The sequence below is a fragment of the Abrus precatorius genome, unplaced genomic scaffold, assembly GCF_003935025.1.
Source record: "Abrus precatorius isolate BTA unplaced genomic scaffold, Abrus_2018 Scaffold2, whole genome shotgun sequence".
Classification (NCBI taxonomy): Eukaryota; Viridiplantae; Streptophyta; class Magnoliopsida; order Fabales; family Fabaceae; genus Abrus; species Abrus precatorius.
Window position 1 is genome coordinate 5,341,312 of NW_020874362.1, and position 72,089 is coordinate 5,413,400.

The 72,089-nt window shown below is 28.5% G+C and overlaps 3 protein-coding genes and 1 non-coding gene across 4 annotated transcripts; 2 read left to right on the forward strand and 2 right to left on the reverse strand.

Annotated features, from left to right (window-relative positions):
• Positions 1–2,557: 2,557 nt before the first annotated feature.
• Positions 2,558–31,496, reverse strand: LOC113859348. Its single transcript, XM_027492149.1, has 3 exons — positions 31,342–31,496; positions 3,002–3,149; positions 2,558–2,866 (listed from the first exon to the last, which is right to left on the reverse strand). Exons 1-3 carry the CDS (start codon positions 31,494–31,496, stop codon positions 2,558–2,560), a joined length of 612 nt encoding a protein of 203 aa, XP_027347950.1.
• On the reverse strand, positions 5,371–5,442 carry TRNAE-UUC. Its single transcript has one exon. It is a non-coding gene; the product is annotated as a tRNA-Glu (tRNA).
• A 2,003-nt stretch (positions 31,497–33,499) lies between the features above and the next one.
• LOC113859349 (cytochrome P450 90B1-like) lies at positions 33,500–44,375 on the forward strand. The gene is made up of 9 exons (XM_027492150.1): positions 33,500–33,702; positions 33,819–34,143; positions 34,245–34,397; positions 34,533–34,784; positions 34,915–35,007; positions 35,357–35,435; positions 35,593–35,699; positions 37,849–38,083; positions 44,041–44,375. The coding sequence occupies exons 1-9, from the start codon at positions 33,500–33,502 to the stop codon at positions 44,373–44,375; spliced, it is 1,782 nt and encodes a 593-aa protein (XP_027347951.1).
• A 3,023-nt stretch (positions 44,376–47,398) lies between these two features.
• LOC113857609 (succinate dehydrogenase [ubiquinone] flavoprotein subunit, mitochondrial-like) lies at positions 47,399–58,821 on the forward strand. The gene is made up of 16 exons (XM_027489684.1): positions 47,399–47,912; positions 48,090–48,257; positions 49,732–49,819; positions 49,996–50,142; positions 50,227–50,367; positions 54,388–54,473; positions 54,574–54,666; positions 54,758–54,821; positions 54,913–55,056; positions 55,332–55,519; positions 56,753–56,927; positions 57,012–57,182; positions 57,309–57,378; positions 57,464–57,584; positions 57,668–57,705; positions 58,387–58,821. The coding sequence occupies exons 1-16, from the start codon at positions 47,814–47,816 to the stop codon at positions 58,487–58,489; spliced, it is 1,896 nt and encodes a 631-aa protein (XP_027345485.1). The 5' UTR covers positions 47,399–47,813; the 3' UTR covers positions 58,490–58,821.
• Positions 58,822–72,089: the final 13,268 nt, after the last annotated feature.

Sequence of the window (72,089 nt, forward strand, 5' to 3'; positions counted from 1 at the left end):
TTAAAGCTACGTATGCACGATTGGTAGAATATTTTGTGAAGTGTGGTGAAATTACAATGCATGAGGTTAACAATGGAGGAAGATACTGTTAGAAATTAATGGAAGCTATAAAAAAAAATCAACAAGAAGCATCTTCACATCAAGTTCGGCGGTATGACATACAAAGAACAAGGTTTGAGGTTGATGAGACTTTTAATCCAGTGATACAAAGGGGTAGTCATAAATAGACAGTCATATTATCCACACGTTCTTGTGAATGCGGGAAATTTAAGGCTCTTTGATATTCATGCTCACATGTCATAGTTGTTTGTGCTCATATGAGTATAGACTTTTGGCAATTTGTGAATCCTGTTTATACTTTACAGTATATTGTGCATGCATATTCATCTCAGTGGTGGCCTCTTGGAAATGAAAATAATATTTTACAAAATACTGAGTGGAAGTTAGTACCAGATGTAAAAAGAGCACGAGGTAAAGGAAAACTAAAGGCTACTCGAATTAGGAATGAAATGGATTGGGTCAAGTCACAACCACGACAAAGATGTAGGTTGTGTAGACAACCTGGTCATAACCAACGTCAATGTCTTCAACATGATGATCGTAATCATGACTAGGTGTAAGATATTAACGTATTAACGTATTATGTTGTTAATGTTACCATATGTATTAATGTATCTTTTTGTTAATGTCAATGAAAGTGTAACACATATGTCCTTGTTAATGTTTTAAATAACACTATTTTAGGTAATATATCAAGTAATATATTATGGATAGAGTTCATGTTCCAATAATATTAATAAAAAGTGCAACATAAAGGTAATAAATACATAAATAACAAGACATCAATCTGAATCCAAGGATTGGTCCGCATACCCTGCCTCATGAGGTGTGAGTATGCACTATCGACGACGATCTCGTGCTTCATGATGAGGGTTTTGACGCACTTCTTGTGCCTCCGCATCATCAGCAACAATAAAATTTGCATTAAGATCAATGCCATGCTTCGAATGTACTTAGACTAATGATGTTTCCCATCCCTGCTCACTCTGATGACCTCTTATAGCTGGTGTATCAAGTGTAAAGATTCATGGCTCATATGGAGGAGGTGTCATGTAAAGGCTACCCTCGAGGACATAATATTGACTACCGCTAAATGGAGATGTAGGAGGCTGTGAAGTGAACTGTGATGCATGAAAATAAGATGTTTATGTGGCCTGGGAATGGTTGAAGGGAAACTATGGTGGGACATAATAGATATTGTCTCTATGTTCTGGCAAAAGCGGAAGTGACCACTCTGTCGCCTGCAAATTGTCCCATGAGGAACATGTGAGAACATAAGTACAACATGTAAAATGGTTAAAAGAAATATTATAATGTATTACCTTCACTTCTGTTTGACGGCGTTGCAAACCTTTTCCTTCTTTATGGTCTACAGGATGACCAATGTCAATGGCAGGATTAGCTGAATTTTCACTCTGAATCAAACGAAGAAGCAGGCTCTAATATGCGCTCCTTCTCATTCTGTAGCGAGAGTATGGTCTCACATAACCCGTTCATCTCCTCAAATGAAAATGAGTCTTTACCATCATTACACAAGTAATATGCTCTTTCATAAGCATCTCCCTGTAATGACACAATATAAACCTTTAACAAATAAGAAATATAAGTACAATCAAATAGTGTGTATTTTCATTCATATTAATTACAAGTAATGCAAATACAGCTACATCCCTGGTCATTCATCGTCTGGTGTGAGTAGTGTACCATCGTATATATTCAGAGTTAGAACTTAACAACTCAATCTGAGGATCATTAGTCATTACCCAGGCCTGACACATGTCCCATAGCTCTACTATGCCTCTGAACTTAGCCGACCAATTCTCATCAGTCTTCCCTCTTAAAGTAATGTCATGTAGCTGGTCAGGTTGGTATAGAACACGAGGAATATGTTAAACCATCCCAAATTGTCACATTACACGGTCAGGCTGGTGCCACTCACAAATTTGAAAACATATAAGTGGCATAACTGACCTACAAATATTCGATGCTTCAATGCATATGGCAGGCAAAGAATTCATCAACTTCATACTATATGGTTGTCATACAATCTGCATTTTTTAAGTTGTGCAAAATAGTAAATTTGGTGTGAATATTAATTAACCCATTGTGTAGATGTTGTATCAATGTATATTAACAAAATACTTCATCATGTTTCAGATGATCAAACTTATATCTGTAGTAAGAGAGGTCTCTCTTTACTCTACTATAACTCTGACTCACTAACCACCTGCAACACGCACGTATAAATTAAAATCATGGTGACACAAGTTTGACAAGTAATTCCTAAATTACAAATACAATCATTCAAGACATACCATGCACCGTAAAGAAGATCTAGTCGTGTGTAGACAGGATTATTAGGTTGTAAAAATGGAAACCTATCCCATGCCCACATCATAAGTAGTAGGGTTAATCCTCCAATACCAAAACGCTCAATATTGGTCGACATGCATAACTCTCGATATAGAAATGCCAATGCTGCAGCTCCCCAACTATACTATCCTGTGATAGTAAAATCCTCAAGCAATGGAAGGTACCTAACTGGGACCCTACTAGAGGAATGATCAGTCAACATGAAATCACCTATTAACCTCAGAATATAAGCTCTAGCAAAACGAGTAAGTTGTACATCATTATGATTATGCATTGCAACATGTGTAAAGTGTTGGTTCAACCAACTCAACTTCAAACTGCTCCCCATAAATGCATCAGTAGGTGGTCTAATACCAAGCAAGTCCTCCACAATTTGTGCCTTATTACCTCTTACAGCTGCAATGACTATCTTTCCATCTATACGAAGCCCTATCTAAATAGCAATGTCCTAAAGAGTTATAGTACACTCTCCAGGAGGCATGTGAAAGGTATGAGTCTCTGTCCTCCATCTTTCTACCAAGGCTGTAATAAAATGTCGGTCAATAGGAAAGCATGCCAACTAAGCTACCCCAGCAAATCCAGCTAAAGTAAGATGAGGAAGTATCTCCACTAGAACCCCCTCCATGCCAGCCGGTATGAAATGACTCCTTCTCACCTTCAGAATTGGGTGGTCACGTCCATCCCAAATATGCTCCAATACGTGAACAGACTGATACCTGAATAAAGAACCATCATCCGAGTCAAGATTTAAAACCTTACTCCGCAATGAAGAGAATGTCATCTAAAATTAAATTTGTCAACTTAAACTTAAATTATGTACGTTAAAATTAATAAATTAAAAATTCTATTAAGTTAATCATTTTATTATTCATTATTAGTACATGGGTTTTATTACAATTATTTAACTATAAAAATTTCAAAATTTAAAATTAACCTAAAAAATTATTTCATTTAATTATTATATTGTTTATTTTTATTAACAATTTAACAACTTTTAAATATTATTTAACAATTATAATATGTAGCAATAAATATAATTACATGCACTCAATTAAATATTATATATAATTTTTTATTTACTTTAAATTATAAACAAATCATACTTTCATGCACTAACTTTGATTTGTATATCAAATTTTACAATTACAAAAAATAAACAAATACATAATTTTATCACACCTAAATTTTTTTCTGCAATTCTTCATATTAAACCATAAAATCATTATTTTCTTAATTTCATTAAAGTGTTCCCTCACAATAGTTAAAGTTTACTCATATTTAAAGTTTAATTTCATTATCATATTAATTATTGACAAATTTAAACGATTCAATAATTACGAAGGATATATATGTAAAAAAAAGTTTTTAAAAGTTTGTAAAAGTTCTTAAGTTAAAGGTTGGCAAAAAAAATATTCAAAAATATTTTATTTCTTGGATTGAAAGAAATACTAGTTCTGACAATAGTTCTCACAAGTTTCTTTTCGCATGACATTGATTACAAATAATAACAACAAATTAACGTGTGTTTAAGTTTTAAACTTTAAACTCAAATTAACTGTCGATAAAAATAACTCTTAAATTTACTTTTAAGTATTTTTGGTCCAGTGCATTTAATCTTTCTTAAACAAGTTGACGTAGCTTAAACAAATTTGTTTAGGAATAAAATGCATGTTAAAACCAAATATATACCTTATTTATAAAATCCTTTCAACTAAATCAGATAAATTATAAAATTTGTAAAAGATAATAATATATTATTTTTTAGCAAATTAATTACTACATTCTTACTTCAATGTTATGTTAATTTTCATAAAATCATTATTTTCTTAATTTATTATAATCATTCACTAATAATTTTGTTTCTTAAATCATAATTTTTTTTAAATATGTAATGTTTTAAATAAATTCGATGACATAATTATTATATTTTATTGTTAATTTTTTTATGAATATAATATTTTAAATATGTTTATAATTATTTTCTTTCCATATTTTATCTATTCTATAATATAATTGTATATGTTCTTTTAATAAAAATATTGTATTTACTATATCTAATATTTGTTTATTTCACTGATTTTTTTATATATCAATCTACTATCAAAATATGAAAATTGTTATTTCTTTTACATTAATTATTTAATATTTTTACTACATTCTATATATATTTTTTCATTATCATGTTTTTTATTTTTTTTCTAAACTATATATTTATATATATTATTCTTTTCTCTTAATTTATCAAGTTATTAAATTAGAATTTTTTTATTTATTTAATAATTAATACATATTATAGATTACTATAATTTTTATTTATTATATTTTTTAACAACTAATTATAAATAATAACATATATATTATATAATTTCTAATACAATTTATTTAAAATTTTATTTGTTACAAAATAAATTAATTAATTTATAAAATATTAAAAAATTAAAAATAATTTGTGCTATCGATTTGAAGGAACCCTCTTCTTCACGAGCTTCACTCACTTACTAGCTAAGTACTCACTCACAATTTCATCTGCACCACAATCTCAATATTACATATATGTAATTTCATATTTAAAAAGCAAAATATATTCATTCCCAAAATTTAACTTTTAGAATGTAACAATTTATTTTGGAAATTAAATTTCAAAAGTTACAATTAAAAAATAGTGTGAATATATAAAAGAGGGTGCAACAAAATAGAGTCCTTTTATTTGATAGGTTGAATTTTCAACCTTATACCTTTATTTTTTGTATAATTTCATAAACTGCAAATAAGACATATCCACGGATGATTGGGCCATTGATTGAGCTCCTATCAATTTGCTAGTTTGAAGGGCACCACTATCTTTCATTATTGGGCCTATTGGCTGTTTTATAGGGATAATAGTAAAGCCTATAATTGAAAAAATAAAATAATTTCAATAAAACAGACAAAATAATTTTCCATTGCCGGGAATCGAACCCGGGTCTCCTGGGTGAAAGCCAGACATCCTAACCGCTGGACGACAATGGACTGCTGTGAAACAAATCTATTCTTGTATATATATTGATACCTAAAAGTTATTTAAGAGAGATCCAAATTAATCAATATATATATATATATATATAATATTTAATTTTAAAATAATTATAATTATTAATTTAAAATAAAGAAAAATAACTTTATAAAATTTTTATGATTATGTTTAAACTATTTAAAATTTAAAATTAATTAGTATATATTAATATTATTACTAGTAAAATTATTAATTATTTGAAAGAAAAAATATAATATATAATTTTATAAAGTTATTTTTTTTATATTAACATTAATTAAAAAAAAATATTTTTATAATAAACTTAATTTAAATTTTAAAAGATTTTCTTGTACACCATATTTATAATAGTTTTTGTACTTTTTTCATCACAATCTTATATAAGGATCTTTAATCCCTTTTAATTGATTACTCTAGAGATTGTTATATATAACTGACTATGAGAAAAAAATGATTTTGAAAGGAAAATCTCAACATGCTTAAGAGATTGACCTTGATTTTTGTTGATTGTCATTGCAAAAGAAAGAGCAATTGAAAATTGTCGTCTTTGAAACTTAAAAGGTATCTTACTATCTGGAGGAGTCAAAGATAATCTTGGTATAAATACCTTTTAACCAGAATTATTTTCAGAAATAACCTTAACTTCAAGGATATAAGTTCCCTATCAAAGTAATTACTAATCGAGTTTCATTACACATACTAGAAGATTGATCTATATTTCTTAATAACATAATAGGAACACCCATTAGAATAATGTGTTTGTGACTCCTTAAGAATTGATAGTCTCATTTCATCCTTATTCATTACTATCTTGTAGCGTTGCTTGGCAGCAGGAGTTACTTTAACATAAACAATTTGGGAATTCTAACATAATTTAAATAATAATTAACATTTAAACCAATATTTTTTAAAATATTGTTACTCATTTGAAGTTAATTTATTTACTAACTTTGTAATATCAATTATTTGCTCATCTTCAACATTGTTCATGGTTAAGCCAACACTTTCATTTAAAGTCTTCATGCATCAAACATAATACAAATTTTTTTTTTTTAGAGATTTGACAATAAGTAAATTTATCAATTAAAATGGAATTTTAAGTTGAAGATGATTAAATTTATTCAAAATAAATTATAACCTTCAAATTGTCAGCAATTTGAGTTGATAAAGTATCCTTCGAATCTCCTTCTACCTTACTGTTATCATCATTTCACTAATATGCAAGATTTAGTTGTTCTATTTTAAAAACAAAATTTGACACCTTAATTTTAATCATTAATAATTTTAAAAATATACTTTAATATCATGCAATGACTTAAACTAATCAATTAGATCAACACTATCAGCAAGTCTTTTAACATTGTATGAAACTCAATTGGCATCTAAATTTGCTTGAATAATTTCAACTTTAAATAAAAAGAACTTGAATAACATTGTATAAATCTCAAGAGAAAATATATTACTCGCATTTTTCTATAAGAACAGAAAACTATTTTAAAAATATTATAGATTAAAACAAATATAAAAAAAAATTAAATGAAGCCAATATCAACACAATCCACCTCATTCATCTCTATTTTTAATTATTTTACAAACTTTTCGATGAACTATCATAATATATTTTCAAATATTGTAAAAGAAGTAGATCTAGTAAAATCCATAACATTAACGTGCAGCTTAAATCTAGAAAAATAAATTGGTGATAAATCCACTAAAAATTTTACTAAATTAGTTTTAAATTGAATAGTTTATTAGTAGTAATATTTATACCTTGGAGTAGGAATGATATACCTCTAACAATTTTCACAAAAAAACTTATGTCGATTTTCTTTGAGCTTCTTGAAACGCTTATTACATGAGTCATATTGTCATCTCTTCTTATATTCAATTTCAATAACTTGGGCAAGAACAACAACAATCCAACATTTTCAAAGTGAAACTTCAAATTATGATTTTTATAGATTTTAAAAAGAATTATCTGCATTTCACTTCATTATTTTAATACAAAACATACATAATTGGTCTTAATTATTTCATGTATGCTCATTCTTTGAGCTTGGAGCAACTCATCTTCCATTGAAATAAAAGAGTACCAAGACATCTGATTTAATACTTGACTTATACTTGCATCATTCACATTTATCCTATACCACAAATTAGATAGCTTATAAGTTAACAAAAATAAAAAAATATCGTATATAACATAATGATGCATCTATAAATAAAAAATAATTAAAAAATATACTTATTCTTGTAATTAATAGTCTTTTTTAGGTTAAAATTGATATACAACTTTGTTCCATTATAAGCATTTGATATGCTTAAAGTTCTTGAAAGAACCATGAAATATAGTTTGTTGAGTGATAATAATAACTATCACACAATTAAAAGGAGTTCAATATAAATAAAGAATCATATCACCAAATGCTTTCATTTTACATAATTAAATAACCACAATAGGTAAAGCATTAGAATCTTCATTGTTTAGAAAATTAACCATATGATCAACAAACTCCTCCTATAAAATGCAAACAATTCTTTGATTCCTATAAAACAAATTCAATATAATATAACTTTTAATTAGTATAAAGTAATGAAAGAGAGAAAATAAATAACAAATATTTTAGCCATTAAAATAATACTCACTCCAAGTTTTCTAGAACCAAATTAACATGTTTGCTTTTCTTTCTATTTTTTTTTCATATCTTTGAGATTATCTTTCTGAACCACATGACCAATGATATATAATTGAATACGCGTCAAATATGTAAATTAAATGAAAAACTCAAATCGAGTGTAAGTTTTTAGACTTACACTGGTATGAAAAGATCCTCTTTCATATATATAATATTATATTGTACACTTTTCTATTTCTGTAAGAGGAGTTATTAAGTATAATCAGTAGATGTGATTTTAAAATTTAGGATGGAATTATTAATTTTGTGAACTCTTAAATTTTCAGATATTGTTGTTGCTAGAATAGCTTACAAGAACAGAAGGACATTAGTATTGATGATTGATTATGGCATCTTATGATGCTACAAATGAATATTTCGTATAGCATTTACATGCGCGCGAGTTTCACGAATACCCGGATCTAATTCCATCGTTCCACCACCTATGAGGAAGTGCTGCAAACCATAACAAGCATGGTTGTCCCATATTCAAAAAATAAAAGGTAGAGCAAGAAATAGAAGTGGGCTTAGTATTGCTAATATTGTTGAGCTAAATAATCGAGCCATTGCAAGCAGTGGAATAGGGCCAATTAATGTTGCAAGCTCAAGTAATATTGATGGGGCCATACGGTGGAGCTAGTTGAGGATTGAGGTAATGATAGTGGGCAAAGTAACGGAGATTGCTAAGTGTCCTTGTTGAGCAAAATAATGTAGCCACTACTATACTAGATGAGATTCATCTCTTCTAAACATACCAAATATTGGCATCTTCATCGTTTGATACCCATAAAATTTTTATTATGACCTCAGGTCCTTTAATATTTTGTCTTAATAAATCACACTGTTGTCTTTTAACTAAAAGTGATAAACTGTTATTTTCTAAATTTAGTTTGGCTAATACTTAGTGAAAAACGTTTATTTCAGCGTTTTGGTAGTTTCAACTGATGGTTTCTATTATCATATAAGTTTCATTGATTATTTTGTATGTATGTTTGGCTCTGTTTATGTCTCCATTGTTTTTGTCATATTAAAAAGTTTAATAAAAAATAATTTACCGCCAAAAGCAAAACGTTTGATTCAAAATAGTGAACAATTCATTAAATTAAACTATTTTTTAATATAATTGTATTTCTCATTTAATAACACCACCCATATTCCATGAAATTACACCTTGTTTTTAGAAATATGGCTTTTTTTTGGGGATATAGCTTGACTTGAAGTAATTACATTTGTTATAATTTTAGAGCATAAAAATTTATGGCGTTTGTCATACTTCCAATTTGTAGAAATAATTTTCCCAGTATCCTCCAAATCATATTCCGTGTCAAACTTGTAATCCAATCTTTTGTTTTTGTTTGCTCAAATTGATCTTCAAATTCCACAACTAATTTAAACCCTTTCATCCCACTTTAGTTGCAACCTTATCCTTATGGGCTTACCAATTTCATAAGAGAACAATATGCCCACGTAACTATTAATCTTCTTCTCCTCCTCTTATCAATTCGTCGTGTCATTCACCTATTTCTCGCCAAAAATGGATTGATTTCTTTTTTCGTCAATCAACTTCCCTAACCTCTCATCATCCAATTTTCAAACTCTTTGGAGACTGAGTTTTAGAAGAAAGTGGACATAATTTGTTCTATTTTTAATCAATATTTTGTATTAGATAATATTTTAAAGTAAGAGAAATAAAATGATACACTATTCTAATATTAATGTATTATTTTTATTTATTTTATAAAATAATAAAATAGCAGCTCGTTCTGCACTTCACCTATTTCTCTTCCGAAACGAGTTGATCCCTCTTTTCGCCAATCAACCCTACGTAACCTCTCATTACCTAATTTTCAAACTCTTTTGACAGTTAATCTTGGAAGAGAGTGCAGAATAATTTATTTTATTTTTAACAAAAAAATTTATTTGGTAGTATGTTATAAGCAAAAGAAACAAAAATGATAAAATAATTTAATATTAATATATTATTTTTTATTTATTTTATTTATGTTGTATAAATTTTTTAATTTTGTAAAAAAAAAATATTTCTTTGAAGGCCTAACTTCCAAATATATATAAAAAAAAAATTAATTTTATACTTTTCGCGTAGTAAAGTTAGCCTTCACAAGAATCACAAAATTACATAGTCTACTAGTAGACATAATTAAACACCATTAGATTTAACATAAGGTTAATAAAAAGTTAATATATTTGAGTGTAAAATGATAATTACTTGTTATATTAAGTTAGCGTGCGGATAATTTATTTGCAACATAGTTCTCAGCGGTAAAACAAGTCGCAGCCTTCAACGAAAAAGAAAAGACAAATTTACTGTTGAATAATTAAATATTACAAACTTAATTATGTTCACATATTTAGCATTCATAATTTTTATAATTTTATTTTATCCTACAAAATATCTCACACCAATTTATATATAAAAAAGTATTAATTACGAATACTCAAGTCAAAATAAGAGAAGTAATTTTATCTTAACCAATCATATATAAAAGTATCATAATTTAAATTATTAGACGATCAAATAAAATTTATAGTTAATTTATTAATATTATGATAAATAAATTGAAGTAATTATTAAATTTGTATGGGATAAATTAAAATAAAAGTTAAGATAGAGTTTGTCAAGTAAAATTTATCAATTATATTAAATAGTTTTCCTTCCAAATTATCATTATGTTGTAAATTTTCTTGAATAAATGAGTAAAAGTTGTTCTATTTAATCTATTTTTAGTTTATGAAAAGTCAAAGTAGGTTCTCCTATCTGAAATAAAATGAATGGAAGTAAGACTATAAAAAAGTAGGAAGTAAGACTATAAAAGAGTATAATACTTTTGGTGAGGGACTTCTTTCAAACACATTGTCTTAAATTTGTTAAGGTTGATCTTAAAGTTAGGAGTATCACAAAATTCTCACTTTATTGTTATAACATTTTGAATCTGTGTATTCAGCTTTACAAAAATGGAAAACATTGTTTACAAATAAAAGATGAGTAAATTTTTTTTTTTATTTTACTTTAGGGTTTAGGATTTAGAATTTAAAAGATATAGTATAAGATTTGTTGAGTAAGTAAAGCATTCTTTATCATTCCTTTCTTTATGATGAAATTAATCTACACTAGACATATAAGAAATAGAATTATGGCCCTCAATTGGCTAATTATAATATTTAATAGTAAAAAGTATCTCTTATATTATCTAATTATTTTTAAAAAGGGTAAATAAATAAATATAAGTAAAAGTTAAATATTTGAAAAGGTTAAAATTAGAGAATATATATTTATAATTAGAATAAAAGTTTACAAATATAAATTTATATAAATATTTGAAAAGGTAGAGAATATATAGATGATAAATTTTATAGAAATTATTTTTTAAGAAAATAAATAATAAATAATGATGAATTGTATAGCTATTGACAATCTAATATATATATAGTCACTTCATAATTTTAAATTTATTTTACTTTCCAATTTTTAATCTAATTTTTATCAAACAAATTTTAAAATGCTTTAACCTTGTTTTATTGATTTTTAATGTGTGTTGAAGAGTACATGATAAAAAAATTAAAAAAAATAGTAAATTTGTATTGAAATTATAACATTTAATACTGTTCACTAAATTTAGTAATATTTAGTTACTTTTAATGAAAAAAAAATACTAAATATAGATTCTATTATATGTACTTGGCTACACAATTAAAAAAAATATATTTTTCTATATATTTGTATAACTACATGTGACAACAAAATTAGATAAAACTCTATTTTTAATAACATTTCGAGCAAATAAAGATTCCAGTTAATTAACTTATTGTAAAAGTTAAAGTTAAGAAAAATTATTTTATATATAAAAATATTATATATAAGTTTAGAATTAAAAATAAAATAAAAGAATTGAACTCAAATAATTTACAAATAAATTAATTCATTTACATCCTTAGTATAAGGTTATTTACACTAATATTTACTTAGTATTATTCTCTCTTAATTGTTTATAATACCATTTATTAACTATTTTTTTAAGACAAAATTTTTAAATTTATTTTTTATTATTTATTTATTTTATTATTTTTTGTGTTATAAGTAAAAATCATAATCATGTTATTAAATAAAAAATAAAAAAAAATTATTTTAGCTTCATACTTTCTTGATTTATTTTCAAAGTTATATTGTATAACATCCTCTTTTTATTTATTTTATTATTTGATAGTGTTCTAATATTGAGTAATGTTGGGATATGTTTTGAATTGAATGGATGAGTATTTAATAGAATTCTGGTGTAGGAGGTCTCACTTAAGCGAGACTGAGCGCGCAGAACCACAAGCGAGAAGAAGGTTCGCCCAAGAGAGACGAGACTCACTCAAGCGGCCTCGTAGGAAAAAATGAGTAGCTCTCTGGACATCTTCTCGCTCAGGTGAGAATGACCCTTGCTTAAGCAAAAATACTAAAAAAATTCTAGAATGATCACTGTCTGGTATTCTCACCCAGACGAGATGTATCTCGCTTAAGCAGGAGTCAGCTCGCTCAAGCGAGAGCGCCCAAAATTTGAGAGGTATTTAAGAGATTTTTAGCATAGATATTTCATTACATTTCATTTCTACGTTCTCTCTTCATTCTCTCTAAACTCCTACTTCCTTTCCTCAGACAAAATCTCTTCAAACTTCGATCGTTGCTTGAATCCAAACTTGTATGTCTAATCTAAGCAGCTCCAAGTAAGTTTCCCTGAGTTTGATTTTAGATTCTCTGTTTGTTTCTCTTCGTTTTCCGTTTCTCAAGGGTATCTCATGAAATTTAGGAAAACGTATGTTGTTAAGCAATAATCTTCATCAACCTCTCTCCAAATACTCATCTCAAGGTAAGGAAAGCTTTATTTTATCCTTAGAACATAGCGAATATTTTGTGCTTATAATAGTATTATCTGTATGAAGTGTATGTCTGATTAAAGTTATTTTGTAATAGAAAGCGAATGATGTATGTTTTTGGTTAGTTTGAGCGATTATACTATGCTCGTATGAGATATACTAGTTGATTGAAATATTGTATTATATTTGTGTGAAATATGTAACGAGGACTTAGTTTGGACATATCATGAAATGTGTGATATTTCAGTTGGATGATTATTGATTGTGATGAAAAGTTAATAATACTTGATGACTGAATATGGATATTAGTTTAATACTTTTGAACTATATGTGACTGGGACTTAGTCTGGAAGTGCTTTATTAAGCACGATCTTTTAGCTGAATAAGGGAAGTGGCATGGAAAGAAATATGGTATGAGTATAATATAACGCTCCAAATTTTATAAATATATATATATATATATATATATATATATATATATATATATAGTTTTATTCATGTGAATGTATGTGTGTTGAATTATGTGGCTGGTTTTGATTGATTTGGGGAATTGGCTAAGTATGTAGTGCATGAGTGTTCTCGCTATACCGAGAAGGTCCTAGAAGGAAGGTGTGAGACTTTCGCCTTCTCGCTATAGCGAGAAAATGACAGTGAAGGGTGCATTTTTGGGTGCAGTCTCGCTGTAGCAAAATTCTACAGAAACCAGAATGCAGTTTCCTCTGACCTCGCTGTAGCAAGAATATCTTGTTGTAGTGAAAATGTTGCGACACCTTGTGTATTTAAGGTGTTTAAGGTTAGGAAAAATGTATTTCCACTTTCCTCTCTTCTCTTTCTCATTGGTTCTTTCAATCCTTAGACTTTTTCATCGATCAAATCGCCCCTTAAGCCGTTTGTACCCTAGATTGAAGATTGGAATCGTGTTTGGAACGTTTGGAGGTGAATATTTAGAGTTAGGATTTTTGGTTTTTACTCTTTCTTCATCCCTCTTGATTTCTCATGGATTATTTCACGTATTTAAGGCAAAAATCTGTGTGAGAAGTATTTCTATTGTTGATTTCATGGTGGATCTTCATTCTAAGGTAAAGGGGAGTAAATCTCAAACTGTAACCTTTCTTTGGTAGTTCAAAATGGGGAATCCTTAACTACTTAATAACTATCTAAATAAAACGGTCTTTAAGGAACATTAGGATTTTACTAAGTAGAAATTGTTAGAAGTGGTTGGAATATGTTATTTGATACTTTTTGAATAATGGATTATGCTAGACCTTAGGATAGACGACTTTATTATTATTATTGAGAAGATGTGTATGTGGAATCGTATGATTGGGCAGAGTCCGGAGGTGTTTGACTTCCGGCACATTATATTAATCTGTGTGATGTATGAACTATTGAGGATTTCTATGTCGAGTGGTTGTTAATGATTGTGGTATGTAGATATTGGTTGAACTAGGGTGTAATGAAAAGTGTTAGAGTATTATAAATGAATGAGTTGGTTGGTGGTTTCGTAAATTGCTAAATGTTGTGATGTTTGAGGCATGTTGAGACTAATTGATGATAATTTGTGAAGCATAAAATATTTATGTTGTTTGATAATTGGGTATGCCAAATAAGTGAAACCATGTTATTAATATAAGTGTTTGACTATTTTTAAATAAAGAAAAGGGTTTTTTGTGTGATGTAATCACGATGCCACAGTGAGTGTAGCTAAGTGTAGTGAGCGCATGTGTGAATGAATTAAATGAAATGCTAGAAAAAGTGATTATAATACGGAAGTCAGAATAGATGAATAGATGTGATTGCAATACATGTATTGTGGTACGACCCCGAGGGTGTGCTTATAACATATGTATTGTAATACACCAAGTTATTTGATCAAGACTCATATATTATGATACGTTGCCCTATAAAAGGGTGTGAAAAGGATTGAGAAATGTTGATGGTGAGTTTAGATAGTTACAAAGATACAACTAGGGGTATAAAGTTCGGAGAAGATTTGGAAAATCTTGGAGAAATGAAGGTGGCGAATGCTAAGTGTGAATAAGTGCACAATAATTTGCTGAAAATGAAAGCATTCACAGGCTACACACTCATTTCTAGACGAGATTCCTGACTATACCTTTGCTAGAAGAGGCTGGGTTGGTACATGTATCCATGTTGCTGTGGCTAATCAGCGGCTATCTAAATTGTGAAGTCTTCAAGGGATCACAGGGGCATTAAATATGAAATTGAAATAAATGTGAAAATGTGATGTGTGTAAAGTGATATAGAAATTGTATAGTCATAATATATGCATTGTAAAATTTTGGTTGATGTTGTTATGATATATTTGTTGTAATACATCGACGGGTGCGATTACGACACATGTGTTGTGACATATTAATTGATGTGGTATAATACATATATTAATACGTGCATATTAGTAAAAAGATACATGATTTGAAGTGGTGAACATGATTGATTATTTGTCCTATGTGCTTCTTGTGATGACAATTTGGATGATATGAGTGTTATTGCTAATACAAATTCATGTTAAATAATACTTCTAACATTGTACATATAAACATGTAATTATCTTGCTTATGTCAACAAGAGATTTAGTGGGCCGGAATATACTCACACTTACTAATATTTTTATGTGATGAAAGTGAAAAGATAAAGGTGTTGGGTCCGTTCTAGGATTATAATCCAAGGGTATTGGAAGGAAAATTACTCTGAAGGGACTAGGAACATTTGAAAAATTGTATTATTTTATCTTAACTGTATTTCGTGATGAGTAAATTTGGCAATGATTTTAAGTGTCAGATTTTAAAATTTATGATACTTTGGCTAATTTTATTGTAGTCGATATTTTAAAAATGTTCTTAGTGAAAATTCTAATTTTGTATATATTCAATATAAACCAAATAAGTTACTGAATGTAAACTTAAATTTTATTTATTTACCTTTAAAGTTTCAGATCATTCCCTTGGAAAATCCTAAACGTTTTAGAATTTTATGAAAGTTTTATGAGAAAAGAGTGTAAGTCTTATTTTTATGAAATTCTCAAATCCATGAATAAGAACAAGCATTTTTTTTATTTTATTTTTATCTATTTTTTTATTCATTATAAATTTATTTATTTTGAAAGACGAAATTTAAGGTGTTATATATAAAGTGCTGAATGGATTTAATTTGAATAGTTACAGAGATACACTGGAGGTATAAAGTCTAGAGACGATGGGAAATCTAGGAGAAACATAAGATAGTAAGTGACATTCGCATATGTGTACACACTCTTTATGAGAGTGAATTTGTCACATGGCCTTACACTTATTTTTTTATTAGACTCCTGACTATACCTTTGCTAAGTGACTTGTTATTGTATACGTTATATTTGTGTGTTTGAGCTAACCAGTGATTATTTACCTAGTTGTATAAGACTTCAAGAAGTACAAGAGTCATTGTATATCTATAATCACAGAGCATTAAGAGTACATATTTGCAAAAAAGAAATATAATGATTTATGATGAATTTATGTATATGTGACTATATTAGAATTGTTGTTATGATATTTTGTGATTAAAATTATTAAGTTTTCTTTTATTCTATAATTATAATTGTGTTATGATGTTAATTTTTGATATTAAGTTATGTTTAATGATAATGTAGACGTTCATCCTTACTAAAATAAGGATAACGACACCTCGAAGGCATATTAGACTAATAGATAGTTATGTAAATTGTATGATAAATTATGTATTTAATGAATATAAGAGATTTTGTTATTTCAGGTTTGCTGTAGTTTATGATGATGTACCTAGTCATAAGTATACTTTAGAAATGAACTTGGATTATAGTATTCCCTTAAATTTTCTTGTGAACAATAGAATTTACCATACACTGTGCATTTATATTTATAGAGGAATAGTTAGAAATCCAGCTGTTGTGAGCTATACGTGCTCCTATCTTGATTATGATATTCTTGGAAGGTCGACCCGATTGACCGTTTAACAAATCACGTGTTAAGGTTGTGACTAATTCTGGCGATCTTTACCTTGAATAAGACGAGAATCTAGATTTTGAGGATCTAGCAAAGATAGAGGAATGACTAGTTTTAGGTCCTTAATTTTTGAATATGATTTACAACTGCTCGTAAAACTTATTCTAGTCTTATAGCTTTTTAATCAAATATTTGTAAGTTATTATGTTGTTGGTATGTATATGACAATGGTATATATACATTTTTAAAACTTTTTAATTTAATGCAAATATTTAGTATGACTTAAATTTCTATTGCCTCAATTAATTTTTGAGTAGAGATGTTAATTAAAAAAGTTTTTAAATTTTCTCTCATATCTATATCCCATAAATATAAATATATATATATATATATATATATATATATATATATATATTTTGCACGTGCAGGAAATAAAAGAAAATATTATTTCATGATATCAGTTCAATTTAAAATATGATGTATACTAGAATTAAAATATAAGGGTATTACATTGATTAATTTTAATAAGAATTTTTTTAAAATTTAATTTTTTAATGTAGTCATTAAATACATTGTCTATATGTTATAAACTTATATATGCTATTAAAAGTTGTTATTAATGCAATTATGTTATCAAAATTATAGATATTTTTGTAAAAAAAAATTGTATTTGTATAATTTTAATTTTACTATATTTTCCAGCATTAATGTTGTTACATGTGAAGGAGGTAGACTTAATAATTGTCTTTATTTTACAAAAACTAAGACAATGATACACTTGAAAGATAGAATACAAATTAAAATATTAAATTTTTGTTAATTTTAATTTTTAAGGTTGAACTTAAATATTTATGAACATATATGAAAAACCTATAATAAATATTTGTTTTTTTAATAAAAATTTACTATTATAAGTTGTTCATTTTTAATTCTAATGTAGAACTAAAAATTAATATTTTTTTTAAAAATAGTGTAAATAAATATATTAAGATATTGATATTTTTAACTAATTAATAATTTAAAATAATATACATTAAAAAATTTCTTATTTTTAAAGAAATAAACTCAGATTTAATATATAAAAGATGGTGAATTCTTACATCCTCCCATATATTTAGAGAAGTAAGATAAAAATATCTCTTAAAAAAACTTACAAGTAGATAGATCGTTGATTAAAATCAAATGGATAAAAAAAAAACTAGTGATATAAATTAAATTTATCAAAGAATATATTGGTAATTTGATATATATCCTTATGTTATACTCCCTCTTTCTCTTTCATTTTTCATTGGTGACTACACAACTGAGCACCATCACTTTCCATTTTGCTTTGTGATTATAAATTATGATTCACAACATAAAGGATTTGCAATAGCAGAACTCTTTCCACAAAAATATAAAAAAATTAGAAAATGTTAGAATTTTGGGAAAAAAAAAAGTTTGTCCAAATCCCCTTTCAATTTGAATAGATCTCAAAAAGATATAAAATAAACATATGATTTGCATAAATTGAAGTTCTATTCTAAAAATTATGACATTTCAAAGTTTAGGAGTTAAATTACAAATTTTAGAAATTTTCACTATTTTTATATCGATTCTTTCTACTTAGAGAATTGATGTAAAAAACTTTACTTTCTACACCAGTTTCTTGTCATGCCCAACTCACCCATGATTCAGTCTGAGTTAACTCTCTCACTACAAAACTCCAACTCACGCTCGATAACATTAATAAATCTAAGTTTTACCCAACCTAAATTGAATTTCAACTAAGATAATAACAAATAATTTTTTAGGATTAGAGTGAGTCAAATTACAGATATGCAAACAATAATTATTTGATTTTATTTGTTTTGACAACAAATTAATTAGAAATAGAGGTTGAAAAAAGAGGAGAGAGAAGAAAGAAGAACTACGGAGAGGTTAGGAAGAAAAAGATGAAGAGAATAAAATGATAATTTATCGATTTGTCCCTCATTAACTTATTAGTACTCAATATTTATTTAAGAATCGTTAAATCTTAACTATTCATTAACTATATTTATTTATTAAAAAATATTACTTTATTAAAAATTTTATTTATAAAAGTGAATAGAAGAACAAAAGAATCCACCATAAAATATAAGTTAGTGAAAAAATAAAAGTATTCATTCTATTCAATTAGTATTTGCACACTTTTAGGTAGGATACTATGTTTAATATTATTTTATAAATTTCTAAAAAAAATGTACATGTGTAGATATATATTCACATAAATAATAATTTTCAATTTTTATCTTTTTATTCTTTAGATACTTAAATACTTGTATCCAAACTCACAACTTGCGCTTAAAGTTAAAAACAAATATTATTTTATATTTTAATTATAAAATATACCAAACAAAATATTTAAATAAATTTAAATGAAACTTCAGTCATAATAAAATCACTAAATAGTACAATAAATTTTTGAAATAACTAAAATAATTTAAACTTTATTTATTAATTTTAAGAGTTGAGTTTAAATACTTATAAATAATAATTTTTAGTAAAAAAATATAATATCTATTATATTTTATATTCTCAAAATAATAAATATTTTTAATAAAAAATTTAAATTTAATGTAATAAAAAAAATGATTACTTTACAAACTCGAAATTCAAAAGATTAGATTAGATATATATCATAATTTGTAGAATTAAAATAATAAACATATATGGATATAAATTAAGTAAGATAATGGTATGCTTAAAGATAGAATACAAATTAAAAAATTAATTTTGTTAATTTTAACTTTTAAAGTTAAATTTAAACATTTAAATATAAAAAACTTATTATATTAAAATTATAAAAATATAATAAATATTTATTTTTAATAAAATTTTACTATTTTAAGTAGTTTTTTTTATTTTAATGTAGGATTGAAGTTAATATTGTCTTTTTAAAAAATAGTATAATAAACGTATTAAGATACTGATATTTTTAACTGATTAATAATTTAAAATAATATATGTTAAAAATTTGCTTATTTTAAGGAAATAAATTAAAATTAAATATATAAAAGATAGGCTAGTGACGAAATAAAATTTCTTCAGTCTTTTCAATAATCAGAATGGTATTTGCTCACATTTTGGTAGGATACTAAATTTCATTTCTTTATATATACGTTTTTAAAAAGTGTACAGGTACATATGTGTGCGAATGTTAGTATTCACATAGATAATAATTTTAATTTTTATCTCCTAATTCAGATACTTAAACGTGCTAATTGCACTTAAAGTTGGAAATAAATATTATTTTACATTTTAATTATAAAATATACCAAACAAAATATTTAAAGAAATTTAAATAAAACTTCAAACATAGTAAAATAATTAATTAGTACAACTAGTTTTCAAAATAACTAAAAAAAATTAAACTGTTTTATTAATCTTAAGAGCCGAGTTTAAATATTTATATATAATTTTTTATTAAAAATATAATATCTATTATATTTTATATTCTCAAAATAATAAACTTTTTAATAAAAAATAAAGTTAACATAATAAAAATAAAAAATATTATTTTACAAACTCGCAATTCAATGATCGAATTCTTCAAAATTTACGCAAGATTAGATATATATATATATATATATATATATATATATATAATAATAATAATAATAATAATAATAATTTGTTGAATTAAAATAATAAAGATATGTAAAATTAACTAGTCAAATTTTAATTATATATTTTAAACAATATAATTTAAATTTTTTAACCTGAATAATTTATTAATAAAATTAAAAAATTCAATACAAATAAATATATTTATACTACACATTATGGAAAATTGTGCAGATTAAAAAATAATATAATTTAATTTATAAAAGACATGATTAACAAAAACAGAAATTTGGAATATGAGGAAAATAAATTGGCTTGTCCGATGGTTGCATGCAAAGAGTGGAAGCGGTCAAAGATTGTGACTTAGAAAGCAGTGCCCCTGGAAAGCTATATGATTATTGTAGCTGACAATAAGCCTGAGACTATATGGAGGCCACGTCTTGAGCCTGCGCGTGAGCAATGATTGAGGTCCCCCTTTTGGTTTGCTCAACTCAAAACATAATGGACCATGTAGGACCCTTTCTCCCTTCAATTCAATGCTTCAACACACATGTACATGAAATCCTTAACACTCCCTGCTCTTTCAACCTTCAACTTTGAAGCTTAATTTGTTTGCTTTTGTTTTCTTCTTTCAATTCAATTCCATAACTCAATCCCTTCCTTCATGTGTCAGTGCTAACACCTCGTGTGTGTCAAAGACATAAAAGACAGCTAGTAGTTGGTTGGGACTTGCAAGTGTACTTGTTGGGAGACTGGACCATAACATTATTGGACTTCAAACCCCTTTTGCGTTTTGAGTGAGAAACGTTTCCTACACTGGATCTCATCTCCTATAATCCCCTGCGGTTTAAATAAAAGCACAGAGAATCTGGATCCATAACTAGGGACGCAATATTCAAGTCAAATATTCAAGTCAAACAGCAATTACTGTAGCCTTCTGCACTGTCGTCCCACCCTAAACTCTCTTCTTCCATCCCTGTCAATCTATCTGTCTTGTTTTGGTTAGGGTATTCATTAGGACTCTCCAGTCTTAAAGATTATTAGAGTTCGATATTTTATGCCTCAAATAATGAGCCAACAACACAAAACAAAAGAGTCAATAATTTTATGTCTCACTGACATTTTACTTAAAGATAAATATTAAAAACATTACAGTATTACTTATTATGCTTTTTTTTAAATTATTATAGTCCTCAAGTGTGTAAGTATTCGTCAAAAAATGTTTTACTAATATTAATAATTACAATTTGATAAGTAGATAATTGGATGAGTTTAATTTCCAACAATATTTGCATGTAAAGTTTATTGAACAATAAAGAGAGTATATAAAGTTCAAATTAATAACATTATTTGTTATTCGATTAGTTTGGAACAATTAAGCATGATGCAAATTTATAACATTTTCCTTTTTCTCTCTGGGACAAGGGAGGTTTTTGTGCTAGTTACTGGTGAACTAGAGCATGCTTAACAAAATCTTATATACACAGTGTTCGTCATGGCATGCACGTTTGTCCTTTCCGTGCAAATGGAATATAAATGTCACGGACAACAATTTATGTGAAGTGCATATGAATGTCACCCACACGTGCTTTCCCCCTTTACTCGTTCTGCTCTTCTCAGTATGACTTTCTCCTGAACAAATATTTGAACAAATATTCTTACGGTTGTTATGTTTATATTTATAAATTAAAATTCAACCAACTTCTTATAACTTCAGCGTATAGATACTTTAACAAATTTTTACGTTTTATTATTTTTAGATCTCTTTTAATATCAGTATAGACATCCCACATAAAAATTATAGTAAAATTATTGGATTAGCAATTATATTAAAGGTACATTGATAATATTTTTTATAAAAAACATTTTAAAATTTTAGTTAGTATTTCAATAATATTTTTCAATATTTTTATTTACTATATTATGAATAAAAATATTAATTGATATTTATTTTTTTTAAAAATTAAAGAAGATATATTTAATGCCTCTTTATAAAATAGAAAAAGTCGTAGTGATTTTCTTATCACTAGTCTTAAAAGAAAGTATTAAGGATATGGATGTAAAATATTTTTATTAAAAAAATTGTTATATTAAAAGAAAAATATATTTTTTTAGGGTTAAGTTTAAATATATAGAAGTAAAAAAAATTATTAAAAATATTTATTATACTTTTATAAATTTATCTTTTGATAAAATATTATATTTTTTGGTGTTTAAAATAATTCTTAAAATCTGAGGTTAATAAAGTTCAAGTTAAAATTATAACAATTTTTTAAATGTATGTCCAATGACAAACAATAAAAATATAAAAAAAATGTACTATTTTTATTTTTTTTATCATGTATCCTTGAACATAATGTTAAAAAAACTGAAATTTAAAAATTCATTTAATATAATTAAAATAAAACAATATTAATGTTAATAAGATGGTAAAATGAGATTTTTTTTAATACAAAATTTAAGTACAACATTATAAATATTATTGGTATTGTTTTCCAATTAAAGTTAGAATTTTACTTTAATAATATAGATGATAAAAATCTACATTATGCATCAACACATTAATATTAAAGGTTGATAATATTATATGAGTTAAATTTCCAACTCTTATTGAAAAATAACATCAACAATAAAAGTAGTAGAAAATTCATGTGATATATATATATAATATGTGTTTTCAGTTACTCCATGTTATCCTTTTTCTAAACATTATATTCTCTTTTGATGTTTATATTTTAAAATAACGTATAATTTCATAAATTTTTGTGATAGAATTATTTTATTTAAATAAATTATTCTAATTATAAGAGATAAAGTGTGTTGTATATTTATTTGAGTAGTTAGGGGAGATACTAATAAATGTCAGTATTATTAAAAGACAATAAGTCTTTTTTATTTTACAAAGTAATACTTATTTAAAATTAATTGAAATAATCAAAGAAACATATAATATAATATAATATAATATAAGATGAAGATTATGAGTATTAGTTACTAACTCATTTTGTTATGATTGCGCAAAATAACTAAGAAAAAGCTGACGATTTGGTATTTTAAAAAATAATTATTAATATTATTCTGAATTTTTAAATCTGACAAAAAAAGTAAGGATAAAAATTTTCATTTAAAATGAAAATTAAAAAAAATTGTGTAATACTTTAAAAAGTAAGTACATTTCTTTTTTAATTTCTTTAAGAAGTTGCCTTTTTTTGTGGTCTTCAATAAATTCCTTTCTTAGGACACTTTTTAGCATGCATTTTAAATAAATAGAGTTCTGAAATCGCATTGACATTTCCTATACAAAATAAAGTATGAAACTTTTTTTTTAATTCGTAATTTTAAAAAAAATCTTGTAAACACTTTTTTTTTGTGATTTTGAAAATTTTAATTAACTTTGTAATATGTTTCGAGACTCTATAAACGAATTTCTATAATTTCATTTTTTATATATAAACGTGAATCAGACTTTTAATCGGATGATAAAGTAAAAAATGGAAATGACATCTGAAGATAGAGAAAAGTGAAAAAAAAAAAAAATACATGCCAATAGCAACATTTATATAAGAAGTTGGACTTATATTTAATTGTAATAAAACTAATAAAAAGTTCATAAGCTCAAAGAAAAGGATTATACGATTGTTATAAAAAATTACAAACTCCAAAATATTAAAAAGAATAAAATTTAAATAAATTTTTTAAGGATTTTTGTTTTTTTTAATTAAAATAAAAATTCATCTAATAAATGAATATTAAATTTTAAAGTTAACTTTTATTATACTAATAATCTAAGTAAAACTTGAATTTAGTTAAAATAATAATACATGAACACCTAAGACATTACATTTGAATTTTAAACTATTTAAATATTTGCTTCGTAGCTCGTAATGTTTTGTAGATTTGAGTTTATTTCTTTTAAAATGAATTTGTCTTTAAAACGAATAAATAGAATTATATTCAATCTTAAAGTATTTTTTTAATTTTTTTTCTTTGATATCTTAAATTCCTTTTTAAGTTGAAATATGATAATTTAAACCATACCATTTTTTACATATTTTATTTTTTTAATTTTAACATCCTTTAACATAAAATTCTTCTGCAAGTACGAAAACTATGTAGGATTTCTTGAGGGGAAAAACAATGTAGATAACAACACATTTGGTTACATACGTACTCGATAATCTATTTTTAAAGTAATTTTTTAATTTATTCTTACATTTAATATAATAAAATATATTTTTATATATAATATAATAAATTTTTTATTATTGTTATAAAATCATGTACTTATTTTTAAATTTATAAAATTTATTAACTTCAAAATTATCGTTAATATATTTTAAATTTGTTAGTTTAATAATATCTACTTAGTACACAAATTTTTTCATATAAGATTCTTTATATCCATTGGAATTTAGAAGCTCATATTTATCTAAATTATTTGTAATTTAATTAATTAAACTACAATTCACACTCTTTTATGGTACAATTATTAAAGTATTAATTAATTTTTTTTAAATATAATGTAAAATTACAATAAATATAAAGTGTAAATAAAATATCTTTATTTAATAAATAATAAAAATTATAAAAATAAATATTTTTTTATGGAATAATAGTTTTAAAAAGTTATCTGATCTTTTAATTTAGAATTTTAAAAATGAAAATTTTTAACTGCACTTATATTATCATTCCATCAAATGTGTACTGACATGAGATTGTTGTACCTTAATTTATAGTGATAAATTTAGGTCTTAATAAATATATTTATGTTAAATATAGATAAATAACTTTACCCTTCTCATAATAGATATATTCATTATAAGTTTTTGATATATAATAGAAATTTATAATACATAATTAGTTTTAATTGGTATTAATAATTGTTTATTTATTGGATATAAAAAAGACCAGAGAAATATTGGAGGTAATATTTATTGTTAAAAAATTTAATAACAAAAGATAAATATGTAAAATAAAAAAGATAAAATACCCTCTAAATTTATATTAAGAACCAAAAAAATTTATAACAGAAAATAAATTATAATTTTTTTTATGATTAAATCAAATAATATTTTACTTTGAAACTGATGTAAATGGAATCGAGAACCTCTATTTTTTGGCTGAACGAGAACCTCTATTTTAACGATATATTTTCTGACTCTTTTATAAAAAAAATTATTTAAATCATATAGATTAATTTTTTTTGTTAAAATTAATTAATGTGTTAATTTTTTTAAAATCATAATATTATAAATTTACCCTTAATTGAATTTAAATTTTATTATTATATTAATTATTAAAATTAAAAAGTTTAAATATCAAAGTAAATATATAAAAATTAATAAACATTCTTAAAAATTTATACAATAAATATCCAATTTAGTCTTTATAATATTTATTTGACTCAATTTAATTCTAAAAAAAAGGTAAAGTCAACAAATAATTCTTCAAAATTATAAATGTAAGATATTTAATCCTTTCATTATTAAATTCAAGAGATATAAATATTTTATTTTATAACTGTTAAGAATTAAAATATTTATCATTTTTAGGGATTAAAATGTCCTTAAAAAACATAATAATTAATAAAAGTTAAAAAAATAAAAACTTTATAGAAAGAACCAGAAGGAGCAACGGTGGAATTAATGGAATGGGAACGTCCAGCCTTTGGCTTTGGAGCAAAATCCGAAGTGGAATTAAAGATGCTGCACAAGGTACAAGGCCTACACTGCACTGCAGGAGGCACTAATTTAAATGAAGAAGATTGAAAAAGTGCATTATTAATTGTTGAGTATTTCACACACGTCTTATCACCCACACGTGCGTGCATTCTCACACAGTCACACCCATCATAAGTCGTTGTGGTGTCCACCCGCACGAGTGGCTTTGTTTTCTTGTCTTCACTTCTCCCTTTCATTTTCTGCTAAACCGTAAATACAGCTTAGTGAACCCCCAACACGACAATAATTGTGGGTACAAAAATGTTTGCCAGAATGTCGTCATCATCATCCCCCATCAACAAAAGGTTTTCAACTCATTTCTTGTAATCACTTTTTTTTTTATTAAAACAGATTTTTAGGTTCAGAAATTTAAAATAATTTTAATTATAAATTATGTTATATCATATTGAAATAATTTTAGTTAAAAAAATTCTTAAGTGGTGTTCTGAAGCCTTGATTGACATTTACCTGTTAAAGAAATGGTTGGTGTACATCTAATTTTTGGGTGTAAGAAGTAGAAAAATAAATAAATAAAAGAAATATGATATACTAAAATAATATATAAAAATATAAATGTTATATTAATTTTATCAATAAACTATAATAAATTTTTTTTACTAATAATTTATTGATAAAAAATTTATAAAAATATAAATATGATTGTAAATTGTATTAATAGTTACAATAAAAAGATCTTTTACTAATGGTTTATTGAAAAATTTACTTTGAATTTTCACTTATTTTAATTGTAATATATTTCAATTTTGAAGTAAGGCCATCTTCACTTTCAAAATTTATAAAAATGAGGAAAAATATTAGTTAAGGAGCTTTCAGTTGTTTATTAATATTTTTTATAATTTTCTTTTTATATAGATTTTTTAAAGGTTTTTTTTTTGTTTATATCCGTTCAGATAAAGGTATTTAACAGTTTAAGTAATTATTATAGTTAATTATTTTCTTAAATCTCTCATCATTGAACAATTTTATGGTTTTTAAAATCTTTAATATCTTAAAATGATTTTAAATGCTTTTAACTTCAAATTAATTTTTGACATAGTTTATCAACAAATTTTGTTAATCAAATATAGCCTATGCACATATATATCTTTGGTGTTAATAGCATCTAAGCATGATAATTAGCTATATAATTATTATATACAATCCAAAAGCTAAGATGATATTCCTAAAACAAAACATTCTCACATATAGTTTTTACATTCTTAGTTATATTTAATTTTTTGGTTCACATTGATCATACTTTCACTTGAACAAGATTATCTTTGAAAGAGGATATTTTTAAATTAAACCAAAAAATATTTAGTTTTTCCTGCTAAATAATGCAGCCAAAGATTGCCAAGATTAAACCTTGGATGAATTTATCAAGATTGTCTAACAGGATTCCACGCATTATACCTATTGAGATTTGATTCTGGTGAACTTAACCAACGCAAAAGTATTTTTGAAAAACTTGATGTTTCCAGCAGTATTTTACTTGAAAAAAAGCCTTTCATGGCGTCACATACAATAACCAGAGACGATCAAGCACATCTATTTTAAATATATAATGATTATATATATATATATTGTTGAATGTAGAAACAAAAATTAATTTTTTATAAAAATAAAAAAAATAGATTAATAGATTAATAGATTAATTACCTATTTAAGTCTTGATAAATAACATTTAAATCAACTTTTCCCTTTTGATACCCAGCCCGCACTTTGTTTCGATGACCATATGCTTGTCAAATTAAGGATATTAATTGACCTTAGAAATTCAATTCCAGAGGAATGACATTACCTTCCATTAATCAATCCTGCAGGGTGCAATCCAGGCTATTGTGAGTTTATAATAAATTGTTAATGAATTTTGTTTTAAGAAGAGTAACAAATCATATATAGCTAACAAAAACATGTAACTACAAAAATAACAAAGAACAGTAAGAAGAATAATACAGTTCATAGTCACAGCTAAATAAAGCTTTATAAATATTTTGGAGTTTATTAAATTTTATTTTAATGACATTGTTTTTATATGTTTTATCTTTTGGTTACCTCCTTTCATAACAATTATTTATATTTTCATTTCTTATGAACATTCTTAACTGAGCATGCCTTACAATGATGAGATTCTCAAAATCTGTTTGTTGAGTTAGAAATGGCAACAATATATTTAAAAATTATGCAATAATTTCAAAAAAGTACATGAGAACTTTATTCCATTAGAATAAAGTATGTCCATTATTATATATTTATCAAAATAAAAAATTAAAGAAACTTAAATACTTAATCATATCTATGTATCTATTAAATATATATATACAGCCGTATCTATATTAATATGATTCTCACAACACTAATTTGATAAGTAAATATTAATGTCACTAATGTATATATAATAGCAACATATAATAATGATGATACCATTTAATAGAATTATAAATTTTAACTTCTATTCATTATATTAAAGGTTGGTTTAAAAAGATATTCCATAATACCAAACAAATCTGAAATAATAATTAAATATAAAATAGCTACTACACAAATGCTGGCAAGATAACTAATAAATTTACCATAGGTGGATGGTTCTCACTTGCAAAATTGTTACTATCAAATTCATTAATCAATGAATAAAAAAAAATGGTTGTGTAGAATAAAATATAGTGTTAAATTTGACAATTGCCCCAAATTTAAAATTTCTAAGACAATTATACATTTTTTTTGTAAGTATCTTTTAAATCTAGAAGCTTTCTCTTGAACTCAAATGCCATCCTCTCTTTCTAAGACATTTGTTATGAAAAGAAATCATAAAACTATAAAATTATCTTAAGGCTTAGATAACGAGAAATTAGACTATACTTTAATTTTATGTGAAAAGCTAATGTTGACTGCATTCAAATTATAATTATTGAAAAGTTAATGGGCCGAAAATCAAAATGTGGACATAAATATTTAATTTCATACATAATTCGGCACAGCCAAAAGCATTAAAAATATCTATGGGATGCTGGTTTTAAAAATAAATTAAATTCTAAATTTCGATGATGTAACCACAGAGATGTCGAAATTGACCAATCATAGAGAATAAGTGTGATTAGTCATAATCATGGATCGTGTACGAAACGTCAATTTAATTGCTTTACCAAATGTCTTTACAAAATGTCAGTGTTTGGTGTATGAACATGCAATGACTACAAATATTCCTGACGATGATGAAAACGTTCTTGTACATTTGTGTTCGTTGACATTTATAACTAAACCGACAGATCTTATCAGCAATATCTAAAGATAGTATTTGCAAAAAAATTCATGTAAAAAACGCGTCCATGATATTTGAACAAAATAACTCTTTAAATATTGCTGAGGATCCATGCTCAAGATATATTCGTCGTTATTGTTTGACCAACAACTAATTTGATTGTCCAAATATTATCAACTTAGTCTTAAAAAAATATTGGTAATAAATTAATTTTGATGGCTCAAAAAGGTGTTGTCCATTACCAACATGAATCTAAAGGTTGAAAAATCGATTAGACACAAAGAATGCTTCAGTTGAAGTGACTCACAATTTTGGGAAGGGATAAAACCACCTAATAACTACACATCTAATTATGATTTGGTGTTCTACAAAGGGTTAGGATCTCCTTGTTAACAGTCTCTTGATGTCTAGTTATTGAATGATGAGTGATTAAAAGATCGCAACTAGGGCTAGAACAGAGATGATGCTCTTGCAAATAATGTTATTTGACTGGTATCCCATGCTGCCATGCTATATCAAGCATATGGTATAACAATTATGTGCTTGATCATTATACGCATTACAAATATAATATTTTAAATGAAATGATTTTCTTGAAAAGGCCTGTCAATATACATTAATGCATTTTTTTAAAGGAAGAATACCTTTTCAGGTACACTTTCAAGTATAGGATTTAATGTATCAACACAAACGTTTCAATATGTTGAAACATCTACACAATAGTCTTAGCATACCAGCTCAACATTATTTGCACAACCATTACAAGTTGATAGTTTCATACCGACCACAATTATCAGTTGGTTTAATTATTGACACCCTTTCTGTCAGATTGAGTCATTAATCCCTTAGCCAACTCAATTTAAAAGAAAGAAAGTAAGGCTCAAATGAATTTTCATCAACCCATATCAATTTCATGGATCTAAATCTAATTATTATTGGAAGAAAACCACAGATCAGTTTCACATTAAAGTTTCCAACTCAATAGCAAGCGGAATTTCGACCAACGGATAGCTAAACCATAAGAGCGTAAAGCATGAATATAAACTTCTCAAATCATACAAATAGAAATTTGAGCAAGACTTAACAGTCAATTATATAATCTGGAAAATTACTTACATCAATACCCTAACTAAGTGTTTAGTAGCAAATCCTGAATAAAAAGTAGAAAAAATAAAATAACTCCATGGTTGATCTAGATGAAGGAAGAAGTTAATTTCTTACCCAATAAATTTTCTTTTAAAGCTCCCTCATACTTGTTACTCTTTTTATTTTTTAATTTATCAACCTCTATATATTAAATATTAGTCTTCATTCTTAAACAAAACTAATTTTAAAAATGAGCTATATAAAATAGAGTGTTTTTAAAAAAATTTGCTAGTTTGTTAAAGTACTTCAACCCAAGCTTCGAAATTCTAAAGCATTTTTCAAAAATATTCCTAGCCGAAGCTTTGCCGAAGCTTTAGTTTTCAAAGCTCTACCTCTGAACTCTTGGAATGGTTTTGCTCACATGCATTTGGGTTAGGTCTAGCTTTTGATCCATCTTCTCTTATTTTAATGGCCCATCCACAAAACAAAAGAAAAAACTTACCAAAAATTCATTCAAAAAGACTAATGTGAACTCACTAAATACACCTAAACAAAACAATCATACTCAAAATTAACTACAAATGAGCCTTTGTTGGGGAATTAATGATTTTTTAACCACTGTAAAAAGAATCCAGAAAAATAAAAAGACTATTTTAACCCAAAATATTGTTCCAATTTTACCTTATCATAGAACCTCGTCCTTTGTGACTTCTTGCAGTCGCAAACAATAGAACACTTACAATGAGCAAATACATTACAAAAACTCTTCATAACTTCAACCTCTTTCGCATCTTGTGCAACTTCCTCAATAAGCTTTGATGATATATTTTTCCCAATCATTCTCCTCATTGTCATACCATTAGAAAAAGCAGAGCAAGATACATGAATGGACTCCTCAAGATAAATTAAAGCTTACTAACATAAACGCAACTAAACTATTAAAAGGTTAGTTCACATAAAGATAAACAGTGAAATCAATGGTTGCAATTTCACATAAATGGTTGTTTACACATAATGGTTAGTTTATATAAATGGAATTAAAGGTAATACATTCATTTCCCAAAAGAGAGGAGTATAATTTGAAAAATTAGAGAAAGTATTACAACTTTCTGTAGTAATAATAGAAGGGAGAATTTTGTATCTTAGGAAGAAGTTTTAAATATTTATACTCCTTAAAGCATGATTTGTAGAAATTTAATTGATAAATTAAGTGATAATTTTTTTTATGATTATGCCAATTTAAATTTTGATAAATTAGACATTTGATGTGCATTTGAATGGACAACTTAATCAAGATAGTTATTCAATAAATAAGCTCATTTTATTTTATAGTTAATATTATAAATATAACTATAAAATTTATTAAGACAAATTAAAGATAATTTATTATGATAAGTTATATAGAGAAACTTATTAAAATAAGTGTAAAAGAATTAAAAAATTTATAAACCATTTTTCTAAATTGTGTGTAAACTCTTTCAAACACATCATTATAGATGTGTTATTGTATAGTGAAAAATTACTTATATTTTAAAATATATTATATTTATGAAAAAATAAATTCACACATTAAAGTTTGTTAGGCACAAATTTTTATATTACTTTGACCTTTCATAATTTATAAGTACATAAAAACTTAAGTAAAGTCTATATTATCAAGAAAGGTATATAATGTTATATTAAAAAAATTGTGTAAAATAAATAAACATGGGAGATATTAAGTAAAATTTCATGAAGCCTAAGAAGATGTGAGTATAATTTGTCTTATATTAAATAAAAGTGTGCTATGAAATATTATCAAAATTTTAATCCTATGGTATTTTTTAAAGTGAGTTTCCTAAATAAATTTTTTTAAATTTAATTGCATTAATAAAATTTAATATTTAAAAATACTTATTAAATGGGTACAAAAAAAATACTTATTAAATGACATAAGTATCTTTTAAGATATAAATAAACACTCCAACTTTTTAAAAGATTAAGATATGATTATATTAATTTTTTTAAAATTGTCTCTTAATTAGATTTTAAAAAAGTGGTTACTATTTTTTATTTTATCTCATTATTTTAGTCTTTCATATGGAACAAAAATTATATTTTTAAAGAATTAAGTTTGTTGTAAAATTTTTAAAAAATCAATGTGCTAAATCTACTTATTTTGAACAAATAAATTTATTTAATTAATAACAAAAATAAGGTTTGAACAATTTTTTTCATAACAAGAACTATTATCACGCAAATTAATTAACGTAGAGTTGTTTCAATTTAATTAATAAATTTACGTTTAAGTATTTGAAAGTATAAATATATTAAATATTTAATTTTTTTACGTTATCCAGCTTTAGCAAGTATACAAAATGATAAAAGAGAGAGAGAGATAGTAAAAAAACAAAAGAAAAAAAAGTTATTGAATGCCGAGTTATTTCCAAATTTAGCTGTAGTGGGTTTATCAGCTAGCCAAAAGCATTAAATTAAACAGTACACCGTTGCACATGGAGTATATAAATGAACTACGAGTTAATAAAAATGGATATTTAAGCATAATATATTAAATTACATTAATAAAGAGCATGTTTCCAAGTGTAAAGCCTATTTTTTGGCTACTTTCCGCTGCTCCTTTTCTGCTTAAAGACAGAAGAGAAGCTTATAAAAGCACCCCATTGGCTTCACACTTTCATTAGGTTCGATTCCATTCAAACACACTTGCTTTGAGATTTCACGCCAAAAATTGGAAGCTCCATTCCATCAATTGTAAAACCTTTTCCTCACCTTGTATCAAACTGCACATGCAAGTTCCATTTCTTTGAACTTTTTTTTCATTAGAGAGAGAGAGAATCCAACAAGCTAGCTCCATGTCAGACTCACACCTCACTTTCTGTTTTCTTTCTTGCATCCTTGCTCTCATTGTAATCTTCATTTTCATCAGAAGAAGAAAACCAAGGTTCAATCTTCCCCCTGGCGAAATGGGATGGCCCCTTCTTGGGGAAACCATTGGGTATTTGAAGCCTTACCCTGCTATCACAATAGGAGAATTTATGGAGAAGCATATAGCAAGGTAAAAAAAGAAAAAAATTATTAAAAAATCAGCATCCCCCACAAAATTCTAAACTTACCCATGTTCTATTTAAAAGTTAAAAAAATTCTGAAATTAAGATTGTTCAACATGTGCAGGTATGGTACAATTTATAAGTCAAAGTTGTTTGGTGAGCCAGCCATAGTCTCAGCAGATGCAGGGTTGAATAGATTCATATTGCAAAACGAAGGGAAGTTGTTTGAATGCAGCTATCCTAGGAGCATTGGGGGAATACTTGGAAAATGGTCTATGTTGGTGTTGGTTGGGGACATGCATAGGGACATGAGGAATATATCACTCAACTTTCTCAGCAATGCAAGGATCCGAACGCAGCTATTGAAAGAGGTGGAGAAACATAGCCTTCTAGTTATAAGCTCGTGGAAGGAAAATTGCTCATTCTCAGCTCAAGAAGAAGCAAAGAAGGTACCTAACTAACTAACTTGTTTTCTTCTCAAAATTTGATTGTTCTAGTGAAAAAGAAGAGCACAAGAATTAATTAAGAGTTACTTCCGCTTGAATTGTAGTTCACCTTCAATTTTATGGCGAAACATATCATGAGCTTGGATCCTGGGAATCTCGAGACAGAACAATTGAAGAGAGAATATGTCTCTTTCATGAAAGGTGTGGTATCTGCGCCTTTGAATTTCCCCGGAACTGCATACAGGAAAGCACTAAAGGTAATAATAATAATAAATTAATACTTAATTATTAATTTAGAGAACACCCCCTTCTTCTATTTTTAAAACAGTACTGAATTTTTTAATATTTTAACTTTGTAACATTTCCTTTACTTTGTTTTATATATATTACAGTCTAGGTCCACCATACTGAAGTTCATAGAGGGGAAAATGGAAGAAAGGGCCAAGAGAAACCAAGAGGGAAAGAAAAGTTTGGAGGAAGATGATCTTCTAAACTGGGTTTTGATGCATTCAAATCTTTCAACTGAGCAAATTCTTGACTTGATTCTGAGCTTGCTCTTTGCTGGCCATGAAACTTCATCGGTAGCCATAGCTCTAGCTATTTACTTCTTGCCGGGTTGTCCTCGAGCTATACAACAATTAAGGGTAACAAGTACCGCGATGCTACGTGGAATATTTTCTTAGGATTGTACTTTTCAACTTCAAACATCAATAAAAATGTCGAGAAACTTTACTAAACCGATAATTATTATTTTTTCTTTTTGGAAAATAATAGGAAGAACACGTAGAAATAGTCAGATCGAAGAAGCAAACAGGGGAAGTTGAATTGACGTGGGATGATTACAGAAGTATGGAGTTTACTCACTGTGTAAGTCACAATGTTGAACAAATATCTTACACTTTTTTCTTCTTACAGTTCTTTGTATACCCAAATCTTGACCATCCATCGTACATTTATTGATATTTCTAATGTTAAAAAGTCTTCTCATTAACAGCCATAAAGTTGGTGCAATACGAATATATGATAAATAAATTGAGGCATATCAACCTGTCCTTTTTTTTGTCTCTTTATCTATAAAATAATATTATTCAATATTTAAAGTTCGCATTAAAAAATATAAAATGGGATGAAACCCATTAACATGTTTACAAATTACAACAGATCGACATGCATTAATAATAATTTGCTCTTGGCCTTCGTCTTTTTCTTTATGAAGGTTGTGAACGAAACACTTAGGCTGGGAAATGTTGTGAGGTTTCTTCACAGGAAAGCTCTGAAAGATGTTCGGTACAAAGGTAAGTAGGGGAATAGTGTTACTATTAGTTAATATTTTTGGTCGAAAGAAAAGAAAAACGAAAGAGGAAAGATTGGTTTAGGTGCTATAGGAAAAGGGAAAGGTGCCGGAAATCCAAGTCCTTTTGAGTATTGAAAATGTGTGTGTGTGTTTGAAAGGTTATGACATTCCATGTGGGTGGAAAGTTCTTCCGGTGATTGCAGCGGTGCATCTGGATCCTTCACTTTTTGACCAACCTCAACAATTCAATCCATGGAGATGGCAGGTCAGTTCTATTTATAACTATAGATTGCACGCCTTGTATGATTATTATCCATTACTTTTTTTTTCCTTCTTTTCTAAAGCCATGGTTTAAAGTGTATGTTAGAAAAAGGGAAAATGATTAATAAGCACTAAGTAGAGGTCCCCATCCCCTAGCACTTGAATTGAATTGTTGCTTGCTGTGGATTCCCACATGCAATCACTCCATTCCTTGGAGCGGTGTGGCCCGGGAGTGAACAAAATTCAATTATAATTGATGTTCAGATTTTGCCATAAAGGGTATTAGTTGCCTTGCTTATAGTCAATCTTGGCCAAGACAGAATGGATAATTCCTTACACTAATCTTATTTGTGTTTGATACTTCAGCAGACATTTTAGATCCATGTAAATGTATTTTATTATTTTTATTTTCATTTTATCTTTTTACTTTTATATTAATATAGATATAATTATTATACTAATTAAAATAATAATATATTATTAAATTTAATTAAAACTCATTGACATTATGAATTATTACATAATTAAAATTCGTTACTTTTTGTAATAATTACTTTAAAAATCATATATCAGATAAATTTTAATTGATGATATTATGATTATTTTATATTCATGACATATCAAAATTAAATTCTATGTTATTTTGTTTGTAAAAATTATAGGAAAAAATTATTTTGTTCAAAATTATCATTTTATGCTAATTTATAATTTATACATTATGTTATAACTTACAGCCACCTGATATTTTATAATTTAAAAATTGATTAAACTCCTATGTTAATATTATGTATGCTAGTTGAATGGCTAAGCTTATATAGGTCACAGACTCGCAGCTCCTTTAGTTTAGTTTTCTTACTTTCTAGTACAAAACACTTCACATTCGGCGCTTCAGAATCAGGCCCCCACATGCGGTAGACACGCCGTACAGCTTTGACAAAGCTAAAAGAATGCTTGATCCGTTTATCGTTGTTGTTGACTTAGTCCTAACTTGATAGTTCTATTAGAGTTAGATTCTCTAAAATATCCACACTTTATAGTACGGAAATAATTAAATAAAATGAACTGTTTTATGAAAAAGTGAGTATTTCTCATGAAGTTTAATTTGGGGTGGTCGTGAGAATCAACATTTTGTATATTTATGGTTCGATTATAGGCAATCATAAAGACTGAAACTTAAAAGTAGAGAATTTAGAATATTTTAAAAAGTCTCTAGTGGTCATGAAGCATGTCCAAGTTAAAAAGGCTAAATTTCACGTTGATGAACAAAGTGATGGCTGAAGAAAGAAGGGTATGAGGGTTAGTGCACAAGTGCTCGCAAGTGTTGGGTGTGGTTAGCTGTTGGTCACGATTAGCATTAACATGGGTAGGGATATAGTAGCTACAGATCAAGTGTCGTAATCGGCGGAGAAGGATCTTGGGAACAGTGAGGGTCCCACTGGATGCCATGATGATGATCACGCCTCTTTCTGTGCACGTGTGGCCATGGCCCTGTGGTTCCGGATCATAAATGCCCGTGTGCAAGTGGGCCTCTCACGTGCACGTGCATGTATCTGTGCCTTTTCTTTTCCACCATCTCCTCTTCTACTCTTTCTACCCGCTCTTCATTTTTTACTTTTATTCAGATCAAACACGAAAAATACCACCGCTGAATGAAACAATGTATCTTCGTTTAATTTTGTCTTTTTTTTTGGGTCAAAGTTTAATTTGTCTAAGGCCTTTTAAAATTAAGTATTCAGGTCCAAAATAAAAATCTTCAGGCCTCTTTTGGTGTCAACTTTAAAGGCCCAATGGAAGCCCATAAGTCATCCACTTTTTAATGGGATTGTCAGGCTAGACTTAAAACACAAGCTAGGGTACCAGCAAACTTAAAACACATTTAAAGGGAGATTAAATTCTCCATATAAACCAGACCCTAACTAGCCATATTAACGTTAATGCTAATAGAGGTCAAACCTTCTAATAATAAGCCAACAATGTAACAACTCAATAATTTTTAACAAAAGCTAACATTTGTTTATCTTAATCAGAGGAATAGTTTTATTTCTGTTACCTGTAGTGTAGAGTAACTTATATTATTCGCAAGGTATCAATTTATACAAATATTTTGATTATATTATTTTTGCTTCAAATATTGACAATGAGGTTGGATGCAGGGCAATAATAAAAGTGGAAATTGTAAAAACACGAACAATAACTTCATGCCGTTCGGAGGAGGAACAAGGTTGTGTGCGGGATCAGATTTAGCTAAACTTGAAATGGCTGTGTTCCTACACCACCTCGTTCTCAACTACCACTGGGAACTGGTCGATGCAGATCAACCTGTTGCATACCCTTTTGTTGATTTCCCCAAAGGCCTATCCGTCAGAGTCCAAAGCTACAAAACAGAAGGCATAGCATGAAAATTGGTTGAAACTAGCGCGTAGCTTACATGAACGTAGGGAAGACAGATGAAACCAACTAGCTAGTTTTCAAAACCATGCATTAGGATCACTACTTTCTCTACTCACATTTTCTTCTCGCTCTTGTTTTCATTATATCCTGTACTCAACCTGCATTGTACATCATTTTATATATTCCTCCCATGTAGGACTAGTGAATACTAAATGCATGCAATGTGAGTAGTATGACATTTACTTTCCATCCTCACTGTAATTCACCTTCTGTATTATATACAAATAATCCAATAACCTTTAGTACTACTGTGTTCTGCTACTTTCCTTCAAATTTCCTTCTTCAAGCGAAAATGATTTTGTCTTTAGCATCACTGTGACTGTAATTGAATTACACTTGCTCCCGACACAAGGTTACATAGTACTGAAAACAATGAGAATTTTATAAGGATATGGCGATGGTCAAATCATAACATGTTATAGATTTTGCTTGTAAGAGTACTTGGGACTAAGCTGCGGATTCCATTTTGACACTTATTGGACAATGGACATTCCTCCACCGGATGATCAATCGTCTATTATAATACCCACCTTTAGTTTGAGAAAATAAAATATAATAAAACGCAATCTCTTGTGAAAAATAAGGGGACACGTCACTGATCCTATATATGATCCAAAAGACACTACAGGGCAAGATGTGTGCCAGGGAATTAGGATTAACTATAACACTATAAAGGGAATCTAATCCTCACCCAAAGATCTAGATACCCATCGAAGTTGAATGCAATATGGGGAGATTACCCCTCACTGCAAGCTTTGGCACTTCATGTTCAGCGGAGTTTCCTTTTTTGGCATCCCAAGGAATCCGTGATGAATTGGATTAAACTTATCTTTCGAAACTATCTCATTATTGGGATACTACTTTTTTCAATGGCAACCAAGAGTTGAGCATAATGGTCGGATACTTGTAGAATTATTTTTTATGAAATTTACTTTTCAAGTTATTGAATATAATTAAAATACGCACATAGTTTAATCTGAATAAAATATTTTTATTAAAAATTATGAAAATTAATTTTCTACTTTAAAATAATATTCTTTAAAATGATACTTCAACGCTTAAACTTGTTTAACTTGGGTGAATGGAGTGAGTTTATATAAGACGTAGAGACAAGTAAATTAATTATATACACGATAGGATCCAATCTTTATGTTACACTGAAACGTCAATAACACTCAGCTGAATTATTTCAAAAACTAACATGAGAAACTTATATGCATTTGGTTTCAGAAGGACAACCGCTTTAACCTTCTTAAGGTGTGTTTCAGCATACACTATTGGATCTTCATTTCACTAGCATCTGACTTGCCTCGTTACTGCTACTTGAGGAGAATTACTTGGCTTTTTGCTTCTTATGCTTTGATCTTGGATCTTATGTCAAAAAATTTTTACTAGCATATTTTTACTTTTGTCAAAAAATTTGGTTTAGGATCTTATGTCATTGCAATCATAAGTTGTCGTAGTATCGTAGACAATTAAACATGAACTCTAGCTAGAAATTTTCAGTGAGATGGCTTCAATAGATAGTATATTACGATTCTATATATTATTTTCTGAATTTCCTTTCTTTCGGAGTTTATTGCACGGACTTTTCAAATAATGGTTGAAGCGCAATAATTGGAGATACAATTACCTCCTTTTTAGTATTTGTCCAGGATAGGGTTTTTATCGTAAGAGTTTGGAAATGATAATTAAAAAAATAAAAAGGGGTGAAAATAGTAAGAAAAAAAAAGGGTGCAGAACGCAATATTCATTAAGGTTGGATCTGGATCCTTTCCGGTTTACACGAGAACAGAACCGTCTAATTTCAATTTGCATAAACGAATCCTTGCTCAATGTAAAGTAGAGGTTCCCACTTAAATTCGCTTATGTAGCGAAGCAAACCGTGAAATCAATGTTGAATGTTTGGTACATAGGGCAGCAGTGGTTGTTCTGGTCGATGATATAACTGTTGAAAATCCAATAAATTTGCAGATCCGATTTTTATGCTATTTAAAATAAAAGTCATGTTAACTATTTGTTAAGTTTGTTTCTTTCCTTTTTTTAGGAATAATTTGTTTGTAGTTTTTATCTATCAATTCTGTTTTAGATTTGTTTTATATATAGTTGCATTGCATATATGAATAAAAAAATAATTTTTAAAGTTAAGTTTCCGTTTTTGACTCCTTTCACTCTTTACATCAATGTAAATAAAAATAAGAAATTGATATCGAGTCCTTATCTTTGAGGGATTTGTGAATTGAGAGAAACACTAATAGAAGAAAACATTATGGTGAGGAATATGAGTTATGGGCTGCAAGGATAATCTATCATTTTGAAACATTGAATCTTTGGGAGGCAGTAGAAGAAGAATTATGACGTTTTTGTATTGCCTGAAAATTCAACGCTAGCTCAACTAAAGTATCACAAGGAGATAAAGACAAAAAAGACAAAGGTAAAAAATTGCCTTTTTTCTGCTATGTCAAAAATTACTTTTACAAGAATTATGAATTTAAAATCTGCCAAAGAGATTTGGGATTATCTCAAGAAACAATATTCTAGTTGTGAAAGAATCAAAGGCATACAAGTGCTCAACTTGGCTAGAGAATTCGAAATGCAGAGCATGAAGAAGACATAAACAATTAAAAGCTATGTTGATCGATTCATGAGTATAGCAAATAAAGTGCAGCTTCTCAGGAAAGACTTTCCCGATAAAAAAATAGTTCAAAAAATATTAGTTACTGTACCAGAAAAATATGAATCAAAGATATCAGCATTGGAGGACTCAAAAGACCTGTCAACCATCACCTTGGGAGAATTAGTAAATGCTTTACAGGCCTAGGAGCAAAGAAGAATGATAAGGAAAGAGAAGACTGTACAAGGTGTTTTTCATGTAAAAGCACAAAATTCAAAATGTGCCAAAAACAACAAATGGGAGAACAAAAAGCTAGAAGGCACTAACAAGTAGCAAGCAAGGTGAGAACTTTCTTGTAACACTCTCTTTTAATTTTTTGTTAATTTATGTTTTGTTTAATATTAAGTAGTATTAAAGTGCATTTAAAAGAAAGTATAAAGAATTTTTGGAAGAATTTTGGTGTAAAAGATCTCGCTTAGGCGAGGTAAATCTTGCTCAGACAAGATTTGAGCATGCAGAAATACAATGTTGTATGGCTATCTCGCTCAGGCGAGATGATTCTCGCTCAAACGATATATGATTAATTCAGCTTAACTGTCACCTCGCCCATACGAGAGTGATCTCGCTTAAGTAAGATGGGATATCTCGCCCAGGCAAGATAGGTCGCTCAAGCGAGGACTCACAAGAGAAATATCATGCTCTCTGGACGCTATCTCGCTTAAGCGAGATGGAGTTGGCTCAAGCGAGCATATCAGAAAATAGTGGGCAAAACCATTGTTTGCATATCTCGCTCAGGCGAGAGACCCATCGCTCAAGCAAGATGTCTGTTGCTCAAGCGAGATGTTCCTCGCTTAAGCGAGAGCGCGCAAGGTTGAGAGGTATTTAAGAGATTTCTAGCATAGAAATTTTATTTTATTCTAAACTCACGTCTCTCTCGCAGTTTTCTGTGAACTCTCTCTTCTATTCTCTAGATAAAAGCTTCAGAAACTCTGATTTCTTCTCAAATCCAAGTTTGGAAGTTGAATCTAAATAACTCTAAGTAAGTTTCTTCAGATTAAACTTGATTTTCTTCAATTATTTTTCATGTTTTGTTCCTTATAGATATCTCTTGGTATTCAGGAGAACTTCAATAGTTGACCCTTGATCCCTTTCAACATCTCTTTGTGAACTCATCTTCGAGATAAGGAGGACTCTATTTTGTCATTATACTACAGTATTTATTTCGTGCTCATTAGAGCACTGTTACATGAACATTTTATGAGAATATGTGATTGAAATATCTATTGTATGAATAATGAATAAAAAGATGCTTGTTTGATTATTTGTACTAAATGGCTGTTATATGCATTATACGATGAATGCTTAATGTGAAATATTATGAAACTTGCTGAGTGATTATGTTGTAATTTTTATGAAATATGTATGGATGAAATGATATTAATCTGAAGGATTTAATAATTGTACCTACCTTAATAAGGGTATGAGTGGAATGAATTTAGTCTGGAAGTACTTTACTAAGCACGATCTTATGAATGGAAAAAAAGATAACTCTAAGAATGACTTAAGAGTCGAATATGGATTGGATTTAGTGTGAATAGTTACAGAAATACATTGGGGGTATAAATTCCAGAGATGATGAAAATATGGAGGAAATGTAGGGTGGTGAGGGATATTCGTGTATGTGTACACACGCTTTCTGAGAGTGAATGCATCACATAACCTCACACTCATTTCCTGACTAGACTTCTGACTATGCCTTTGCTAAGAGGCCTGATTATTGTACATGTTGTATTCGTGTGCATGAGCTAACTGGCGACTATTTACCTAGTTAAATAAGACCTTAAGAAATGCTGAAGGCATCAATACCTATGATCACAGTGCACTGGGAGTGCGTATTGAAATGAGAGAATGAAAAATGTGTAATAAATTACTGTGTTGTGCAGATGTGAATGTGTTTGCAATATGAATAAGTGTGAAAATAGATGTATTGTATTTATATTATAAGTGATGATTTTGTGATATAATGTTTTAAAAATGATAGAATAGACGCTCATCCTTACTAATATTTTCAAGAAAACTTGATGACGGAGCCTTAGGGAAGAGTTAGATTAATAGATAATTCAGTACATAATAGGCTTAATTTTGTATTTAATGAATATCAAAGACTATGTTACTTTAAATTTGTTGTTCTTGTGGAAAATGAACCTAGGACGTTTGTTATGTTAGAGATGGATTTCTTTTGTAGTATTTCGTTTGATTTTCCTAGGAGTAGAATACATCATACCCTATGTATCTTTATGTACAGTGCTATTGTTAGAATTCCAGCAGCCCTCACATATTTATTTACCTATTACGACCACGACCACCTCGAAAGACTATCCAGATGGACCTTTTAGCGTGTTACTGGCATAGAGGTCACAACTGATTCAGGTGATCGTTGCCTGAGATTAGATGATGATTTGAATTTGGAGGATTTGGCCGACATAGAGAGTTGGGATGCTAGTGATGAATAGAACCGATCTTCAGTAGTTTGGTTATGGGGAGACTGCTCTAGGACTTGAATTTGCATATATGTTGTAATTATTTTGATTATGTAAATATTGTTTGAAGTCCCATATATTTTGACAAACAATTTGTAAACTTTTATATCTGATATAAGTAATGTATATTTAGGTTTCCTACTGTGAATACTAAATTTTAGTTGTAATATTTATTTATTCTTTCTGTAATTTATTATTATTGTTCTGCTAGCATTGCAAAGTTTGAAATTATCATCTACATATGTCTATTGAAAAGAGAACTGCAAAATTTTTTTATAATAAAGTTCATTATACACAAAATTTGTATTTTATCTCAATTTATAAGTGATGAAATATACATTGTACAGATTTAAAATTTTAGGACGTTACATTTCCCCCTTGTCCACATTGCAAAAAGACAAATCATCCAAAGGAAAAATGTTGGTGGAGGCCAGATATCAAGTATAGAAAATGTGGTGATTTGGGACATGTAGAGCGAGTCTGCATGTCTAAATCAGAAGAGATAAATGTGCCTTTAGAGGAGCAAGAAGATGAGCAACTCTTTATTACAACATGTTTTGCTACAACCAACTGTTCTAGTGACTCATAGTTAATAGACAGTGACTGCACAAACCACATGACCAACAACAAGAAGCTTTTTAAAGAACTTGACAAAACCACCATCTCCAAAGTAAAAATTGGAAACGATGATTTTATCTTAGTTAAAGGGAAATGAACCATTGCTATTGAAAGCTTGATAGGTTTGAAGTATATCTCTGATGTTTTATATGTGCCTAACATTGACCAAAATTTGCTTAGTGTTGCACAACTTGTGAAAAAGGGCTTCAAAGTCATATTTGAAGATAACTGGTGTTTGATCAAAGATGCAAAAGGCAAAGATGTATTCAGAGTGAAAATGAGATCTAATAGCTATGCTCTAAATATGATGGAGGAGGAGCAAATAGCTTTTTCAAGCACAACCACCAATGCTGATCTACGGCATAAAAGACTTGGACATTTTCATCTTGCAAGACTGTTATACATGCAGAAACATGCCTTGGTGAAAGGTGTCTTGATGCTTGAAGACGATGCTTGAAGACAAGTTGGTAGATTGTGTGGCTTGCTAATTTGGTAAGCTAATCAGAAAACCATTTCCTCAAACCACTTGGAGAGCAACTTAAATGCTACAACTAGTTCATACAGATGTTGGGAAACCTTAGAGAGTATTGTCTTTAAATGTATTTGTAGAAAATCAAAGTGGTTGCAAGTTACAAATAAAAAGGTCTGACAATAAAAAAGAATATACAAATGACGTTTTTGATAAATTTTGTGAAGAAACTGGCATTGAGCACCAACTTACAGTACAATACACCCCACAACAAAATGGTATAAGTGAGAAAAGAAATTAGAAGCATCATGGAGATGATGAGGTGTATGTTACATGAGAAAGATTTACCAAAGAAGCTGTGGGCAGAGGCAGCAAACACTGATGTATTTTTGCTGAATAGGCTACCAACTAGAGTTGATAACAAACATTATAGAAGCTTGTTGGTTACTTAATATATCTTACTGCAACTAGACTTGACATTTTGTTTGTAGTAAGTTTACTTTCAAGGTTCATGCATTGTGCTAGTAAAATACATTTTCAAGCTACCAAACGAGTTGTTAGATATATTAAAGGCACTTTAGATTATGATGTGATGTACTCTCATTCTCATAATTTTAAGCTTCATGGATATTCTGATATATTGACTAGACATGTTGTGTTAATGACATGAGAAGCACCTTTGGTTACTGTTTTTCTTTTGAATCTAGAGTTTTTTTCTTGGTGTTCTAAAAAACAAGATGCTATAGCTCAGTCAACCGTTAAAGTGGAGTATGTAGCTTCTATTGTTGCTGTGAATCAGTATCTTTGGATCAAGAAAATTATGACAAATTTGAATATGGAACAAGAAGAAAGCACATAGATTTTTATGGACAATCAAGTTGCAATATCAATTGTCAATAATTTGGTATTTCACGGCAAAACTAAGGATCTCAAGATAAAGCATTTTCTTTTAAGAAAGGTTCAAAAGGGAGGAAAAATTAATTTACTAAACAACAAAACATAGAATCGCACTTCCAACAGTCAAATTTGAATACTTGAAACAAAAAACTTAGAGTTTGCAGTTCTAAAGTCAAGAAGGAATATTAATGAGATAACTGTTAGAATCCTAATAAATCTGAAAATTCAACTTTATGCTATTTGAAATAAAAGTTATGTTAATTATTTGTTAAGTTTTTTTATTTCTTTTTTTTAAGAATAATTTGTTTGTAATTTTTATCTATCAATTCTATTTTAAATTTATTTTATATACAGTTGACCGCATATAAATAAAAAAATGTTTTACGAAAATAAGTTTTTCTTTTTACTCCTTTCACCCTTTACATCAATGCAAATAAAAACAACAGTTCTGGGTCTGGGTTAATACATGCTTCTTCGTCAAGGACCTCAAAAGTAGCCTCCATCAATTCATCATCTAATATGGGTAGCAAAACATGTATATTCACTTTTGAAAATTTCCACGATTCCAGTTGTACGGAAAAAAAGAATAATCTAAAGAATAGCCAGTAGAAACTTCTCATCCACCAGAGCCCTCTTCTGTCTCTAGTGAACCATTGCTCACTCTAAAGCTTGGTAAATAGTAGATGTTCGTCAGAAGTGATTCCAAGAACCTATCTTTCTCTAAGGATATCATTTCATCTTTAAGCCTAGAAAAGAAATGTAAGTCCAATGAAGGTTCCATGGTCTGCTAGAGTTTGATGAAAAAAAGAGAAGTTGCAGAAGACGTATTTCAGATCATAACGTAAGGCGCCATAAACCTCTCCTTGAAGTTGTCCAAGTAAGTCCTGAACCACTGCTTTGTATTAACTAAGGTCTTAAGTAAATCTAAATTTGTTTCTTCTTAAATTAAAAAGTTATCTACTTTTTTCTTTACTGTTTACACTGTATTTTGATTTGTTTTTTTTAAATTCTACTCAACACACCCATTTTTATTTTTTTTTACATCTCATTATCTTATTTCTTAAGAAAAAATATGATCAGATAAGGAAAGAACTGTGTTAAAATACTTAAAATTATCTCTTGCGAAGGTTAAAAATACTATTGAGTTGATTTTTCTTTTGAAAAATAACTTTATCCATTAAAAATAATTTGAAAATTCTTAGAAGAAAATTCTCTTTCTAAAATTCATCCTTAGGAGGATTGTGTTTCAGAGGAACTTGTAGGCGTCTAGGACTATGCCATATCTTGATCCCTTGTTTTTGAAATGATGAATGATTTATTACTCATCAAATAATAATTGTTGCTCTGATTCGTGCAATTCATTCAGTTCCATTCGTATAATTGAGTGAATTGATTAAATTTAGACGTAATTAAATTGAATAAGTAATAAACACATGGAAGCAATTATATCACTTATTTAAGATCACCTATACTTATAAATAATAATTCGTATTATTTAAAATTTTGTTAATCTCAACTCTTTTAAAAGAAAATAAACGAATAATAATACTAAAATTTATTAAAAAAATATTATTTTATTTTATAATTTTAATATATATATCATAATTTTTTTATTTAAGAATGTTTAAAGGTTAATACAATTCTATTATTTATTAAGAAAAAATGTTATAATTTCTTATTTTTAAAACTTTAATAAATGATATTGCAATTTAAAAAGTTAAAAGAATAAAACAAAGTTAACAAATTATATTAAATTATCCCCCAAATAAAGATCGCTTAACAGTTGAAAATATTTATATACGTGCCTATCTTGTATTAACCCATTCCAAAGGCAAAGCAATTGGCCAGCATATTTTGCGTCTTTATTCACACTCGTCATCGCTAAAAATCAAACCAATCGGAGTTTTAAGTTCATTTGGATCGGTCATGAAATCTATTCACAATGTACTTTTTGTTTGGCAGCTGTGGTGATTTAGAAGGCAACGTGGTGTGTCTATATCATGTCAGTCGTGGCCTAAAGCGCACCAAAGATCCTCGCTTTTTCACGATGCACACACTTCGGCCTTGCCACTTGTCTCTACGTTAATTCTCCTACGTGGACCGAACTAGCTCTTATTGTCGCCGTCACCGATCCTCCCCTTCTTTCTATGAAGCACAAAGCTGATTGAAAATTGCTGCACTCCTAATCACATTCTATATTTCCATTCGTTAATCGTTATTACTAACTTAGATTAAAGGTTAATTTCTAAAAAGATTATATAAAATTCAAAATACCTATTTTCTATTCACAGCAGAGTTGGCGTGGCATTTCTTCCATTTATTCCGACCACCCAATTTGCTACTTGTCGAAAGAACAAACGCGAAAACAGGCATACATAAAAAATGGTCACGGGGAACATGAAAAATATAAATTAAATTATTTAAAGGGCATAGAGAAAGAGTTGATACGAGAGAGGCACACGCATCAGAGACACCATAAATCGAAACAAAGCGAGTTAGAGAGAAAGACAGAGTGAGAGCGTTTCGGAAATGTGGCGTTGCGTGGCTCGTGCTATTCGCGTACCAGCTTCTGAGAGATCCAAACCTAATCATCAACAACTTGGATCTCACCTTTCGAGATTTTTCTCTGTGCGAGTCAACCGTCTATTCCTCTCTCGATTGTTTATTTCCAATTCGTATATAGAGAAAATTTTACTTTCGATTTGAGGATCTCTTTGGATGCAGTAATCTTATCTTTTCGTTCTTTTGGGTTCTCATTGGGTTGTGTGGTTTTACTGAAACTGCATCGTTTTGGTTGTTGTGCAGAGTGGTGTGAACTCGTCTTACAATGTGGTGGATCATAAATACGATGCGGTTGTTGTGGGAGCCGGTGGCGCAGGGTTGAGAGCAGCCATTGGACTTTCGGAACATGGCTTCAACACTGCTTGCATCACCAAGCTCTTCCCAACCCGTTCACACACTGTTGCGGCTCAGGTATGAGATCTTCTTGAGCTTCCACTATTTATGTGTTTTCATATGCATTACTTTAGTTGTAATTTACCTGTCGGTAAGTGTAAATGCTCAATATAGTCTAAGGGTCTATCACTTTGGTCCTGACCTTATAACAATCCCACTTTAGTCCTTAATTTTTGTTGAAGATAGCTCTTTTTAATCCTTTCCTACTTCAATTTTCATTGTCATCCTTAATTTCTTAAAGATCATTCTTTTTAATCCTTTTCTAATTTATTTCTCGTTTTCATTTTGCATAAAAAAAGGACTAAAATGAATGTAATTTTGTAAAGTTTGAGATTGAAGTGAGAATTTTGTAAAGTCAGGGAGGAAAATGATGGACAGTCACAATTCGAGGGACTAAAATGGGTATTACTCCTTATCATAATATAGGATTTTCCCCTTTGCTGATCCTTTTTGTTTTTTGTGTTTCGGTTGCTTATTCTGTGACATAACTAGTCTCGCTCGAATTCAAATTTTTTAGATACTTTCTTTATCCAATTTTGAATTAAAAAGGAACAAAAAAATAATCTCGAAATCTTCTTCTTTAAAAAAAAAATGAAATTGTTACTTTTTCTTAATTTCATTAGAAAAATAAAGTATCAAAATAATTTTTAAATCTATTTATTTTATCCAAAATAAAAAAGAATGATATTTTTTATAAATAATTTATTCCTTTAATTCAAATAAAAGAAATTGTTATTCATTTAAATTTTAAGAGTTAATAGTCAAATTAGTTTCCTGGTCATATTAATCCTGAATGATGGAAATTTAGCCCAATGTTCTGAAGTGTGTATTGTTGGTCAATTAGTCCCTTGATGTGTATTTGTCGACCAAAATAGAACCTATAGGTTCTTGACGTGAGTAATTTGATTTAGACGAAATAATATTGAACATTGAGTGTAATTTCCATTTTTCTTGGAACTAATAAGATGACGCTATGGCTTGAAGGGGTTAATTTGACTGTTTATTCTTTTAAATAAATCTATTCATGGATAACGGAATTAGGGCTGTTGGTGACAATTTTAAATAGATGAATATAGCATTGGTATCTTCTTTCAATTTATTATCTCTCTGATGATCATACTCAGAAATTTTTACGTATGTTGTAAATTTGATATTACCCATTAATTATTGTAAGTTTGGTAATGTATTGTATCCCGTTATTGTTATCTAATGATCACTTATACCCCAACACTTCATCTTTGTTTGACATCTTTTTTGGGGATGAAAGACTTTTAAACTCAGTTAAGCTGGTTATTGTTTTATATTGATGAATGAAGGTTTGATCGGCTCTGTGTACCATATCATTATGTAAATCTGCTTGTCTAATTAATTCATGAATTAAAAATTATTGATGGTGCTCCAATGTATTAAGTTGGGCTATTCCACTCTGACCCATTCTTCTGAAATCCGAATATACTGGCATGCTCATGCATGGGAATGAAATTATGTGCAGGGTGGTATAAATGCTGCACTGGGAAATATGACCGAAGATGATTGGAGGTGGCACATGTATGACACTGTCAAGGGAAGTGATTGGCTTGGTAAAGGCTCAATCTTAAAAATTTTACTTTGCATTGTGTCCTACACAATTTTCAAATAATTAGAACTACTAGAAGTTGAGTAGTTTGCCATTATGAATATCATGACTGGTAGAAATTCTTTGAGTGGTTTTTTATTTCTTTTGTGGATGTGAAAAATCAAGCACTGTGTTCTACAGGAGACCAAGATGCCATCCAATATATGTGTCGGGAGGCACCAAAAGCAGTGATTGAGCTTGAGAAGTATGGGTTGCCATTTTCACGAACTGAGGATGGAAGAATATACCAGCGTGCATTTGGTGGACAGAGCTTAAACTTTGGAAAAGGTAGATGTAGATTTTGGAGGAAGGGTATTAGCCTTCTTGCTCTAAGCGTTTTGATCTTGACTTGCTTATGTTGCTATGGTATAGGTGGTCAGGCATATCGTTGTGCTTGTGCTGCTGATCGAACTGGACATGCTTTATTGCACACTCTTTATGGTCAAGCTATGAGGCATAATACCCAGTTTTTTGTGGAATATTTTGCATTAGATCTATTAATGAGTAGTGATGGTAAGCCACTCTATCAATTAGTTTGCTTTCCATTAAAACAATTTGCAATCAATTAATTGAACAAGGCCTCAGCATTTAATGATCATTTATGACTAAAAACTTTGTGCACAATGCTGCAGGAAAATTATATCCTTAAATTATATTTTAGGCATTCTCTTTTGTTTTTTTTAGTCTGAATTTTTTCTTTGATTGTTCAAATTATCATGTTTTAATTTGTAATCCGCCAAATTCTAACAGCGAGTAGTACCACAGTTTTGCCTAAAACTATAATACAAAGGTAAATAATAGTGTATTACACAATTTTTTAAAAGTTTTTCCTGGATGACAATTGGGATTATAATGAACAGCACGTCAGGAAAAATATGTATTTGTAGGAATAAAACCTCACTATGTTGGCATGTTCAAAATGGTATGAAAGCAACTTCAAAAGTCAAGATTACAACAAGGGGGGTGTATCGCATGTTTTTCCCCACCCATCTGGAAAATAGAGTCAACCATTACAATGTTAGAGTAGAAATTAAAAACTGAAATTATTTTATGTTTTATGCATATTTGTGGAAATCTAAAGAATTTAGATTCCCTTCTCACCATACCTGCTAACTCCTTTGTTCATATTATGACCAGTATGCAAGCAGCAAGACTGGTGAGGGAAGTAATGAGTAAAACTTTTAAAAATTCAATGTCACATGTCATATGAACAATTCACCAAAAGCTAGTCTTCCTTTTTATCTATATTTAAGATGTGAGATATTGGCTATATTTTCTTATTAGTTATCACGTATTTCTTATTTTTCTCCCATCTAAATATTTCTTATCCTTCATATTTACAATATGTTGTTATTTGTTTGTGATAAGCTTTCTTAAACATTTTCATTGGTGAAAAACAAGTTGACGTTTGTGTGTTGGAGTTGATGGCAACAACAACAATAACAAATCTTAACCCACTATGTGAGTTAGACAACATGGATTATTCAACACCATTAATCTTAGTAAAAAACTAAACTTTTAGAAATGTTTGTAATGTCTCTTTTAATAACTTTATCTAAGATGCATTTAAATTTCTCTTGACTCCTTTACAGTGAAGTAAAAGTCATGCACTCCAATTTCCTCATGTATACTATCATTTCTTATTCTGTTTTTTCTCATGAGACTACTCATTTACTTTAACATTCTTATTTTTGCTACTCATATTTTCTTCTTGTGTTGTTCCATTAAGGTTCGACATTCACTATCATAGGATAGCTGATTCATATTATAGTAGGGTAAAACTTTTCTTTTATTTTGATAGGTACTTTATAGTCACATATAAGCTTAATGTTTTTTTCCACTTTAACTACTTAATTTATAATTTATGAGTAACATTTTTATTGATTTTTCATTATTTTATATAATCAATTCCAAGGACTTGAAGCTGGAAACTAGTAATATAATATTATTTTCAATTTTAATTTTCAAAGCATAATTCTTGTATTGTTCTTTGCTAAACTTACAATGCATATACTCTTACTTTTATTCAATCGAAAACTCTTAGTTTCTAAAGTTTTCCTCTATATTTTAAGTGTAACATTAACCTCTTCTTTCGAATTGTCAACCAACATTATATCATCCGTGAAGAACACTTTGGTATAATCTTTTATATGTCATTTATAAGCACATTTAAATTTAGATTAAAACAAAGCTTAAAGCGGAGTTTTGATGTAAACCTACCCATATTGAAAAGTCCTTAGATATACCTCCAGGAGTTATCATGCACATAGTTATTCCTTCATACATATCTTGTTTAGCTCAAATATATGCTACACTGAGCCTTAATGTTAACCCATCCCTATTGAGAAGTCTTTAGATATACTTTCAAAAGTTTTCATACACATAATTATCTCATCATACATGTCTGCACAGCCCAAATATATGCTACATGGACTTCTTCCTTTTTTATAGTCTTCCAAAACACTTCTCTTGATATCCGATAGTCTGAAAATGTACTTTTTTCAAGTCATTAAAAGTCATATGTAAGTCTTTTTTCTTTATAGCGATACTTTTCTATCATTTTTTGTAAAAAAATATATAACTTTTTGTTGTACACTTTCCTAATATAAAACCAAATTATTTTTTTTCAAGCTCAGTTTTCTCTCATAAGCTATGCTCCATTACCTTTTCCTATAATTGTATAATGTGACTCAAATTTAATCCTTTTATAGTTTGCATAATTTTGGAAATCACCTTTATTCTTGTATATAGGAACCGAAACACTCTTCTTCCATTCATCTTACATATTTTTAAATTTCAAAATCTTATTACAAAGTTTAATGAGTTACTAAGTTTTTGTTTTCTCAAACTTTTTCCAAACTTTTATAGGAATATTATTAGAGTCAACCGTTTTACCTTTGTCTATCTTCTTTAGAAATTCTTTTACTTTTTCAACTTAAATCCTACAGTAATATGTCAAACTTATATCATTCGCTTACACTACTATCCTGCTATATTTTTATTTGTTCCTTATCCATCGTTAACAACTTTATAAATATATTTCTCCCATTTGTTTTTGTTTGACATGAAACCATCATTTTTCCTTCTTCATCCTTAATTCATCTAACTTGATCTAAATCTCTAGATTTTCTTTCTCTACTTTTGAAAAACTTATAAATATTTCTTTCACCATAATTTGTTCCAAAATTTTGATGGAACCCTTCAAGAGTCTCAAATTGTACTTCACTCACTGCTTACTTGTTTTATTTCTTACATTCCAGTATTTGCCAAATTTTCAACATTGTTGCATGTATGTAAAATTTTAAAACACAATCTTTTTTCTAATCTAAACCTTCATCTTCTATCATGATTCCTTGTCTTTTGGTCAAAAACCTCTTGATTCACCTAAAATTTTCTTGGCAATTTTCTTAATCTTCATAGTTATTTTGTCTCAAATGATATTAGCACTACCTTGTGTAGACCAACTATCCTCTTCTACTAACTACTTCTAAATGTCCAACTAGTTCTTAACTAAGTAGCCACCACTTAATTCTTAGAATAACGGTTTGTTAAATTCTCTATATACCAGTTTTGGAACGAATATCCAAAACTAAGATTATATGTTGTGTAGTAAGGCTCTCACTTAGAATCATTTTATAATCTTTGCAAATTCTTTTGTGTAAATTCCGTACCAAGTAAAAATCAATTTGCAACCTTGAAACCCTACTCTTATTAATGATTAGATGTTCCTCCCTCTTCTTAAAGCAAATATTTATAATCTTAAAGTCGTAGGTCATTGAGAAATCAAGGATATTGTCCGGCTTCATTTAACTCTCCAAAATCAAAACCACCATGAACCATTATAAATTGTCTTGCCTCACACTCAGCATGACCATTAACTCCTTTAAATCCTACCAGGACTTTGCTTTCAAGAGGACTTCTGAGCCAACTTATAGAGCATAAAGATTGATGATATTAATAGTGTCTTGTACAACCAATAACATCAAGAACGTGATCCTATTTTCAATCTTTTTAATCTCTACCGTGTTCTTTTTCCTAATATTATCCATAATTATGCCTACTCCGTTTCTTTTTTTAACTTTTCCTCATATAAAGTTTGAAACCTGTAGTATCTAGCTCCTTTACCTTATTTCCAAACCATTTTGTTTTTTAAAGGTATATGATATTAATCTTTCTATGAATCTTAGTGTCTACCAATTCTAACGAGTTTCTAAAGTACCGATATTATATGAACCAAACCGAAACACGCTTCTTCGAATAACTTCTCTACCCATATTAGTCCAGCCAAATGTGAGGACTCTTGCATTTAATATTACATCTGAGTGCCGATACATCACCTTTAAGATCATTTGACATTGCACTTGAGTCATACAATGCATTACTTTCGGGTAACGACTTAACCTTAATATCGTCATGTCAAAGGCCTAATACAATCTTACTCCTTTACTTGAGCTTGAGACCGACTATGGGGCCATAGGCAGAGTTGTTGGAGTTGATGGCAAAGTTAACTAATTTTCCATATTGGAAATGCAGGTACTTGTCAAGGAGTAATTGCCTGGAATATGGAGGATGGAACTTTACATCGATTCCAAGCAGCATCAACAATTTTGGCCACTGGGGTACATGATTTTCTTTTGCATGTTTGACACTTAACATTGAAGATTCTAATTGGACTTCACTTATAATGGACGTGTGTGTCAATCTTGTGTTTCACATCAGGGCTATGGTAGAGCATACTTCTCTGCAACCTCAGCACATACATGCACCGGAGATGGCAATGCCATGGTTGCACGTGCTGGGATCCCACTTGAGGTTTCTTTTGGGATTTGAAAATTTCATTATTGAGATGAATTTTTTTATAGCAAGTCTTTTATCACTCACACTCTTGTCATAAATTCTGTAGGATTTAGAGTTTGTGCAATTTCATCCAACAGGTATATATGGAGCTGGCTGCCTTATCACGGAAGGTTGGTGATTTTAAGTCCTTATTTGCATTGATGGCTTGCCTTTAAGTTGAAATATATTGTGCTTCTCATTTTCTTTCTTGGGCCTTTGTAGGTTCTCGTGGCGAAGGTGGAATTCTTAGGAACAGCGAAGGTGAGAGATTTATGGAACGATATGCTCCTACTGCAAAGGATCTTGCATCAAGAGATGTAGTCTCAAGATCAATGACTATGGAGATCCGGGAAGGACGTGGTGTAGGTATGCAGGCTTTAAATTGATAATTTTATGTTGTGATAAAAGGTCTATAAAACATATAAAGAATCTATTAGTTTGTAATTGTACATAATTGTTGAGATATTACTTTGATGGAAACCAGTGTTTGAGCATATAGAGTTGTATTCAAGTTTGCTCTTTCTAGAAATACACATTATTTTCTTGAAGCATGACCTTTGTATTCCCTGTATTGGAAAATATTTGATCTTCCAGTTTAGTTGGACATTTTTGCTTGTATTGACATTGGAAATTATTTTCAGGACCCCTGAAAGATCACATCTATCTCCACTTGAATCACTTACCCCCAGATGTTCTCAAGGAGAGACTACCTGGTATCTCTGAAACAGCTGCTATTTTTGCTGGTGTGGATGTAACTAAGGAACCCATTCCTGTTTTGCCAACAGTGCATTATAACATGGGTGGTATTCCAACGAATCATCATGGAGAGGTATGATGCTAAAACAAATTGGTTAGCCTCCACTGAAAGAAAAAAACCAGAAAGAAAAATAAAAACCGAATGTAACATAATTGGTCACAGTCATGCCTAAATATAATTTCTTGCCGAGCAACTGTTTAATACTGTTATCAATTCGCTTACTTAAGACTACCTGTTTTCATATTTGAAGAAAACTTTTGTTTCTATTTATCCGTCATTTTAAGTTTCGAGATAGCATTAATTACTATTTTCTCAATTATACCCATGTTTAAGAGAAAGAAAGAGTGTGAAATGTCTAAGTAATAATTGAGAGATATAAAGGACATACTAGGAAATTATAGATGACTTTTAATATAAATGAAGAGATTAATTATTTTTCTTAATCTATCTGCTATTACCTTAAATGATAGATAAAAAGAAATAGAGGATAGGGAGAGTAGATAGTAATCAACAAAGAGTACATACCACAGGGCTGATCATTGTTTGGATTTGTGCCCTTAAACAGAGAGAGATTGAGCAGAAATGGATTTGACTATTCTTTATTATTGAAGCAATTTTCCATTTTATTCATGCTACTACTGAACACCCAAACAGTTTAATTAGATGTCTTCTAAACATCACAGGAATGAATAAAAACAGATAAAGTTCACTCTTGGCTTCTTTTCATGTTGAAAAATGCTGTGTTCATGAAGTTATCACAAAATCTGTGATCCAAGTCATGTGGATAGCTATGAATTCATTTATTGATGGGTTTACCTAGATGTCATTCTAATATTTTGGTGAACCATTTTGTACTTGTAGCATAACTTTATTCCCATTACTATGAATATTAGATCGTGTATAATAACTAACTTGCATCATTGCACTCAATTCAATCTATCAGCGATTCTAATACAATTCTATTATTCTTTTCTGAATCTGTCTTCCTAGTGAATAATTAGTGCCTTTTTAATTTCTCAAATTGCTCCTCCTGCAATTTGAATATATATATATATATATATATATATATATATAGTGCTTTTAGTGTTCTCTGTACCCTTCTGTCTGTCTGGCAATAGTGAGATCTTTTCTTATTAATTTCTGTCTATGGCCTACATGATTACTTGTTTGGATTTAATGAGTCAGTCTTATACTGTCATGTGTGCAGTTCATACAAGAGTTGCGGTCTTATTCTTTGAATTAGTTGCATTTCGTTTCACTTTTCTTTAATAGAAAATGTAGTCTGATATGACGTTTCTAATTCAGGTAGTTACTATTAAAGGTGACAATCCAGATGCAGTAGTTCCTGGATTAATGGCTGCTGGGGAAACAGCATGTGCATCAGTCCATGGTGCCAATAGACTCGGTGCAAATTCACTTCTGGACATTGTGGTTTTTGGTAGAGCTTGTGCAAATAGAGTTGCAGAAATTCGTAGGCCAGGCAAGCTTCATTTCCAGTTACTAAAATAGATAAAATAGACACTGAAATGAGGTGATAAAATAGTACCTGTTTTCCGTTTTGCAGGAGAGAAACAAAAGCCTTTGGAGAAAGATGCCGGTATGAAAACTATTGCTTGGCTGGACAAATTGAGAAATTCTAATGGGTCGTTGCCAACTTCAAAAATTCGGTTGAATATGCAACGAATAATGCAAAACAATGCTGCGGTGTTTCGTACACAAGAAACATTAGAAGAAGGTAATCCTCTGTTGATCAATGATACCTGTTCTTCTTACCCCCTTCATTTCTTTCCCCAAGTGACGTGTCTAACCTTTACTGCTTCCATTATTATCTTCTTTCTCTGATTTTCATCTGGTGTGGCAGGTTGTCAATTAATTGATAAAGTATGGGAGAGCTTTCATGATGTCCAGTTGTCAGATCGAAGTTTGATATGGTAAAACTTCTATGACCAATGTTGCACATGTTCCTATTATTTCAAGAAATCTACTCGTCCATTTTAAAAGTTCATTGGCTCTCAGGAACTCTGACTTGATGGAGACTATTGAATTGGAAAATCTTTTGATAAATGCCTGCATCACCATGCACTCAGCTGAAGCGAGAAAAGAAAGTAGAGGTGCTCATGCCCGTGAGGACTTCACGGTTGGTGCTATCTTCTGTATAAATTTCACACCATTAATATGAATAATGGTTGTCTGACTGAATATGTTGCTTATCATTTACAGAAAAGAGATGATGAGAACTGGATGAAACACACTTTGGGGTAAGTCATGTTTCAATTAATTTGCTATTTAAAAAATTAGACATTTGAATTCAGTTGGTTCTCTTCATTTCTAGTGGGAACCTGATTCCTTTTGTGTATCTTACTCTGTTGATTCTTAAGAGCACCAGAGCTTGAGTCTTGAATTTCTTGTGTTGTTAGAGAAGCCAAACAGTCAATAAACTAGTGACGTGACAGTGGAATAATATCTTGATTGGCAGTATCTGGTGTTTGTATTATCCTAAAGTCAATAAATACGTAGACTGTTAAAAACCTATTTTGTAAATTCGTCCTTCCAAGTGATCCTTGCTTGAAGATCCTGTCACTAGGTAGTTTTTACTTTTCGTTCCAGCAAGAGATAACCTTTAAGTAATTTTGGGTCTTTGCAGTCTTTCTTGTAAACGAATTTGAAGTGGTGACATGATGCAAAATTGTGCATACATCGAGTTTTGGTGGCAAATCACTATAAATGTTTCTGTTTATAGTCGTAAGACCAAGAACACTGAATTAGTTATTTTGCAACCCACTGGTGAAGTTGAAAAGTTTCCGATTGACCGCAGGGCGTGCAGGGGTTGTTGGGTCAACTAGTATGCTGGATTTGTTGCAGTAACATTATCGATGATAAAATACTTGCGTCTGCGAGTTGCTCCTGTTAGCTAAGCTTTTTGTGAATTGATTTTGCAGATATTGGGAGAATGAGAAGGTCCAGTTAGATTACAGGCCGGTGCACATGAATACTTTGGATGAGGAGGTTGAGTCATTCCCTCCTAAAGCTCGTGTTTATTAATATGCTTGCTAAATTATTATGGATGGCTTACACGGATTGTTTCGCGAAATGTGGAATGACAAGTGCAAGTGAAAGACTCTGATAACGATTGTTTTATTCATCATCAATGTTAGACTGCTCTATTCCAGCGCATCGTCAATGCTACAATGTCTGTATTTAAAGCCGAGAATAATAACAATTAATCCCAGCAAGTTTTACTGCTCTCTTGATCAATAATTTTGACCAGATGTACTATCTGCTGAGTAGATTATTTGTACCCACATAAGGTTGTGCAAGGATTAAATTGACAAAAAAATTAATTCAAATCTAATTATACGAATTAAATTTTAAATTATTTTATTTTTTTAACTTTTTAAAATAAGTTTTAAAATTTAGATTTTATTTGATACTGGTTTTAGGCCAAATCGGATTTAGAACCGATTTCAACTAAAATTGGATCAATACTATTTTTTGTTGAAAATAGTTTTAAATTTAATTATTTACGCAAAACTAAGTTTAAACTTATTTTTTAATCTAGTTTTTTAAGGCAAAATTAATTTTAAATTTTATAAATTTAGTTTTTGAGTAAAAGTAATTTTAAATTCAATTTTTGTTTTGGTTATCAATTTTGAATTCTCTGTAACTAAACTACATGCCATGTAATAACATTCAAAGTCTAAGAAGTAATAAGGAATTTACTGTTAAATTATTACATATATAAAGCAAGATTTAAAGGTGGCATGAAAATCATGGGGAAGGACGATGCACTTGACCATCAGTATGCAGTAGGATATTTTCAGTGTTTAGGGATTTGTGTATTATTTCATTTGAAAAGAGATGTGAAATTGTAGAAACATGTGCGAGTACCAATTTAATAGCACCAAATGCATCAATGAGGTCAAATAAAAGAGAAATTATTAAAATGATGCATATCATAGTTGAAGATTAAAGAGACAACATCAGAATTACAGAAGTTTGTAACGGGACAATATTATATTGAAAAGTACTTGTGCATTATAAGAAATTACAATACAAAGAGTATAATTATTGTCTTCCTTTGTTATCATTAAACGTAACCATTGTTCTAAAGTTTAAAAACTCCTCTTGCTGCCATCAGTGTACTCAAAACAAGAAACTATAACTTTAGAATTTTGATAAAGAAGTCTTCAATGACAGTCCACTGTTGGCCGGTGAGTTGTTCTAGATGAGCAATTCAAGCTTTCAAAGTTTGCCTTCAAGATATTGTTGAAGGCTCAAAGAGATGTTTGCTATTCAAAATCTTTTTAAGTGAGATTCCTAGAAATTTATTTCCTGAGAATATATTTTTGTTAAGTAACTTGTTACCTATATTTATTTACTAAATAACTTTTCCAAGAATCTTTTTATTTTCTCTCATTCTCATGTTTGGTATTAAAATAACTTATCCAAAAATGTTATTACTTTTACAAAAATACCCTTAACTTACCAAAAATAAGAGCACATGCTTACCAAGAGTGGGAATAGAGCAGCTATGAAGGAGAGAACATGAGAGAGACTAGTAAAGTAGAAAGAAAAGAGAATGCAAAAATGATTTGCAATTGATAAAGTGAAGTAAGGTAAATGAAACATTTTTGTCTAAAAATTTCATATTCTTGGGTAAGTTGAGGATATCCACCTGTTGAGGTAGGAAAATGAAAATTTCAATTTCTTCACAATTCAAGTTTCCTACGAATCTCATATTCCTGAGAATATGTTTTTGTATCTTATACCAAACATAGGTAAGGAAAATTTTTAAGTAACGTTTCTGAAAAAATTAAAAGTTTCTGGACACCTAAGACTCTCTAAGGGGGTGTTTGGTATCTAGAATCTTTTTAAATGAGATTCTCGAGCATGTGTTTTAGATAACTTGTTACATTAGAGGGTCTTTGGTATCCAGAATCTTTTTAAATGAGATTCTAGGAAATGTGTTTTCTAAGTAACTTGTTATCCATATTTATTTACTAAGTAACTTTTTCAGAAATCTTTTTATTTTCTCTCATTCTCATGTTTAGTATTAAAAAAACTTATTCGGAAATGTTATTACTTTTTATCAAAATACCCTTAACTTAAATAAAAGATATATAAAGCTCTGCAAATAATGGCAACAAGTAAACCAACAAAAAAAATAAAGAATAAGTAAAGCAGTGCAGGAAAATAAGAGAGGAAAATGAACAAAAATAAGAGCACATGCTTATCAAAGAGTAGGAGCAAAACAGCTATGAAGAAGAGAGCATAAGAGAGACTAGTGAAGTAGAGAAAAAAGAAAGTGCAAAAATGATTTAGAATTGGTAAAGTGAAGTAGGGTAAAGGAGACATTTTTGTTCAAAATTTTTAGATTCTCATGAAAGTTAAGGATACCCATCTATTGAGATGGGAAAATAAAATTTTTGATTTCTTCATAATTCAAGTTACCCGTGAATCTCACATTCTCAGGAATATTTTTTTGTATCTTATACCAAACATGAGTAAGAAAACTTTTTAAGTAATATTCCCCAGAAAGTTAAAAGATTCCGGATACCAAACACCCCCTAAGGGTTATTACAAAGAAAGATGAGTGAATGTAAGCATGAGCATGACTATATTTCCTTTATACAGGTCGGGGAAGCACAATGATAAACCTAAATGAGAGAGACATTTGAATATAAAAATGGCCACAAAAACATATAATGTAAAATCGTCTAGAAAGCCAAATAAAAGACCATGAATGAAAAAAAAATAGAAAAAAGAAAGAATGAAATAGGATTTACAAAAAGAATTAAGGGTATTTATAGATTATTTTTCTTCATGGTCAAGGCTTGAAGAGAATGCTTTAGCCATCATCCAAGCTATATGATCTCCTAGAACTAGTTGAGTATCGACTACATTAGTATTTGGTTTAGGCTAATGCTGTTAGACCTTAGGAACCACAGGATACATATAGGACTTTGAAAGTGTATTATAGAAAAAGGGGTAATAATAGGAATTAAACCTATTTTATCCTTTGACGTATTAGTTAGGATTTCTGTAAGAATGAGTTAGTTTTCAGTTTTAAGGGATAAGGGTGGCTTGTTAGTTTGTAACAAAAGTTGGTTACCCCAACCTACTTTAAATAGGTATTATGGTTCTTACCAAATCCTCAAGAAGATTGGAGTTGTGGCGTACTGACTATAATTACCACCAAAAGCACGAATACATCTGGTATTCCACATCTCTCAACTCAATTCTTTTTTGTTAGAAACAAACGGGATATATTTCAGTGTGAAAGAAGTAGTTTCCTTTGTGTACTTGTTTTGCTAAAATTTTATAAACTCAAGGACAAATAAGGCCCTTTTGCTCTCTAACATCTCAAAAATCTTAACAAAAGCTATCTTTGTTCATCGTTTATCAACAAACAAAGTGTGATCTTAAAAGGTATTAGGTGGGGATGTTGTTTGAACTTTTTATCTTTATTTGGGATAGATGAAAGACAAAGGACAAAACAGTGTAGGACAATGAGGATGCATGTGGTCAATCAACCACTTGTCTTTCTCAAAGATTAGCCATGGCCACTTCAAAGCATCTTTATCATGGATGATAGAATGGTGGATAGGTGTGGGTTCAATGATGCAAATTTTTTCTTACAAATAAGGATTACCCTAAATATACTTCAAGTGATGTTTTGCGTTGTCAATTTATCAAATGTTTTGAGACTTTGAATTTATTGGATGGGGAAAGAGAGGTTGATGGTGGATTTATGGAGGTGAATGAAGCGTTTGGTGATGAAATGGTCTAAAAAGGGATAGACCCTTTAAGTCATTCTACTATTGTCAGTTGCTTTTGAATATATTTCTTTTTAGTAGTAAGAGTTTAGTTTGTATGCTTTATTTTTCTTTTGGTCTTAATTATTTCAACAATAATAATCACTTTAAGATATGTTTTGAGACTTTGAATTTATTGGATGGGGAAAGAAAGGTTGATGGTGGATTTATGGAGGTGAATGAAGCGTTTGGTGATGAAATGGTCTAAAAAGGGATAGACTCTTTAAGTCATTCTACTATTGTCAGTTGCTTTTGAAGATATTTCTTTTTAGTAGTAAGAGTTTAGTTTGTATGCTTTATTTTTCTTTTGGTCTTAATTATTTCAACAATAATAATCACTTTAAGATTATTTTCTTCAATTGGCTCTAGTCTCTTTAGAGTGACAATCTTTGTCTTTTTGGTAATAGACAATTAAAACATTTTATTTAGTTTATTGGTATCGATCCAGTGTTAACCTAATAAGCAACTCTCATAATTTTTTTTTCTTTTTCTTCATCTTACAATAATGTGATTTTCACTTTCTACCACAACCATGTGAATAAAAATTCCCCATTTATTTGAGATTTGTGGCTTTAAATTAGTCCAAACGACCACCTATTCACATAAGAATTAGACATTCAGTTTGATTTTACTTAAGCAAATCCTACCATTTTTGCCAAAAGAAAAAAAAAAGGATTGACAAAGGGGATGTAGGAAAATGAGGTGGAGCTAAAGGGTAGAGGCTAAGGGGAGCATGAGAACGAAAAGGGAGAGTAGGGTGGGTTAGGGTAAGGGCTGGGGAAGGAAAGGTTGAGGGGAGCTTGGGGATGGGGCAAGGAAGAGTGAGACTTAGGGAAGGGAAAAAGGAGAGTTGAGAAGGAGAAGAGAGACTCACTTAAAGCAAATATATTTTTGCTTAAGAGAATTTGAAACTAGAAGTCCAGTTTTTCGTGCAAATAAGAGAGAATTTGTCTCTAATAACCCTTAAGTTGATATTTTATTTATAGTAACTAAGACAAATATCTTGCAATTGATATAAACTATGCTTCTACATTCAACAAGGCAATTGAATTTTACTTTTTGCGTGCCTAAGATATAAGGTTTTCTTTAATGAACTAACATGCTCAACTTCTATTTTTTCTTTCCACTCTATCTCTAGTAAAGTTAGCATTGTAAAATCCTATTAACATGAAACTTGTGTGTTTATTAGACCATAATCAATAGGTTCTACAATAATAATTATTATCACTGCTTAATGATCTAATTGTTAATTAATTAGGTTCTACAATAATACACTATGATAATAAATTATTAATTCACAATGTTACGAATTCATTTACCAAAAAATAAAGCACATCAAGATTGATTGTCATGTAGCTAAAATAAAGTTCAAGATGACATAATTCTCCTAATTCCAAAGCCTCTCAATCTTAAGACAAAAATATCTTAATAAAACTTTAGACTTTGGGCCTCAAATGAAGGCGGGAATGTTAAACATTAATATTCTAACTTGGGAGATGTTATAAAATCCATAAAATAATATAATCATGACAAATAATAATTTTTATTATTATTCTATTTTATAATTTTTTTAAGATCCTTAAATTGGTTATTTCTCTCTCATTTTAATTATATATATATATATCTATATCTATATATATATATATATATATATATATATATATATATATATATATTAGTAAATCACCACCTATAATTATTCAAGTATTATTCATTCAACAAATAAGTATTATTGAATTTTTTTTTATATATATTTTTAATACACTACTATTATAGTCAAAATTTTCATTTATCTCTATGTTTTCTTTTTGTATCACATCACATCATTTATTGCATCTTTACTTTTCATTTCTTTTTTACTTTCTATCTATATGTAATTACTTTCCTCCATTTCATAACATGTGATACATATTGAAAATATTATTGTTCTTTGCTATATTATTCAACTCTTATATTTACTCTTCTTCTCTATTATAGACTAATTAAAAATCTTATCTTTCTTTTACATTATATCATGAGCTGTATTTCTTATTTTCTTTCTTTTTTTTTCTTTTCATCTTTCTATTCCATCCACTTAAGTCACATAAAAATGAAATATAATATATTGCACAACTATTTTTAAAAGTTATTTTTTTTATGTTAAAGCGTTGTGTTATTACAAGACATATAAATAATTTTTTCTAATTTTTATAAAAAAATTAATATATATTTTTCTAATAACAAGAAATATAAACATATTTTTAAATCATATTAATTGTTAAAAAAATTATATTTTTATTAATTATAATATTTGCAATATCAGAAAAATTTTACTCATTAGTTATATAAGTAAAATATTCAATCATTTAATATACTATAACTTTCTAATTTGACCATTTAATATTACAAATATTTTTAAAGTATAATATGAATTTATAATTTATCTATTTTTATTAAATTCAATAAATTAGCTATTTATCTTTTCTTAAAAATTGAAGAGAATACTTTGTTGACTACTTAAAATTTAAGTGATCTTTGCAACAATTATGGATATAGATTATCTTCCTACCTATTAGGTCAAAATCACTTAAACTATTAACCTTTGAATAAACTCTGTTTTATAAACACTAAAACAATATCATTACTCATTTAACATTTTTTATTTATTTCATATTCATTTTCTATTACATCATATCATGTACATTTTTATTTTTGAATCATATGCCAAATTTAATTATTTTCTGACCAAACTATAATTTCTCTTTGTATGAAATATTTCTTCTTGTTCTAAGTTAGAACTAAAAAATTAAAAGTCGTTCATTAATTTGAATTTTAACCCAAAATGAACGACGCGGACTAAGTAAAACTTGTACATGGTGGAATTGGCTATTATATTTGGAAGTTAATGTATAGGAAAAGAGTATTTAAGATCCTATTTTGTTTAGGAATTGTTTTTTTTTTTTAGTTTTAATTTTAAAATTGCCACTTTATGTTTATTTTATTTTTAATTTGTAAATATTTGTAAATTTTTTTTTTAATTTTAAAGTTTCCTGTAAAAATCTTTGAAAATAAAAAATAATGTAACAATTTTATAAGTATAATTTAAAACAGAAAATAACAATAGAAAGCATGTTGTGCAACCAAAATAGTCCTCAAATTTCTTTTGTGTAATTGGGAATTGTATAGGCAAGGTCACATGGTGTGGCCAGTCATTTGACAATTTGACACTCTAAATTAGACCTTCTAGAAGGAGTTGGTATTTGACTCCAATTTTGACATTTTTGTGTCCACCCTCCTTTACTAATTTAATAGTTTGTATATTATAGTTCAAATTTAGGATGACGATGGTGTTCATTTTCAACGTGCGATCTAGCAATTTAACAAGTCCATTTCGTGCCTTATGGTCAAATTTGATAATTTTTTTTAAAAAAAAAACTCATCTCTCCAATGGGAAATGTTAATAAAAATTAAAGAATAATTGTTAATAAATTATCATATGAACATAACCATCAGAATGAGTTTAATAAGAATGAACTCGATGAAATGTTGAAGAACGTTATTACTTCACTGATGAGTAATGAGTTGAGAGTGGCAAGGGACGTTGTAAACATTACAATGCTCAAATCAATATTTATATTAACAGAATTACAACAAAATTTAAATTACATGCCCTACCCTTGACTTTTATCTCATATGCTAAGGGTATATGTGGAATGTTACTAGACAGGATTGCGTCTATCAATTTTAATGAAACAATTAAATAAAAAGTAAATACTTAATTAATATAACTTTAAATTTATTGTAATTTATTTCTTAAAAGATTACAAGAATGAGATAGATTTATCTTGTTATTAATATTTTTAGAGATAAATTTGAGTTAGTAATAATTGTAGTAGGAATTAAATTGCTATAAAAGACTAATTGTGTGTTAAAAATAAAGAAAAATGATTTAAAATTTTTAAATATTTCATTTTTATAATTTCAAAATATCATTTGTCATAATTGGCGATCGCAATGGTATGACAACAATGAAGTTTAAGAAAAATATATTTTAGGAATAAAAAATATTTTCTAAAAATTAGAGGAGTCGCCACCAAAGTTTATTTTAGGAAAACTTTGAAAAAACTTTTAAATTAATATGACATTTGAAACTAAAAATGAGTTTAAAAGTAATTTACGTGTAGAGAAGGTATTAGCATCCTACAACATCCATTTAAAAACGGTTAACTTAAATTAATTGTGCAAATTCATTTAATTTTGAAAAATATTGATTTAACCTCTAAATAAGAATAATTATTATTTTTTATCTTAAAAGAAGATAAACTATTTATTAAAATGTTAATAGATTTTTTAAAAAATTATTTTGACTTGACAGGTACAGTTTTCGCCCTACGTATCCTGAGAGCAATGAAAAATTCAAAGCCACATAGATCTATCCAAAAAAATTACGAAGTTGATTAATTAAAATTAAGTTTAATAAGAGAAAATGTATTTTAAAATTAAAGTTATTTTTATAAAATTATAATATTTAGGATACAAGATAATGTGGTTATACATGTACCTTACGAGAAATAATGTAAAAAGTGAAGGAAGATCACACAACTATATTGCAAATAGCTAAAAATGTTTTTATTTTTGTAAATAAAAAGTGTGAATTTATATTTAAATTATGATTATTGTTGAAAGAGAATTTAAAATAACGTAAGCTATACATAAATTTCTTATAATCTTTGGACAATCGAAGACAATGTAAATCACACATCAATGTTGCAAAAATTTGTATAATATAATAAAAATAGAAAAATGATTGGTTATTTAATTTATTAAAATTTGAATTAAAATATGAAATTAATGAATTTAACGAAAAGAATAAATATATTTTAATAAAGAATTTATTATTATTTTATAAAAAGATTAAATTTCTTTTAATAAATTTATATTACATAAAATCTAAGATAACGTTGATACAAGAAAGTTCTATCAATTTATAACACATAGCGATAGAGTAATTACACATTAATATTATAAATTGATATAATTATATTATTATTATTCATTTATTGATTATATAAAATTATAATGTAAAAAGATAAATCATAAATATTAAATTACTATCTATATTCTACAAATATACAACAATAACAATAACCACAATAATAATAATAATAATAATAATAATAATAATTTTAAGTGGTAAATGACTAATATAATATAAAAAGTTAGAAAAAATTAGTTGCCAATGATAGAATGAAAGAAATTTTATAAATAACAACACAATTCAAATATAATAAATAAATGAATAAAAATATTATGTTTAAATAATAAAAATTATTATTACTATTGCTTAGAAAATAAATAAATATACAAAATTGAAAAGACTAGATTAAAAAAATAAAAGATATTTTATTAAAAATAAATACAAGATAAAAATAATAAAAATAGATAATGAATAAATAAAATTATAAAGCTAAAATAATTTTTTTTTTAAAAGAAAGAACAGACAAAAAAGTTAAATTTAATCGGTCAAAAACAGAAAAGAAAAACATATGTTAACAGAAAAAGAAGAAAAAAGAAAAAAAAAAGGATAAAATAATATTAATATGAAAGAGTTTATGTGTAGGACTGCAAAACGCTCGAGCCACAGGTTTTGTAATGGTCAAATCAAATCACATCTAATAATTATATTAAGAAAAGAAAAAGTAAAAAAAAAGAAAAAGAAATGATTTCGACGTAACTAATATCTTCCAACAATTCAACTTCACGAATCCTCGAATCAAATTGAATAAATTAATAAAATAATAGTGAATCAATAACTCCATATATGACAAAATAGTAAAATAAAAATGATTTAAAAACTCGGTCTTAACTTTCGTTTATCGAGTGGAAGTTTAGAAATATAACACAGGAAAAAAAGAACATAGTTTACCAACAAAGTAATCCCAGCACTGATCGACGGTATAGTTTTTCTTACTTTTTTTTGCTTTCTTTTATACTTTGATATTGTGCTCTCTTCCCTTTTTAGTTTTTTTGCTGTTTCTTTTCTGCTTTATTGCTCAGATCTTCAAAGCTCTTTCTCCTACAAATTTTACTTTTCTTTTTCGTTGTTCCCTTCTAAAATTTTCTTTAAAATAATTGTTTTTCTTTTCTCAGATCTCTCAAACTTTTTCTTTTAAATATTTTGTTTCTTTCCGATCTCTTTCTTTTGAAAAGTCTTCCTCTCATATTCTTTACTTGTTTATTTACATGGGTTGATTAGAATTTTTTTACAAAAAGTTAAAAATTATGAGTATTTCTATTTCTATGCTTTAAACTCGATTTTTGGTGTTAAGGTACAAGCCTGGATAGTGTAGGACTTTTGTTTCTGGAACTAAACCCTTTTTTATTTTTTTTTTATTTTTGTAAAATAAATTTATTATTTTATTAATATTTTTAAAATTTAAAGACAATCCGAAAGAGGCAAAAATTGGTATTCACATTATTTAATAACTTTACTTTTTTAAAAGATGAAATTGGTTCAAATAATTTTGAAAAGTGAATTAAGTTTTTTTTTATTGAATAAACATTTTATCTATTGCTTGGCTGGAGAGACTTGAATGTCTTCATACCATACAACCCATTGATTATGGAAATTCATAAATATGCATAAAATTTAAACTGACTTGATTTAAAGTTAGGTATTTAATTTTAAATTATTAAATATAATTTAAAAATATATTAAAAATATATATATATTTTTAATAAAAGATTATAAGAATTAATTTTATAATTTTAAATCAAAATCACAAAATATAATAAAAATCTATACAGGCCACACTAATTTAATTTTTTTATGTAAAATATTCTTACTAGCAATTTAATTATATAAGAGAAAAAAAATAGTATTTTAGTACACATGAGTGTAATAATAAATAAGTTGAAATGCTTGAACTTTTCTTATTATTTTAGGCTTCAATGCCAAAATGAAGCAGCTCAAGAAAAATGGTGGAGGCAACCCAACTATCTTATTTGTAAGAGATTCAAACTAAGCATGATACTTTTTAAAAAATGCAATTTTGCACAATTTGAATAGTGAACTCTTAGCGAACCTAAGTTCCAATGCATTGATGGGTTAAGAAATCAATTGACCATTAGAGTGCATCCATTGGAACCAACTAAGGGTCTCTCCCTCCTGTAGAAGGAAGCTATTATGATGCGTTGGTCCTTTGAGGAGTTTGATGGTACTCAAAGAACTGGTTAATTTTGAATATCCATCTCAACATGCTCAATCTGTTGAATTGTGGAACATCTAATTTTAAGGTGGTGTAGGTTTCAAGGATTGAATGGCCTCCATTGTGGCAAGAAGTCATTATAAGTTGGTAATTCTAGTGGAAATTTCATTTTAGAAGGACCTCTGACTTTCAAGAAGGTCTAGCTTATCAGTGTATTTAGGGTGTCTGACCATATGCTACTCTCTTAGGCTTTTTTGCCCTTTTAGAGTTAATTTCAAAAAAATTATCTAAATAAGGTTTCATGGGAACAAATTCCCGGTCTAGGGTTGTGATTCACGTGGCAAGAGAGTCGTCTCTCTTCTGGACGACACAGGTGCTGACGTGTCAAAATATGACAATGTCGTCTCCTAATAGGACGACACTCACCAAATCGCGACACGTGTCATGCCAGGAACTAGTGTTGTCTTATTTGGAACGATTTTAGTAGTACTCACTGCAGAGTCGATTTTACTGCGACCAGTGGATAAAAATTTTGATACATTCTTTTGTCCAAGTTAGAATCTGTATAAATATGACCATGGAGCTCGGGAAAAAATTGCATTGGCTTGGTAAGAGATAGGAAGTGTGCAGCAAGGATAGAAATCACAATCAGGTTAGATTTTAAGCATTACAAATATATAATTTATTTTTAATGGTTATTAAGAATTTTTACTTTGCATAATAATATTTAAATTATTTGTTTAATGGCTATTAAGTGTTAAAGTTGTAATTTAATTTTTTTGTGTTATTTAAAAATTAAATATGTAAATATTTGTAATTAGAAATGAACTTTTAAATATAATTTATTATATTATAAATTAATTTTTAAATGAGCTTGGCTTATTTTTAATGCAGGATGAATGAAATTGTTGTTATATTATATTCAAATGGTAGAATATATGAAAGAAATGAGGATATAATTTTTGAAGGGGAGAAAAAGATGATTAAGATAGAACGTGAGATCACATTTGAGATGTTTAAAAGGAAGATCCATACAAAACTGAAACTGTCTAGTTATCACGTAATTTTTAGATTAATTTCACGAATTTTAGTTGGAACAAATGGTCGATATCATACAGCTCTAGATGTATGTGACGATGAAGACATAGATTGCATGATAAGTGTTTGTCAACAACAATATCATAGGAATGTAGTTGAGATATATGTGGATGTTGCGGTCGGTGAAACATCTTCTGTTGTGGCACGTCCGTTAGAAGTGAATTTATCGCTCTCACATATTCATGGAAGTGATGATGATGATTATGCCACAAGAGAAGGTAATATGAATTTATTTAATTAAAATTTTTAAAATTGATGCTGCAATATTAATTAATAATATAAGTTTACAATGTACAATTTACAGATGAAGATGATGAATATGAAGATGATGAAGATATTTTATTAAATAATTTGTCAGATACTGAGACAGATGATGATTGTGATTCAATGATCAATATGAAAGGTATTGTAAGAGTTAGTTCAACACAACAACAACAAGGAGGTATGATTTTAGATAGTGATTTAAATAATATATTTTCATTACTTATATTTGTAGTAATGTATAAATTGTTAATTAGGGTATAAGTTTGACGAATGAATTGTTGTAATACAGAAACAACATTGCCCTTTTGGAATATAAGTCCACATTACAGTCATATTAATTGGGAACACCCTGATCAAGAATTAGATTTTGTTGGTATGAATGACGCGCAATCATGGAAGGAAGGAGATGCGTTATATGTTGAACAACTATTTGACACTAAAGAAAATGTAAGAATGCTGTAAAACATTACGCCATGAGGAAACATCAAACTTTTGTTGTGGTGGAGTCAAAAGCAACAACATATGTTGTGAAGTGTGTCAATTACAGTAGTGGATGTTCTTGGAGAGTTTGAGCATCCTTGCCAAAAAATGCAGACAAGTGAAAAATTATAAAGTGGGGTGGTGCCCATACGTGCGTAAATGCTTCAATCTCTCAAGACCACCAAAAGTTGGATTCTAAATTTATTTGCTCATGCATTCTTGGTATGTCTAATCTTATATTAAATTTTATTATTTTGAAATAGAAAAAATATACTAATTTTCATCTTATTACATCCTAACAAATTTAAAAACTCTCTCATTATATGCGATGCAGGTATGGTGAAAGAAGAACCATCGGTCTTGATTTCGTTAATTCAAGAGAGAATTAGTGGTTAATTTGGATATTCAATTTCGTACAAGAAGGCATGGAAAACAAAACAAAAAGCAATAGTTACTGTCTTTGGTGATTGGGATGAATCTTATGCAGCATTGCCAAGATGGCTAGAGTACATGCAATTACATGCTCCTGGATCTGTATACAAAATTGAAACAAATGATTATGTTGAAGGTCACACCGTGGATAATAGATATCGAGTTTTTCATCGGTTGTATTGGTCGTTCAAGCAATGTCATGAAGCTTTCAACTTTTGTAAGCCTATAATACAGGTAGATGGAACATTTTTGTACGGTAAGTACCGACAAACTTTGCTAATTGCTACGACTCAAGATGGAAACAACTATGTGCTTCCCATTGCATTTGCCATTGTCGAAGGAGAAATGTTATCTGCATGGGAATGG

Bases quoted from the DNA above. Each gene is read 5' to 3' on its own strand.
- LOC113859349 (XM_027492150.1), top strand. From the start codon at position 33,500: ATGTCAGACTCACACCTCACTTTCTGTTTTCTTTCTTGCATCCTTGCT. The intron at 35,436-35,592 runs GTAAGTAGGGGA...TGTGTTTGAAAG, and splicing joins GAAAGATGTTCGGTACAAAG to GTTATGACATTCCATGTGGG. The intron at 38,084-44,040 runs GCATAGCATGAA...AAAGCTTGATAG, and splicing joins CCAAAGCTACAAAACAGAAG to GTTTGAAGTATATCTCTGAT.
- LOC113857609 (XM_027489684.1), top strand. From the start codon at position 47,814: ATGTGGCGTTGCGTGGCTCGTGCTATTCGCGTACCAGCTTCTGAGAGA. The intron at 54,474-54,573 runs GTACATGATTTT...GTTTCACATCAG, and splicing joins CAACAATTTTGGCCACTGGG to GGCTATGGTAGAGCATACTT. The intron at 54,667-54,757 runs GTTTCTTTTGGG...TAAATTCTGTAG, and splicing joins GTGCTGGGATCCCACTTGAG to GATTTAGAGTTTGTGCAATT.
- LOC113859348 (XM_027492149.1), bottom strand. From the start codon at position 31,496: ATGAGGAGAATGATTGGGAAAAATATATCATCAAAGCTTATTGAGGAA. The intron at 3,150-31,341 runs GTTCTATGATAA...TTCTTTATTCAG, and splicing joins AAGAAGTCACAAAGGACGAG to GTATCAGTCTGTTCACGTAT. The intron at 2,867-3,001 runs GTAGCTTAGTTG...ATTGCTATTTAG, and splicing joins CTTTAGCTGGATTTGCTGGG to ATAGGGCTTCGTATAGATGG.